At 43.6% G+C, this 61,472-nt stretch overlaps 8 non-coding genes across 8 annotated transcripts; 4 read left to right on the forward strand and 4 right to left on the reverse strand.

The window, feature by feature from the left end:
* Positions 1-3,101: 3,101 nt before the first annotated feature.
* On the forward strand, positions 3,102-3,173 carry trnat-cgu (transfer RNA threonine (anticodon CGU)). The gene has a single exon. It is a non-coding gene; the product is annotated as a tRNA-Thr (tRNA).
* Positions 3,174-4,547: 1,374 nt separating this feature from the next.
* Positions 4,548-4,619, forward strand: trnap-agg (transfer RNA proline (anticodon AGG)). The gene has a single exon. It is a non-coding gene; the product is annotated as a tRNA-Pro (tRNA).
* A 2,149-nt stretch (positions 4,620-6,768) lies between these two features.
* Positions 6,769-6,841, reverse strand: trnaa-agc (transfer RNA alanine (anticodon AGC)). Its single transcript has one exon. It is a non-coding gene; the product is annotated as a tRNA-Ala (tRNA).
* Positions 6,842-9,949: 3,108 nt separating this feature from the next.
* On the reverse strand, positions 9,950-10,031 carry trnas-gcu (transfer RNA serine (anticodon GCU)). Its single transcript has one exon. It is a non-coding gene; the product is annotated as a tRNA-Ser (tRNA).
* Positions 10,032-33,546: 23,515 nt separating this feature from the next.
* trnaq-uug (transfer RNA glutamine (anticodon UUG)) lies at positions 33,547-33,618 on the forward strand. Its single transcript has one exon. It is a non-coding gene; the product is annotated as a tRNA-Gln (tRNA).
* A 1,732-nt stretch (positions 33,619-35,350) lies between these two features.
* trnar-ucu (transfer RNA arginine (anticodon UCU)) lies at positions 35,351-35,442 on the reverse strand. Its single transcript is given in 2 exon segments — positions 35,351-35,386; positions 35,406-35,442. It is a non-coding gene; the product is annotated as a tRNA-Arg (tRNA).
* A 2,563-nt stretch (positions 35,443-38,005) lies between these two features.
* trnap-ugg (transfer RNA proline (anticodon UGG)) lies at positions 38,006-38,077 on the forward strand. The gene has a single exon. It is a non-coding gene; the product is annotated as a tRNA-Pro (tRNA).
* Positions 38,078-59,606: 21,529 nt separating this feature from the next.
* trnaq-cug (transfer RNA glutamine (anticodon CUG)) lies at positions 59,607-59,678 on the reverse strand. Its single transcript has one exon. It is a non-coding gene; the product is annotated as a tRNA-Gln (tRNA).
* Between the last annotated feature and the right edge of the window lie 1,794 nt (positions 59,679-61,472).

Consider the following 61,472-nt stretch of genomic DNA (forward strand, 5'->3'; position numbering starts at 1 on the left):
AAGATGTGGAGGATCTATTCATCTATTGGACATTGGTAGTAGGCATACTTCTGAATTGCGTGGTCCTGCTGTACCGAAAAGTTGGAAAAGCCGCTGCTGGCAAATTGGCACTACCACTAAGCGTGGACACAAAACAAGACCCTGGGCTCATGGGACCTCGGATCTCAGAATTACATCAGAAGATGGACCGGATGGAAGAGCTGATCTGCAACATTTCAGCCCGCTCCGGAGAGGGCTGGAAGCGGGTGGATAACATCGGAAGACAGTCCGACCATTTGAGGATCTCAATGGAAGGAATATCTGTCAAGCTGGAAGAGATGTCGAAGGTTCTCCATGCACCTGCAAGGGACGAATGCGCACTGAGGCCGGACTGACCTATCGATCACTGATCTGGGCAAATTAATTACAGATCGAAAATTGTTGTTATGATTTTGGTTGATTTTCTGTCTGCCCCTCCCCCCCCCCTCCTGAGGCCCTGAAGAATAGCCCAGCAGCTGTGCTCCTATCTGACTCCTGTGCAACTCCTATCTCCCGTCAAGGACAACTGGTGAACTGCCTGTAAACATCTTGGCAGTCTCAGTCATACTATCTCACACACTTCTCATGGAACTGACGCACATACATTCCCCTCCCTACCCCTCCCTTCCTTCTCGTCTGCCTCCGTATCTGTTGTTTTCTCCCCCCATCCTCTGTGTCCATGAAAAAATTCCATCACGTTACCACGTGTACTGTAATCAAGGGTCAATGTCATTATGTGATTATATTGTTTATATGTACCGCAATCTGCAAATGTATTTTTGAGAGCCAAAAGGGCGCCTTGAACGGTCGCCCTGGTGCTTTTAGTGCACTCTTGCACTAGACACCACAATAGTTTTAATTTGCACATACAAATACTACCGTTTACTGCTTACTTTTGAACTTCAGCCACTTTACAGTCTGTTTACATTGTTCATGGACATTTGGATAGTTATAACATTTATGACTTGATAACCTGTACATACTTAATATTTTATATTTTATTTGTATCTATTCTCTATTCTATTTTACTGTGTCTTATATTTCAAGCTGCTCACTTAGAGACAAATAAAATTTTCTGAATCTGAATCTGAACAATATGTGAGAGCCCAGAACTGTGGGTCTTCAGAAACAACACTGACGGCTGTGTGCTGCAGAAGTTCTCTAACAACACTGCAATTGTTGGTTTCATCACTGACAACGTCGACGTAGAGTACAGAGGACTGATGCAGAACTCTGTGGACTGGTATCAGCGAAACCACCTCCTGATCAATGCAGGACTTCCTGTGCGTTTTAGAGGATACCTCCAAGAGACTTTTTTTCTCGTCTAGAGGTGATACGTATGTGTACCAATTTTCATGTCTGTAGGTCAAACGGGGGCTCAGATCTCATTCCAGGGGGCGCTGCTGAGCCATGTGGCCACGCCCACATATGACGATTTGGGGGTTTTAAAAGGTGCACAGGGGCTGATGTCATGATAGAGTAAGAGGCAGGTAGGATGAACAAATCAAGAAACACAGCAGCTTTCCCTATGGTGGCGAAGGGTCAACTTCATGACGTTGCCCCGCCCACACGGTGTAACATGCATTTATGCTTGCATTTCAGAATCAGAATCAGAAATACTTTATTGATCCCAGGGGGAAATTGCTTTTATTCCAGGTGCTCCATGTATACTCAAAAAACAGGTTAGAAATATAAAAAAAGGTAAAGTAGTAAGCGTAAACTAAAAATAAAACCTAATAAATTCTAAACATTAATAAACATTCAGTTTAAATCCAGGCTCTCGCACGTTTCGTGCTCGGGCCCTAATAAAGTAAAATAAAATCTTAATCACAGCTTCCTTAATACGAGCTGAACTTCATAGCTATAGCTTCATAGCTGTAGTTTCAGCAGCCAGTTTAATACCGTTCATGTCTATATTTGATATAACAGACACGATGACCATCCTTTAATGCTTTTGTTGCTTTATTACTTGAACTTTTGTCGCTGAGCTCCGATGCTTTTTGATGAAGCATTTTAGCAACAGACTGTTGCACTGTGTCCGTCTTTATTGTGATGACAGCTCCTATTTCTTCACACTTTAGATGTTCCTAAAAGTAGAGTGTGCATCACACACTGTACAGTATTTATCAAGTAGTATTGTTCCTCCAGTGCACCATTTCTTCTGTATAATTATTATTAGCAGTTATTACTGAAGATCGATGCCCCTACAAATATTCAAACTTACTGTAAATTCAGTTGTAGGCTGATTCATCACTGTCATTTCTCCATTGTTGTTGATGGATAACCAACTTTAGATATTTTTAATGAACAATAAATGCCCTGAAGCTCTGAAGTGTATTGTTTTTACACTGCACACCTGGTTTGGATCTTACAATGGTAACCTAAACATCACAGGAACTATACAAGAACAACCTCATGGAGGCTTCAGTGGTGTTTGTAATAAAACACTATCCTTCTTTTTTCACAAACAGTACAATACAGCACATGTGACTCCACAATGAGCAAAGCAGAGACCGCAGACCACGTAACACGGCGTTACTATGCTGGAAAAAACGTGTCTGCCTGTGAGCTTCTGTTATGTACTGTAGCATCCTAACTTCCATCCTTACAAACCACCTGTCCTCTGTTTAAAATGTGGACATTATTGTCCTCAAAAGACTGACTGTCCTTTCTCTTTGAGGTGAAGATGGATTGCTGAGTGTTGTCCTGTGGATGTGTCTCTTCTGTCCTGTGCTCTTTACCTGTGGGGTGGCTGTGGGTTTTTATTGACTAATAACATATCAGTTCTAGAATGATGTGTGTGTGTTTGATGTGATTTGATGTGTGTGTTTATCTGGTTTTAGGGGTCAGTGTGTGTTCATCCATACGCGGCCGCCTGTGTGTGTTGATGTAAATGTGTGTGTCCTGTCAGCCATGATCATGCTGAGACAGAATAATGCTGGAAAAAGCTCCCAGCTGTTAGACCTGAAGGTAAAGCTGCATGCTGTTGTGGTTTCTCTGAGTGTAGGATCACAAGACTTCTGCTGTTTTATGTTGTGTGTGTTGATCACGATCAGTGATCAATTCAGAAGTTAAAAGAAAAAGGCGTGGTGGCCAAGTGGTAAGGCGTTGGTCTCGTAAACCAAAGATCATGGGTTCAATTCCCATTCATGCCTTCAAAGATCTGTAGGAGGTTCCTTTTAAAGAAAGACAAAACCCATTGAGAGTAAAAACTATAGACAGAGCTTCCGTGATGTCACCCATTTGTTTCTGAAGAGCCGTTCTGAGGCTCGTGGGAGCCGCCATGTTGGAAGCATCACGTCCGCCAAAACTCCAAATACGTACAAAGAGGGGGAGCACGAGTGGAGTTTGGGGGCGGGCCATCGTGAAAGCAGGAAACTCGCGCTGTTATACGTCAACCTTCTGCTGCTCAAGTGGCAACTCCTATAATTATGCAGAATTTTAAGTCCGAATATAATTAAAACGAGTAAGTTATATAAAAAAAAATCACCCCCATACAATTGACACTAGAAGAGAACCTATCATCTGAGACCAGAATTTTTTTGTACCAGGCTGTAAACATGTTCATTCCTGCTGTGAAGTCGGACATTTTAACATGGGAGTCTATGGGAAATGACTCGCTTTTGGAGCCAGCCCCCAGTGGTTGCGGCATGAATTACAAGTTTTGACACTTCCGCATGGGCTTCAAGTTTGAACCCCGAAGGTTGCCGTCTGACAACACCACACAAAACAAAGATGTGTTAAACTGTGTGATCGTTGGCTGGAAGCACTGCTTCATGAACCTGTGTTTACTGTTCATTAAGCTTAGAGAAGTTTCAGGAGTATGTTTGAGGAGTAAACTGATGCAAGTCCTCACAACAAGTGTATTTCACTGCACAAACACACACTCAGCTGATGTGTCCCAGGAAATGTCTTTTTGTCTGACGTATTAGAAGATTCTAGATTCTAGATTCAACAACTAGACAATTAACCCCTGCTGAGACCCCCACAGGGTTTCTGTGGCTGTATCTCCCTCATTCTTCATCCTATGTGGATGAAACCTTACAGTCATGCTGAACATTTGACTCTGCACAGCTGATATGCTGAAATGCTACAGACACTGCGCCACCTACTGGCCAGAGGACCTGTCTTTTGTTTAGGGGCCTTAAACAATTTCCCTCTGGGATTACTAAAGTACCTAAAATAAAAAAAAAATGTAAAAAAATTTCCCAGAATGCGTAATTTAATCCAAGTCTTCAAAATGGTGGAACAAACATTTCACACATTTCATTTCAGATCCTTTATTGTTCTGGAAAGAAAACCAAAACAAAGTCCTGACGTCCCATTACAAATATCATGGCAGCTGTTCATCCCTCTCCTGACGGTTCTCTTCCACCTCCAGCTTGTCCACACTTTCCGAGCTTTCCGAGCACATGTGACACGCGTGGTAGATAGGTCGCTAATTCCAGACAGCTATAGCGCACAGTAGTCTTTTATTCATTTACATTTCAGTTTCAGCTGCTGACACATGAAGATCAGAGGGCACACATGGCTCGTTGGTCTAGGGGTATGATTCTCGCTTAGGGTGCGAGAGGTCCCGGGTTCAAATCCCGGACGAGCCCTGATGTTTAACTGTATTCCTTGTAGTTGACTCTTTTCAGTTCCTCTCTAACTACCACACAGCTTTACAAAGCTAACAAAGTTCTATTCAGACTCATCCCAATCCAGAGCAGTTGTTCCACAGTAACACCTGCAGGAGGACGTCATCACCCAGTATGTGACCTGCACTGTGAGCTGTAAGGTCTTATACAGACAGGTGTGTGTCTGTCCTCATCAAGTCCAATCAGTATCATCAAAGACAGCTGGACTCAGATGAAGGTGTAGAACCATCTGAAGGACGATCAGAAGAAATGGACGCACCTGAGTTCAATATATGAGAGTCACAGCAAAGGCTCTGATACTTAGGACCATGTCATATTTCACTTTGGCTTTTTAATACATCTGCAAACATGTCAACAACTCTGTGTGTTTCTGTCAGTATGGGGAGCTGTGTGGACATTAATGAGGAAAAATGAACTTCAATGATTTTAGCAAATGGCTGCAATATAACAAAGTGAAACATTTAAGGGGGTCTGAATACTTCCTGCACCCACTGTACACATAACAAATGAATGTGACTGAAACAACAGCTCTGTGTGTAATATAAATATACAAACTAATGTGATTTGATCAGAACATTTTAAAAGACAGTGATGATCTGTTCTTATTGTCTAAACAGGAACAGTTGAAGCACAGCTTGCAGCCCCTGTATCTCAGGCTTCTCAGCTTCTCTTCAGATGTTTGGACGTTTCTGCTGGAACCTCTCATTTAATGACTCACATTTAGAACTTCTGACTTTATGTGGAGGAGGGATTGATTTTGGAATGAGGAGGCTGCAGCCTGCGATTCCACCACTAGATGTAAGCATTGCACAGCATTGGTGGTTCAGTTCAGATTGAGAGAATGCAAAGAGTGTGCAAAGCTGTCATCAAAGCAAAAGCTGGCTGCTTGGAAGAATGTCAAACATCAAACATATTCTGCTTGGTTTAACACTGTTTGTTCACTGCGTCATTCCACATGTGTTCCTTCATTGCTCTGATGTCTTCCGGATGAATCTACAATGTAGAAAGTCATAAAAACAAAGACAAACCACTGAGTGACTTTTGACTGGTACATTTAAAATGTCATCATATGTCCAAACCAGCAGGGAGAGCACTGATCATAAACTCTCTGTCTCACATGTTATTGTCATGTGTTTTTTTGGACGATGATGCTGACTGTTGTTTTCTTGCTTCTTTCTGTAAACAGCTTGTAAACAGCAGCTTCCCTGAGGGGAAACTCAGCTAATAAATGATGCTGTAACCTCTGGGACCTGATCTGCTGGGTGGGAGTCCACTACATCAGTGGTCCCCAACCACCGGGCCGGGGACCGGTACCGGTCCGCGGCTCATTTGGAACCAGGCCGCACAGAAAGACTGAGCAAAACATATATTATTCATTATCTGAGTCTGAAAGCTGTTTCATTTATAAATCGATCAGATTCATCCGCCTGTGCCTTTAAGCACCTGTCCAGACGCTTGTCTCGGTCACGGGATACGGCACCCCAAAATTAAGCCCACAAGCTAGCACAAATGAATAAAAAACAAACGTCTTTGGAGAGCTTCTTCGGAAAGGGGAAAAGGCCTAACGAGGAGACAGGAGAAGAGGAGCCTACCCCTTCAAAGAAAAAGAAACCCGCATTTAAAAGACTATATCAGGAGTCCTATTTAAAATACGGATTTATTGCAACAGGTGATTCTCACACACCAAGTCCGCTCTGAGTGATGTGGCGACAGACTCGCAAATGAGGCAACGAAGCCTTCAAAACTGCGAGACCGAGCACCCTGCATTAAAAGACAAGCCATGGAAGAAAACATGAACAAGAACGACTGAAGCAATTAATGACGGCCAAAACTAAATTACGGAGTGGACTGGACATAAGAAACACACGGGTGTCATGTCTCCCATTATCCCTAGATGGGACCGCCTCATTGCTGAGAAAGCTCAAAGGCTCCCACTAATTAAGCATAAGAGTAAGTTGTCTCTTTATGCACTTTTTTTTCTGTGCCGGTCCGTGAAAGTATTGTTTTACATGATACCGGTCCGTGGTGCAAAAAAGGTTGGGGACCGCTGCACTACATCATCCATCCATCCTCATCCATCCAGCTACACCCTCCCTCATAAAACGCAGGCTGGAGGATGCGGGCATCGATCCCGCTACCTCTCGCATGCTAAGCGAGCGCTCTACCATTTGAGCTAATCCCCCTTGTATAAAGGGTCAATTGCAAGTCAATCAGGACTCACTGCACTACATGAAGTGTACTAGTGAAGTATTGGAAGCATCAGACTTTTGATCTGAGGGTCCAGGGTTCAAGTCCCTGTTTGGGCGGAACACTTTGTACTCCCTCTTGCTTGTACTCCCCTTCCCTCTCTGTTAATGTGCAAAAGTGGTGATCCCGGTGGGCAGAAATTCCCTGTAGTATACACGGCGCTACAGTGGCTCGAACCTCACGTGAAACACCGGGAAACATCAACCAACTTGGACCTGGATACACTAGACGAGGTAAGCGTTACTCTTAAACATGTGTGTGATGTAAAATTAATATCAGTTGTGTGTCTTGGGTTGTAACACCGGTGTTATTAATTTGCTTCTCAGCAATCTGTAGCGGACCCGGAAGAGGGGGGATCATGCACCACAGATGTATGCAGCATAGCAGAGCTGGAGTACACAGTACTGGATGCTGCGCCGCCTGTGGCATCCACTCCGCTGCATGGGCGCACAGTTCCTCTGCCCGCAACTCCACCATCTCCACGGCGAACAGGGAGGTAGCGAATGCGAGGCAATCAGACATGTCTGGATTTCGAAGGTGCTCTTGCAATCCTTGACAAACGAAGGGCAGAACGGGAAGAATTGATGCAGGCAGGACGGAGGGACGCCGTACAGCAGCTGATGGACCCCTGTGCAAGATATATGCTTCATGTTACCGATTTCATGAGGGCACTACCACCACAGGCGCTCAGAAACTTCAAGTGGCAGTTGCAGAACCTCATGCACAAGACTGAGCATGAGGTCGAACAAGGCAATCTTGAAGGTTATTCAAGGTTATCTTGAATGTGTCCCTGTATACCCCCCCCCCTTTTTTTTAATCAATAAAGCGTGTGTTTTCAGTACCAAAGTGCATCTTTGCATTTTATAAGACCATACTGGTTTCGCATGATGAGCAATACAAAAGAAAGGCAAGTAAAGGGTGATTTGTCACCAATAACTCCAGACAGCCATTCACACATATCAGATGGTGACTGTTATTACCATTCTATATACTCCTACATACCCGGGCACAAGCACTGAATCTTTGCTATTGTTACTTTTAATGTCGCATCTTCACAGCTCATCACCGGACAGTTTGAAATATTGCAGGCACATTGGAACGCAGTAGATGTGCAAATGCGGTCATAAAGGCAAGCACAAACACTGAATCTTTGCTATTGTTACTTTTAATGTCGCATCTTCACAGCTCATCACCGGACAGTTTGAAATATTGCAGGCACATTGGAACGCAGTAGATGTGCAAATGCGGTCATAAAGGCAAGCACAAACACTGAATCTTTGCTATTGTTACTTTTAATCGCGCATCTCATGCTGTTGCAGGCACCCTCTCTGTATAATGCCCTCTTGCCACGGCACAAGTCCTTGTGGGGTGTTAAAAAACTCAGTAAAGTCTTTCCTTATAGTTTGGGCAGCCCGGGATGCTCTGGCTCCTGACAGTCTCCCTGTGTCCTGGAGATTGCAGTCTGCTTCCACCTGTCTCCTCCACTCTCCCCGCAGCATCCCCCCATTAGCAGAAGTCGAGTCGGCAAAGTTTTCCGGGAGGTATCTCACTGCTGGATCATTTGCTGCGTCTGTGCAGGAAAGGTAGTTGTGGAGGGCAATACTGGCCTTGACAATATCCACGGCCTTATCAGGCCTGCATTCCATCGGCCGACCAAGAATTCGCCATCTTGCTGTAAGGATGCCAAATGCGTTTTCAATAACTCGCCGGGCACGGCAGTGGCGGTAATTGTAGATCCGCTCCTTCATCGTGAGGTTGCGATCTAAGCAGATACACAAAAATTATTACTATTATTATTGTTTACCGTCACTATCAAGTTTCATTTACTGCATACAGAGACACTTACCTGGAAATGGACGCGAGAGGTTCACAAGCAGGGGGAATGCAGCATCTCCCACAAACACATGTGGAGTCTTGATGGTCGTGCCGGGAAGACAAGCAGGTGGTGGTAAAGGAAGCTGGCCATTCTTGAGAGCGGACCCAAAGTTGCTCTTATCAAAAACTCCTCCATCGCTCTCTTTGCCATAGGCACCCACGTCGACCATGGTAAATCTATGTCGCGCGTCACACACAGCCAACAAAACAATGGAGTGCTGACCTTTGTAATTAAAGTAGTCACTTCCTGCTCTTGGAGGTGCTTTGATTTTCACATGTTTTCCATCTATAGCCCCAACACAATTTGGAAAATTCCACAGCCTCCAAAAGTCCACAGCTATGTCGGCCATCTGTGTCGGTGATGGAAAGGCCACAAACTCGTTGTGCAGGGCAAGCCAGATGGCCTTGGACACTTCGGAAACAATATTACAAACTGTTGTCAGTCCCAATTTGTAGCTGGCGACACTGGCCTGTGAGCTCCCAGAAGCTAATATGCGCAGTGTGACTGCCAATCTCTCCTGGATAGAGATGGGAATGCTGTGTGTGGGTGCATGCTGGATGAACGGCGTGATCCGACGGACAAGGTCGTCAAAACGTCCGGCCGACATCCTGAAATAGCTAAAGTGCCTCTTGTCATCCATCTGCCGCATCTGTTGCACCAGGACTCTGTACTCTCCCTGCTCGACTCTTGTTGCATTGAGTGGCCGGACGTGCCACCTACGTTGCCTTTTTCTCGCAAACTCCGTGCATAGCAGCAACAACTCCTCTTCTTCTTCATCCTCTTTATGCATGTTCGTCTCCTCGTCCATCTGCATTAACAAAGCTGCAAAATCCATAATGTCAACTGCTGTACCTTCCTCTGTTCCTCTGTTCGCAAACACTGGAGGTGGGCTGTGTGTGATGTTGTTCCTGTTTGGTGTCTGGTGACGTGCGCTGCAGTGGGCGGGCCGTATGAGGAGTTCTGCAGACACACGTCTCGCGGAGTATGGTACCTCAGTGCGGAAAAGACTTTTTTTTTTGTGTCTCTTACCACCCGTGGAGTGCGCTCTCCGCCCTTTGTCTCGCGGAGTATGGATCCAGCTTTACTGTCCAAACTGTCTTAAGTTGGAATGTTTATGACACCATCAACTGATGATGCTGTGTCAGGACGTTGACCTTAAAAACTGAAACGACGAGGATGGGATTCGAACCCACGCGTGCAGAGCACAATGGATTAGCAGTCCATCGCCTTAACCACTCGGCCACCTCGTCTGTCTGATTAACACGTGTTCACGGCTTCGAGCGAAAATACGCTGCAAAACTTGAACAAGGTCACAGCTTTTGCCTTAAACATAAGCATCTTGACAAACTTTGACAAACATTGAAGGCCAGTTTTTGGAGTAGTTGTTTGGTTTCTCCATTGTACAGATCAGAGCATGCCTCACTGCACTGGACTGCATATATCCAGGGGTGGACTGCATGTGTCCAGGGGTGGACTGCAAATATCCCGGGGAAGCACTGCATATATCCAAGGGTGGCAGTAACTGATTACAAATACTCAAGTTACTGTAATTAAGTAGTTTTTCTGGGTACTTGTACTTTATTTTTAAGCCAGTACTTTTACTTGTACTTAAGCACAAATGTAACAAAATAATGTACTTCGCTATTTTTAACATCACAATTTGTTACTGAGTACACTTATTATTTTGAATAATGACCGGCCTTTTCTTAACCAATAAAGATACCAGTTACAAACTGACCAACATGGCCGACATTTGACTGACTGACAGACAGTCCGTCCTATGACAGCCAGGTGCACAGTCACTGAAGGGGACATCTGATTGGACCCTTGGACCTGATATAAAAACCGTGTGGCGCGAACGACGGTCAGACCCTCCTTCATCAGCTTATGAGAGGTAAGACGCGGTTTGCTCCTCCTGCTCGTTGTTAGCTTCCTAGCTTAACATGTTCATGCTGATAATGTTGCTACATGTTTAAAAACGTGTCATACATTGGTGTTATTGTGCAGTGTGGAGATAATGTGGATGTGCTGTGTGTATTTGTCCAATAACCTGCTCTGCTGTGAGTGTAATGGTTGGCCTGTTTAACATGTGCTGCTGTTTCAAATGTGCCGAGCTCTGTTGATGGAATGTTCTGGAAGAAATGTCTCTTAAAGCTCTTCTCATGGTGCTGGCTGCTTTTTGGAGGTTATGGTGTGTTTTACAAACGGTCTGTGCCGTGCTGGTTTGGTACAGACAGGCGTGGCTGCTAGCTTGAGGCTGTTAGCCTGCGGCTGCTAGTACTGTGGCTTATGTTAATCAGGTGCTAAATGGAGCAGGGCTCATTCATTTTAACAGTGAACTGAGAATATAAGCATTGCTTAATATTGCTGAAGCTCTGTAATGATGTGGCAGTTTCATGCTGTCTTCTCTCTGCATATTGCTAATATTAAATTAAATTAATTAAACTTAACTACTTCAATAATTAATGATTTAAATTAATTAGTGTATTTTGCTGCATGTGAAAGGCTAACAGGGTCAGTGAGTCCTAATCATGTATGGTTTCATATTAATGTGCTGCTTTGGTGCTATAATGCTCTCAATGAATGAAGTTGTGTGGGACAGTGTAAAAGCATCAGTGCAGCTGTGACTGGGTAAATGACTGTGGTCTGCCATGTTTGGTTACTGTGGTTAGTGCAGTGTGTTGTGACTGAAAGTGTAATAAGGAGAGGCCATAGATGATGAGTGCTGTGTTAAAGCACACTGTCATCACCTTGGTAGCATTAATATGTGGGACAGCCTTTTTACTAATTGACAGATGTAGTTCTTGTGTGTGTTGTGTGTTGTTCTGCTGCTTCTGATGCAAATGTGTGCTTCACTCTTTCATCACTGGCAGTTTATACGATTTAAATCAGGTTGACAGACTGGTGTTTATAGTAAGTGTGTAATGTGGCTGAGGGACAGACTAAAGCTGTGAGAATGCACCTGCTGCTGGTTCTTGGTTTGTGCTGACTTTGCCTCTATGCTGCTTCAGACTTGTTTTTGTGTTATGCTGTTCATTACATTAAGCAGTGAGGCTGTCTACAGAAGACGTGATCTGAGCTTTGTCAGTCATGGCCTCTGGCAGCCATTTTGTCTTGTGCTCCCATGTCAGCCATTTTGTTTCTGTTAGGTGTTTATCAGGCTGACAGATGACTGTGGATAATCAGCTACCTCTCTGTAGTAGTAACATGGATGCTAATGTGTGGGTTAGCCTTTTTTAGCTCATTGACATGTGGTTGTAGATCGCAGGGACCTTTCTGTGTTTGTGGGTAATTACCAGAAGTCCTGGATTAGTAATGAACTTTAAATAACAAGTACAGCTCCCAGTCTGCTAACAGGGTCACTCACACACCATCAGTGTGACCTATATGCATCATGGTGATGGTTGTTTCTTGACCTGTGTTTATTTTGCAGCCATGCTGATTCATATTTGTTACTTTTTGTATGCTATGCTGTTGTAAATTGAGCTGCCTGACACCTATGCACAGCACCGATGATCCTGAACTTGTATTAATCACATACTCAGCTGCTTGTGCTTCCATGTCAGCCATCTTGTTTCTGATAGAAGGTTTTCAGGCTTACAAAATGGCTGACAGATGTCTGTGGATAATCAGTCCCTCTTTACTTAGTAATATTGATGCTAGTGTGTGGGTTAGCCTATTTTTATTTATATTGATTGGCAAACTAGGAGCTGTACTATGTCAAAGATCTGACTAGGGGTGGGCGATATGGCAAAAATTTTATATCACGATTCTTTAATGATAAAATCACGATCTCGATTTTATCACGATTTGTTTTTACATTGACACTAATTTGCATGTTTCTGTGTAAATGACGTCAGGTAGCCTGCTCTGTCACCTCTCAAAAACTATCAGTAGATTTTAAAGCCAAACAACAACTGATAACGTGCACTCAGTATTAGTTTTCAATACACATGAAAATTTAAATAACTTACAGAACAAAATAAAGTTTTATTTCAAATAGGTTAAAAAGAAGACTAATGTAATTCTGTAAAGTATTAAGTAAGTAACTCTTAAAGTTCAATGTGATTTAGAACAAATGATCAAACTTTAATGGGAATCATATCTAAGGAAAAACGGAGCTGCTGCTGTCAGCTCTGTCCACCGTTTACTAGAGTCCTCATGGAGCCACTTCATCAAATGCCTGCGTTATTGTTTTGGTGACGTCATTAGCTGTTGCCTCTATCTGCATCTGATGCACACACACCCACACACACAGGTTTAGAAGAGCTGCTGACGGCACAACAGCAGCGAACCTGAATATAACGAGCTGGTAATGTTCAGAGAGGTGGGCGCGTACGTGCTCGTAGCATTATAATACACGCGGCCCTTCCACTGCGACACACGTCGCGCGCACACAGACACAGGCTTAGAAGACGCGCCGCTGCTGCCAGCAGAAACAGTACCGAACATAAAGGTGGAGTTCGTTTTAGGGACCAGTTGCTCCGTTCTCTTTTCGTTTTCAGCCGTAGCTTCCTAACAGGGAGGCTGTCATTGGTTGGTCGTGTTCACATTAAGCGCACTGAGAGTTGGACGAGGAAAAAAACTCATGCGTCTGCGCGAACATAGAACTGCAATTAATAGAACGTGCTCTATGGACGATAAAACGATCTGTCCATTCTGGTAGATCGCCGATACGTTCAAATCCTTCATGATCATTTATCGTCAAATCGCACAGCTCTAGATCTGACTGTGGTGTGGTTTTCTGTGTGATATAAGATTCTACATTCACCTCTTTGCTGCTGGGTGTTTTAGCCTGTCTGACAATATCAGCAGTGAATTCTGAGTGTGGCTGCTTTCATAGACAAACTGATTTTGGTCTTATACGTTTGTCATCATTAATGAAGCTGTGTGGGACAGTGTAATCAGTGCTGCTGAGATTGTGTATGTCATAGTGGGGTGTGCCATGTTTGACATGTGATTAGTACAGTGTGTGATAAGAGATCAGACTTGATGTGTGCTGTGTAAAGTGGATGGAGTCAGGTGTCATAATCTTACCTGCTTTATTTAATGTGTGGATTTGTGCCTTGTATGTGAATAGGTTGTCAGTGTGTTGATCTGAACTTCTGTCAGTCACTGACTCTTCTTTTGGCATCCATTTTGTGTTCTTCCATGGCAGCCATTTTGAGTCTGTTAGAAGGTTGTAAGGCTCAAAATGGCTGAGTGACAGTGTCTGGATCATGGCTGTTTCATGCTGTTATGTTGTAATTAACCTTAATGAAACAGTGTTAATGCAACAGAGAGCCTTCATTTCTGTAAGGCTGTGTGTATCATGAGCTTTGTCTCTCCCTCAATGACATGATGAAGCTACTGTGTCACATCCTGTCATTACAACTACAGCTGCACCAGTTGATTAATGTGATTTAATAGTATGTGAAGCAACCTGGTCAATATTAGTCATCTTCTCTGCTTTTCTCCTAAATTATGGAGCTGTGATGCTGCCCACCAATGATCCTTGACTTTTGTCAGTCACACACTCTGCTGCCTGCCATTGTCATTCCATGTCAGCCATTTTGTGTCTGTGGTAAAGTACAGTGTATTGTTGCTGACAACACATGCTGTAGAGTTCTATAGGTGACCAGGTGTATCTGCATATTGGTAGTATTGATGGTGTGGGAACATTCAGATCTTCAACAGTGCAGCCACATTGGAAGGACATGCTATATTCTACTCTAATCTATGTATGTTGATGAAGATTCTCAGTCATCCAGGTCATCATACGTAGAGAAGATTGAAGCAAGGCGTCTGGACTTGTAGAGTTTTCTTGAAGACGTTTCTCTGCTCCTCCAAGCAGCTTCGTCAGTTCTAACTGTTTGGTGGGAAACATGGTTTATATGTGGTTACAGACCTATGTGGGTGGGTCTGGGTCAAACTTAAAAAACTTAAAAAACAATAGCACTAAATGTTTCCATACTTACCTGTGATGATCTGGCTGACTGGGCCAGGTGTGTCTAACGACTGGCTAACGACTATGAGACTACCGGAGGGGGACTGGTTGACAGCCCTTTGTTCTTACTGTGAGTACGTGCAAACTTCCTGGGAATGGATGGAATCACTGCATTGTATGTGGTAGAAAGATGATGTCTTGTTTACTTGCATCCCTACATCAGAAGCCACAGAGATGGTAAGGACGTGCCTCACACAAGACAGCACACTCAAGGAGAGAACCAACCTAACGCCAGGCCACATCTGTGACCTGCTGGACCTCTGCCTGACCACCACTTATTTCCAGTACAATGGGAACTTTTACAGACAGAAGCACGGCTGTGCGATGGGATCACCTGTGTCAAAGGAAAAATGGTTTGCGTTCTGATGATACAATTTACCTACATAGCCCCAACAGTTATGGTATTGTTCCAGCCTCAGACCTTTCATATGGTAAATTGACAGGCTATTCTTTCAATGGCTTCATACTGTTATTGTTCATTTCCAGGCTTTTCATATGTTGTATTTTAAGGTATCATTGAATACCCTAAAAATATGAATATTATATTTTTCTTGTCTTCAGCACTTTCTGTTCGAGGCCGGTTCTAGGCAGGGGCAAGAGGGGGCAGTGCCCCCTCAAATCAAAGTTTTAGACGTTGAGAAAGCACATGTTAATATACTCACAAATTTAATATATTACGCGTTGACAAAATTATCATCGGTAGCGGAAAAATCTGACAAGAAGGGGCACTTTTTATTAGCATGTCTGTCCGTCCACTGTGTGTATTCACAGGCTGCAGCGCACACACACACACACCCTGAGTAAACATCCAATCAGCGTCCAGAGCCGTCGCAACACCAAACCAAACGTCGCAAACCAGGCAATTGCCTAGGGCCCCGAGCATGAGAGTGCTCGGGGCTCCCCCCTCGCCCCCACGGGGCCCTGTGACAGCTGCTGGAAGCAGAGAGGAGCAGCTCGTTCAAAATAAAGGAGGATGCACACACTCTGCAGGCTGCAAGGGAAGGAGCAGAGGACAAAACAAGAGAGGGAAGAGTCTGTAACACAGCTCAGCCTCATCTTACTCCACCACTGTTTGTCTTTTTCACATTGTATCACTTAACCCTCATGTGTTGTTCGGGACATTTTTGTCCTCTGAGAGAAATTTTTCTGTTTATTTTGGCCATAACTTTGTCAATATGTGGATAAATTGAATCATTTTTCCTCAATAAGCTTAATTTTACATAAATTTTGTTAATATGATTTTAAAATTTTTCATAGGTCAACGGTACACTGTGGGCAAATTTTACCCCCTAATGTGGTGTTCGGGGACAAAAACGTCCCCTAACTTTAACGGTTTTAAAAATATATTAGATAAATATTTTTTTTGAATTTTTTTTGCATAGACCTTTTAATTAACTTCAGTTCTAATCAACAGTAGTGAAAAAATCATTTTCCCCCAGGATTTTAACCCTTTAATCACCAATTTTATAAGGGGTGGTGCTGAAAATTGAAAAAAAATTATTAGTTTTTGCACAGCACTGGATTTTCTTTTTTTCTCCCATTTTGTCCCATAGACTTACATTATAAACACACTTTTTTGACTGCACAGCCATGGCACTAAATAATCATGCATTCTTGATTGTTGGTGGTTTACCCTGTTGGTAGGAGGTAACATTTGTGATTTTTACAGTTAACAACTTAATTACCATATTAACCCTTTACCTGCAGGCCTGTGCTCATGTACTGTAGTTTCTGGCTTGTATATGGAGTTATAGGGAGTATTTTAGCACATAATTGTGTGTCTACACACTGTGTGTGTATGTTAGAGAGGAAGAGAGCCATTTGCACACTGTCAGGGAAGGAAAGTCAGGAAAATAAAGTTACTAAGTAAGTTAAGTGTACCTAATTCAGACGTACAACGGCGATGCATAAGCATGTAAAATGAAAACATCCAGGAGTTCTGGCGTCTGAAGTTGTGGATGGGTAAAATAGCTGTTTTTTTTTTTTAGCTTTCGGAAAACACGTCCTCCAGTAGAGTGACTTTACTTTTAGGTTAGTGTCTCAGTTGAGATCACTGAATTAGTCTAAGTGAAGTCTAAGTGGCCCTTTTCCATGGTGTGTTGCGCTCCACACGACCATACGTACATGTGCATGTTACTAAATAGACACCATAGATAGATAACTTGATAACATAATAAATAATCATTGACTAACCAAATCTAATCTACAGTTTAGTCCCCTACTAAAATTAGTATTAAAAGTAGTTTAGTAAAGTAAAGTAAAGTACATTTTTTGCAGCCCTAAAAGTAAGCGCCGGGCCCTTTGATGCTGAGAGGTTCAGACTAAACAAAACAAAAACACTTGTGGACTTGCATGCATCCTCCTGGTCATTTAATGGTGACAAGAGCAGCAAGCAGCATGAAGAGAGGATTCACCTGTGCATGAGTGAAGGATTCACTTGTGAACGAATGAAGGATTCACTTGTGAACGAATGAAGGATTCGCTTGTGAACAAGTGACGGATCTACTTGTGCAGCCTTCACAGCTTCACAGCCTGGCCCTTCATAGAGCCAGGCTGCACAATCATTTCCAGAGATTGTGCACAAGTGAATCCTCTCTTCATGTTGCTTTCTGCTCTTCTCACCATCAAATGACCACAAGGTCACATGTAAGACCACTTGCCTTTTTGTTTTGTTTAGTCTGCACTTGTAGACATCAAAGGGCCACACATGCATAGCAACACTTTCTTTGTTTTTGTTTACTATGAAGACTCTGTGGTTGTGTGTACTCACAGACAACAAGATCAGTGTGCAAATGGCTCTCTTCCTCTCTAACATACACACACAGTGTGTAGACACACAATTATGTGCTAAAATACTCCCTATAACTCCATATACAAGCCAGAAACTACAGTACATGAGCACAGGCCTGCAGGTAAAGGGTTAATATGGTAATTAAGTTGTTTACTGTAAAAATCACAAATTTTACCTCCTACCAACAGGGTAAACCACCAACAATCAAGAATGCATGATTATGTAGTGCCATGGCTGTGCAGTCAAAAAAAGTGTGTTTATAATGTAAGTCTATGGGACAAAATGGGAGAAAAAAAGAAAATCCAGTGCTGTGCAAAAACTAATAATGCAATAAAGTCCATTCTTCCAGAAAGAATCCAGTCCACATTCACCTTTTCTATTAAAAATGAGCCATATTGTGTGTTTTTTTTTTAATTTTCAGCACCACCCCTTATAAAATTGGTGATTAAAGGGTTAAAATCCTGGGGGAAAATGATTTTTTCACTACTGTTGATTAGAACTGAAGTTAATTAAAAGGTCTATGCAAAAAAATTTCAAAAAAAATATTTATCTAATATATTTTTAAAACCGTTAAAGTTAGGGGACGTTTTTGTCCCCGAACAACACATTAGGGTAGTGTTTGCGAACAATGCATGAGGGTTAAACACTTTTAGAGACGCAGGCTTCACGTCACTACAGCCTCCTTCATACTGCAGCCTGAATGTTCACTGTGAGTCGCTCTGCATACAAACATCTGCTAAATGAGTTACAAACGTCAATATAATGACGTGATATAAAACTTAAACGTATAAAAACGTAAATGAAGCTGTAAAGTAGCTTGTTAGCTCATGCAGCAACAGTGTGTAGCTGCTATGCTAATGATACTTTAGCTTGTTTAGCATTAAGCTAAGTGCTGCTTAATGACTGAGTTACTGAGTTAATGACCTCTAAACCACAGCAGGAAAAACTAATGTATATATTTAGTCTATTTAGTGTTTATTAATGCTCAGGTGTTTCTCTGTAAAGGACAAGCTAGTTAATTATTGTCATATAGTTGTGTTATTTTATGGCTTTTTTTAAATGTTTTTCATCAGGTGCTGTGCTTAAACACCTGTCTGTGTCTCCTCATGAAGATGCCACAACCTCCACATAATAATCTGGATTATTTACAGTGTTAGTTATCAGGCTGATCATTATGGTCTTATACCACACAGGCCATGTGGAGCCCTGTGAGGAAACTCCAGAGGACGTCCCAGCAGCAGTCCAACACCTGAGAGCCTCCACTCCTTCCTCTGCTCCTCCAGCACCTGACCTGGTAACAGAGGAAGGTCCAAGGTGTCCAGGTCTCACTGATGATCCTGCACTGTGGACAAACTTAATAATAACAATACTAGTCATCATATCTTGTGTTGTCAGTGGTGGAGGAAGTACTGATGTTTAGTACTTAAGTGAAAGTACAATTACCCAGCAAAATATATACTCAAGTAAAGTAGATGTGCTACATCAATGAGCCTACTTAACCAAAGTCTCAAGTACTTACTTTCAATTTCCAAGAGTTTAAATCGAGACAATTGGACTCAAGGATTGTTTTTTTTTAACATGGGGATACATAAAAAATACATGAAAAATTACCTAAGTACAGTAACAAAGTACAAATACTTAGTTACTTTCCACCACTGTGGACAGTCTTCAGAAAATATATATTTCTATGATGAATTTTGATTGTGTTGTACAGGTTTTTTATATTTCCTTAAGATAATATTTTCATATGTGTGTTCCACATTATATTAATAAAAAGGTTGCTTATATAATCATCACTGTACATGTCTTTGTGTTTGGGGCGGCATTTCTATAGAATCTAGTAGCCCGTAGGGCCCCAGTGTTACCTTCTCGCCTAGGGCCCCTATAGTGTCAAGCAATGGCTCTGTTCAAGAGTTAACAAGACACAGGTGACAACAATCAAACCCTTTGCAGTGCGCAGTGCGGACTTTGCAGTGCGCAGTGCGGACCAGTGCAGCCTTTGCAGTGTGCAGTGCGGACTTTGCAGTGCGCAGTGCGGACCAGTGCAGTGTACACTTTGCAGTGCGCAGTGCGGACTTTGCAGTGCGCAGTGCGGACTTTGCAGTACGCAGTGCGGACCAGTGCAGCCTTTGCAGTGTGCAGTGCGGCCTTTGCAGTGCGCAGTGCGGACTCTGCGGTGTGCAGTGCGGCCTTTGCAGTGCAGACTTTGCAGTGTACCCTTTGCAGTGCACCCTTTGCAGTGCAGACTTTGCAGTGCGCAGTGCGGACTTTGCAGTGCACCCTTTGCAGTGTGGACTTTGCAGTGTACCCTTTGCAGTGCGCAGTGCAGACTTTGCAGTGCGCAGTGCGGACTTTGCAGTGCACCCTTTGCAGTGTGGACTTTGCAGTGTACCCTTTGCAGTGCGCAGTGCGGACTTTGCAGTGCAGCCTTTGCAGTGCGCAGTGCGGACTTTGCAGTGCACCCTTTGCAGTGCGCAGTGCGGACTTTGCAGTGCAGCCTTTGCAGTGCAGACTTTGCGCACTGCAAAGTCCGCAGTGCACCCTTTGCAGTGACTTTGCAGTGATTGCACACGCACTTATTTACTGAGTCCGCACTGCGCACTGCAAAGTCCGCACTGCACACTGCAAAGGCTGCACTGCAAAGGCCGCACTGCACATGCAAAATCCGCACTGCGCACTTCAATGTCCGCACTGCGCACTGCAAAGTCCGCACTGCACACTGCAAAGGCTGCACTGGTCCGCACTGCACACTGCAAAGGCCGCACTGCGCACTGCAAAGTCCGCACTGCAAAGGGTGCACTGCACATGCAAAGTCCGCACTGCGCACTGCACATGCAAAGGCCGCACTGCACACTGCAAAGGCTGCACTGGTCCGCACTGCAAAGTCCGCACTGCACAAGCCGATATTTTGTGGCCCCCCACTTTACATCAAAGTTTAGAGTTAGTGCGGCCCGCACATTTTTCTCACACGCACTTATTTACTGAGTCCGCACTGCGCACTGCAAAGTCCGCACTGCACACTGCAAAGGCTGCACTGGTCCGCACTGCACACTGCAAAGGCTGCACTGCGCACTGCAAAGTCCGCACTGCAAAGGGTGCACTGCACATGCAAAATCCGCACTGCGCACTTCAAAGTCCGCACTGCGCACTGCAAAGTCCGCACTGCACACTGCAAAGGCTGCACTGGTCCGCACTGCACACTGCAAAGGCCGCACTGCGCACTGCAAAGTCCGCACTGCAAAGGGTGCACTGCACATGCAAAGTCCGCACTGCACATGCAAAGGCCGCACTGCACACTGCAAAGGCTGCACTGGTCCGCACTGCAAAGTCCGCACTGCACAAGCCGATATTTTGTGGCCCCCCACTTGACATCAAAGTTTAGTGTTAGTGCGGCCCGCACATTTTTCTCACACGCACTTATTTACTGAGTCCGCACTGCGCACTGCAAAGTCCGCACTGCACACTGCAAAGGCTGCACTGCACATGCAAAGTCCGCACTGCACATGCAAAGTCCGCACTGCGCACTTCAAAGTCCGCACTGTGCACTGCAAAGTCCGCACTGCAAAGGCTGCACTGGTCCGCACTGCAAAGTCCGCACTGCAAAGGCCGCACTGCAAAGGCTGCACTGGTCCGCACTGCAAAGTCCGCACTGCAAAGGCCGCACTGCACACTGCAAAGGCTGCACTGGTCCGCACTGCGCACTGCAAAGTCCGATTCGTTATACTCTGTTTATAGTCGTATTCATCTTGTGCATTTTTATCACCAACACCTTGCAGCTGTGGAGCTGACTGACTGTTAAAGGTGAACTGTTATCAGTGTAGTATTCTAGTGTGACCCATTTCAGGGTAAGTCTGACCTGGAAGTGGTCGAGCTGCGGGCAGAGTTTGTCCTGAAGCTCCGCTGGGTGGAAGGAGTTGAAGGAGGAGGTGGAAGAGACACATTGGCCTGTGAGGGGTAATAGAGAGGAGCATTAAAGGGTACGCTGCTGTGGCTGCATTAGTCCTGCTGTTTGAGCTGTTCTGCACCTGCAGGAAGTATTTCTCCAGCGCCGGTCTGACGTCTGGGTTTTTCTCCATGGCCTCATTCAGCATCTTGTCAATAACCTTGTTAAATTCCTTCAACTCTGTCACTTTAATGTCCTTCTCTTCAAAAGTCTCACTCTTGGTGTTTTTTGCTGAGCGGATCTGTTTGGTCAGCTTGGAGCACTGGAAAACAGCAGGACATTACAGAATTAAACAGGTGGTGTTCTGTATACACACACAACACCCCCTGTGTTTACTGCCGCGTCATGAAATGAGTGGTTGATTTTAAACCTGTTTTGTGGCTCTGTCGAGTTTCTCCTTCTGAAATGTGATGTCTTTGTTCAGTTTCTCCAGGAGTGTCTGATTTATTCTCATCTTTTCTCCCTCCTCTTGGTCCTCTTGTCCTGGAAACAGACACACACCCATGAATACACTAAAGCTGAACATGCACATACACAGAGATTCATACGAGATCAATGTCAGGCAGATAGTTTAAACAAGTTTATTTTTGGTCTAAAGCTTTCACAGGGGCGCTACATAATACACCCTCTGTATTCCCTGTAGTATTGTGCAGTGATGGCTGCACAAAAGAGATGCATCTTTAGGCCACATGGTCTGTGGGCGACTTCTACAAAGGAGGGATCTGTGTGCTCCATGAGTGCTGGACTAAGTGTGTAAATGATTGATTCTCTAACTTGGCCCAAAGCATATCCATCACTGTGTTGCAGTGATAATACACTGACTTCCAACAAAAAAACAGTAATTTAACTATTACTGCCTGCTGAATGTTGACCATTATGCTAATAATATATGAGCTAACAAAGTATTTGCATGGTTAAGATCCAGTTAATCCAGAATCAGTCTGAATGTAACCTGAGCCGTCGAAGACTAATTGCTTCGTTCTCAGTGATCTGCTCTACACTGGCTATAAACAACAATAACCTGCATGTCCTGTTGGAGCTCCTGGATCGTTTGTTATCCTTCAGCTTCACTTCAGCAGCTTTCAGCTGCTCCTCCAGTTTCAACTTCTCCTGATAGTCCGGACCTAAAACGAAAACAAATTACATCGTGGCCAATTAAAGCTGCCACCATCATTTAACAATCAATCAATCAACAAGTATACAGTTGAAGAGGGCTGTGGCTGGTTTACATACTGGATTCTTCAGCTTTGTTGAAAGATTTGCGGTATACAGAGTTAGAGTTGCTGAACAGCTGGTTGGTGTTCTCCAGAGCTCTCTTTTCCTGCTCCAGCTTGTGGATTTTAGCATCCAGCTCATCACCCTTCTGCTTAAGTTCCCCTTTCTCTTGTGCAACCTGGTGAAAAGCACACACAGATGATGCAAAAGTCTGGAACCATGGTGTGTGCTTCAGTAGACTATGTGTGAAGAGCTCCGACCTTAGTGATGTAGTAAGCCTGTGACTGCTCCCCCTCCGCCTCAGGACCTGCCTTGGTCAGGGTCACAACCTCAAAATGTTTCTTAATGGTTTCAGTCTTGGACAGTTTCTCATTGAGTTCAGCACTGAGACACAATGATTGACATTGAGTGATGTGACAAACCTTTGAGAACTGAGTGATTTGTTTTTTTTTTACCTGAGTCTCTGCCTCTCCTGTTCACCGAGCTTCAGCTGCTGGCTGAGCATTTCTTTGTACACCTTGATCTCATCCTCCCTCTCTGTCATAGCTTTCTGCAGGTTCAGCTTCCTCTTCTCCAAAGACAGCACGCCGTCTGCCTTGTTGTACAGCAGATCCCTCATACGCTCCACCTCTAGCTTCATAAACTTGTGCTCCACCATGCTGTCCTGATAGGGAACCCATGAGTTTAAAATCACAGTGCATACAGCCTTTCTGTCAGGTCCATTCTTAGCTTTGAGGAAAATCTACTTCAACCTTCAGTTTCTCCTCCAGCGCAGCATTGTGGATCTTGGCTTCCTTCAGTCTAAAATACACAGAAACATAAAACAGACATTGTGTAGTACATTACCACAGCTCCAGTCAATACACACACAGAGCCCTGCTGTGATACACTGACTTGTCATTGTAGTCCTGGATGTCCTTCTTCATCGTGGATATGTGGGACGTCAGCATCTTCACATCAGAGGTTGTTCTCTCTAGGTTGCCTTTGCAGCTTTTCAGCTGCGGGACACACGAGAGTCAGTTCACTTATAATAATATCAATATGAAGGCAGTTTATTATTAGTCCACATTCAGCACCTCATCCTGCAGCCTGCAACAGTCACTCTCCTGCTCCTTCAGCTCCTGCTGCAGTTTTACTGCCTGTTGGTTGGCCACCGCTGACTTCCTCTCGGTTTCTTTCCTGTTGTTCCTCTGGATCTCCATCAGGTGCTTCTTCTCTGCAATGGCGGCCCTGTTTTCCCTCAGCTTCTGGTTGGCTTTTGCAAGTTGCTGCAATAATAATTTAAAAGAAAAGACTCCTGTGTGAATTCACTCTAGAATGAATGACCAGTAGATGTTTAATGTCCCATGCTTTACCAGTGCACACTGCTGCATCTCAGCATCTTGTTGCTTCATGTACTTGATAGTGTTTTCCCAGGTGGGTAAGCTGCTGTGTCTCCAGGTGAGCCTGCTGCAGATTCTCTGTCACCTTATCCAATGCAAGCTGGTACGACAGCAGAGGGATTTTAATGGGAAACCACAACTGCCTACACATACTGTTAGTAATAACACCATGGATGTGCTGTGTTTTTACACATTACCTGGGCTAATTTTGTCTCAGTCTTCTCTTTATCGAGTGTTTTGAGCTTTTCATTGGCCTCCACAGACTTCTTCTCTATCGCCAGAATGAGCGACTGCACCAGGGGAGGTTAGACAGCTGTTAGCTGATGATAACTCAAAGCTGTAAGTGCTGCAGAAGAGAGATGTTTTCATCTCTTTACCTTGATCCTCTGCTCATCTTGCTGAGCGTATTTGTTGATGGCCATCGTGTCCTCATATTTGCCTGCTGACTCCTCCAAAATGCAATCCATTGTCTGCTGGTCCCAGTTCATCTGCTGCCTGAACTCCTCCAGCTTCTGTTTGGCCTTGAAAATGTTGTTCTGGGGATACAGATACATGTTATTGTGGCATCACAATCTATAGCTACTTCTCTTTTCTATTTTTTATTTATGAAAGGCTCGGACCTCCAGCGTGTTTTTCCTCTCTCCTAAGGAGCTTCTTAGCCGTGTCCTGAGTCAGACGGCTAGTTTCTCTCTCCGCGAGGGCTGTCAGGTGTTTCTCTAACTCTATCTCTCTCTCCTTTGCCTCACACAGAGCCTAGACAACACAAATAACACACACTGCATAACCCACCACAAAACAAACATATCACAACTCATAGATACTGACCTCAGTGTTTTCCAGCTCTTCTTTAATATTCTTTAGGTAATTGGCCATGTTCTTCTTTTGTTCCTTGTTTTTCTCCAGTTTGTCTTCCAGTTGTGTCCGCTCTATCTCTTTTCTACAAATCTGTTGACATCATCATGACACAGCACACAGTGAATCAAAATTCAGATACCGAAAACCGATGTGCAATAACATTAAGAAAGCACAATCTAAAGTGTAAAGTGAGGACCTTTTGTCCATACATACATATCTGACACTTAACAAGAAAAAAAGATTCAAATGTTACATTTTATTTGGAAATTTCAGCTGCTCTTAAATATTTAAAATAATGAATTGAACAGTGACCCTGGTGTCACTGCAGGAGGACCGTGTGCACAACCTGCACTCAGTCAAAACAAACCTCATCAACGGTTTGTGTTACAACATTATTCTTCAGTGAGTAATTTTAAACGACCCACATGATGACACCCAAAAACAAACAGAGAAAAGGAAGCTAAACACGTCTGTGCCATTAAACATGTTAATAATAAGTTTCCTCACCTCCTCCAGTAAGGCTTTGTTTTCAGCGTTGAGCTCGGGGACAGCATAACGGCTACCCCACCCCACTTCAGCCAAAACTGGGTCGAGAACTTCAGACATAGATTCCATTTTAACACCGCGCCTGACAAATGCTATGGAAAGCAACAACGCAGTCATTCTCAGCAATATCTCTTGACTCCGGCTTTATACAGCGTCTCTCTGCCGGTTGCTAGGGCTCAGGTCTGTTGTCAGTCGCCCCTAGCAAACCCCCCGTTCGGCATGTCACCACAAGGAGGCAGCGCGAGACCAGAAGTAATGCTTCCGGTCAGCTTGTAAAATACATTTAAGAAGTAATTTCATAGCGTGTCATATAACTTTGTTTTCTGCAGTTCGGGCTGTGGCAGATGAGATCAGTTGTTTTTCTGCTCTCTGGAGCTCCGGTTGGTACGAGATGGTCATAAATTCAGACTAAGGACAGCAGCACCTCTGACTTGATAAAAGCCAGATTCTAAAGGAATGTGTTTTTCTCCTGAGTGCCCCATGTTATGGTCATCCCTAGATCAGACTCACAACCTATGAGTATTGAATTATTGAATGAGTACTATCAGTACTTTATCAGTATTTAAAATACTTTTTATGTAACTGTGTTCATTATACAAGGTCCAAACTCATTTTAAGATGATATGTATGTACAAAATGTACTGATGCGTACAAAAATATATGGAAGTGTGATGCGGTGCACCTAAATTTTGTGCCGGTGCACCTAAGAAAAAAAGTTAGGCGCACCAGTGCAACCAGTGCAAAAAGTTAGTCTAGAGCCCTGTCCTCCCCGCCGTCAAAGTCAGGCACCTCCACCTCCACCTCTGCCGGCACCGCCACACCCCCATTGGATGACGGCTGAGGCTGTAAAAGAAACATTAGATCAGAGCCTGGCATTTTCCTGCCGGTGACAGTGAAATTCTTGCTGGGGAACAATTTGTCTCAGTGGCTGAAGCAGAGGGTTGGCTCTTCAGGAGGCATGGCTCCACCTCCACCGGTGCCTGCACAGCCTCCAGATGTGCTAACTCTGCCTCCTGCTGCACCTGATCCCACCACCCCTCCTCTACCATATAATCTTCACCAGAGCTGGATGATGACTGAGGCTGTAAAAGAAACATTAGATCAGAGCCTGGCATTTTCCTGCTGGTGAAATTCTTGCTGGGGAACAACTTGCCTCAGTGGCTGGAGCAGAGGGTTTCTTCTTTTCCAGCCCCCTGCAGCTTTCTCTGTAGAGAGAGAAGATGAAGTGCATTGTATGTGAATACAATTTACGTAGAAGTGAAGCCATACTGTTACCCTTCACTCACCTCCAGCTGTGCCAGCTTCTCCCGAAGAGCCCGGTTTTTGGCCACCAGCTCCCTGCAATTGGTGCAGGCCGTCCCCACTGGCACTGCACACAGCCAAGGGCTATATGGCCTGTGGCCAGACCATTGACCAGGGTGCACTCCTGTGTGTTCTGTATGTGGTGGGCCTTCATTAGGTGCCTGGAGACGTACCAGAAGGTCCCACCACATACAGGACATGTAAGCATCTGCTTAGGCTTTGTCATCTGAAAGAAAAAGGGGTTCAAGATTCATTCAGCATTAATATATCATATATCTCTGGTTCTACTTGATGCCTGTTGACATCAAAGAAAAACTGGGAGAAAGGTTGCAATCTGAAATTAATGCAGCAATGCAGGTGGCCTAGATTGGATCATTTGACTTTTTATGCTACAGAAAAGTTTTTCAGCTGTAATTTTACAGCTACAGATCCTGCAGAATCAAATCACTGAAGCTGTATAAAAGTACATGCATCAACACTGGTAATATGAGCTGTTTTGACCTGCACAGGGATCTATGCTAAGCTATTAGCATGAAGAAGAAACTAGCTTAACTTACAGTTGCTGGAGCTCTCTCAGAATGGTCTGCTCTCTCCCTCTGTCTGCAGCAGAATGAGCTGCTGCACTGTCTTTCCCTCCACCTGGCCCCTCCCTCTCCCCCGGCCAGATGTCCTGCCTGTCCCCTTTGAGAGGGGGGCCTGTCTGCACTGTGGGACTCTCTGTCCTCTGGGTCCTACAGAGACCCTGTAGGGATCCAAACATGATTTCCAGCACTAACTCAGCAATTCTGTGACACACCTCAGGCCTCCTTCCAATGAAGAAACATTCTCTTCTTCTAGGAATGTCAGGCTGATATTTGACTAGGTTGTTCAACTCCCACCACTGAGTGACAAAATGTTTGTTCCAGCTCATTAGCCACTTGCTAAAGCTAAGTAGCTAACTGAGTGGCACACATGTCCAGGGCCCAGAGCTAATGTTCTGAGCCAATTTTAGAGGTTTGGCCATTCTGTGTCTGAATGGCACAGGCTTGAATGTGGAAAAGCCAAACCTGATTTACCGTATTTCCAGCAATTTCTCAGCAATACTTTGACACACAGGCACCAAATTCACAGGACTCAATCGCAGGAAGGCCTTATACATGTGTGCCAAGTTTGAAGGATTTTTTTAGGCCTGAATATCACCTAACTTGCTGCTGATGAGTCTGTGGTTGCCAGTGCCATTTTGTTTGCTGTTGTGTGCTGGGGCAGCAGACTGAAAGCAGTGGACACAAACAGACTCAATAAACTGATCAGAAGGACATGATGGTCTGCTGTGGGTCATGTCTTTGTTCTGCACACATACAGCTAACATCTCTAGTGTTACACAAACACATCATGTGCTGCTTGACTTGTTCCATTCATGGTAGGAAAGCATGTGGAAGTCACACATGTCAAATCTGTGCTAGTCTCCCTTCATTCAGCCCATATGAAGACAAAGAGTCTGCAGGTCCAGGAAGTTATAATTAACTATCATTAAATAACAAGAACTTATGATGCAGCCAGCACATTTATACCATGAAGACCCCTTTAAAAGAATAAAACTCAAAAACTGGTGTTTTCATCTGCCAGAAAGTGACTGTGGCCCCACAGTGAGTCCAGGGGCTTATTTCTGCCTCAAAAGGACTTGATTTCACTCTGGTCTGTGATATTTAACAGATTATTGTTTAATCCAGGAACACTTCAGACCCGTGCTGTAGGTGGACTGACTTGCAGCCACCCTTTCAAATATCTTAGAAATAAAGGTGAGGTTGGAGATCACAGCAGTTTAGAAACCTGTGGTACTTAATCTGTTGCCAGAGACAGGTTGATCTGGCCACAGTTGTGTGAAATCAGCCTGTCTAGTGTAGGGTGAAAGAATTGATTCTGCAGTGTGTGTTCAGATATATAGGAGTGTGCCCCTAACATGAAGTATTCATGTTTATATGTGTTTATCACTTAATAATGTGATTTTCATAAGTGTTTATGTGTTAGGAAGTTTTATAGAAAATCAAAGTAATTTGAGGATACTGAATGTATTAATAAGTCATTTCATAGTGTGTCATATAACTTTGTTTTCTGCAGTTCAGGCTGTGGCAGATGAGATCAGTTGTTTTTCTGCTCTCTGGAGCTCCGGTTGGTACGAGATGGTCATAAATTCAGACTAAGGACAGCAGCACCTCTGACCTGATAAAAGCCAGATTCTAAAGGAATGTGTTTTTCTCCTGAGTGCCCCATGTTATGGTCATCCCTAGATCGGACTCACAATCTATGAGATTTGAGGAATTGGAGCTTTACCTTATTAGGGAATAAACACTAATAGTCTATTCGCTGTATGACCCAGGGTCTGCAGGGGGATAGTAGATGCTCCTGTGGGCCGGCAGGCAGGAACGCCCATGGGGTATATCAATGTGTGAATTCCATGTCCAGTTGTTGCGTTGCTCGTTGTTGCTGTGTGGTTGTTTGTTTTTGTTGGTTGTCCTGTTCTTGTGTTGTTCTTGTTTGGTTCTTTGTGGTCAACAACCCAGAGCTCTGCGACTCAGAATCTGCCTCATTGTTCAATAAATTGTAATCTTGAGACCAGAATTTATCCGCTCCTTCCTCACAAACCAACTCGGGAGGGGATCAGAAGAAACAAGGGGAATTGACCGTTTTTGACCTCCCCATTTTTTCCAGAGTTTCTCACTAATATTGCTTTATTTTTTACAGACCAGACTGGAGCTCTGCCAAGCAATTACTGGGAGATTTCAATTTCCTTAGGCGTCTGACATACTGTAACCTCAGATCCTGCTGAAGCTGCAAAAATACATCAACAACTCTGAGTTCCTACCTGAGAATGTCTGTTTGAATTTCATGTCCAACATTCGGACATGATCTATCGGATCTATCAACAGAACTTCTCTTATCTTTTCTTTTAGTTAAAGTAAAAAAAGATTAGAGTTCAGACACTTGGGCAGTTTTGTAGTAAATGTCATAATGTCAGTATTGGAATGGCAATGTAATTTACATCCTTTATCCACTGTACCCTAGGCTATGTAGATTTAATGATATATATTCTGAAAAAATAGATGGAATTTGACACAGTTTGTTTCAGTGTGCTGGGTGTAATACTTTATTATGTGCTGCTTTTAGGTGGAGAAGGCGTCCAAAGCTTGCGGGTCGTTGTGCATGTGGGTCATAGCTATGGATCTTTACTCCAAAGAAAGAGAAAACGTGGTTAAAGCACAGGTCAGTCATAAAGAGTGCAGTTTATTATTACTGATACACATGCACATTTGCAATATTTCTTCACAGTCTGCTGTCTGTTCCTTTGTCACTTTGGCTATTCATCTGCCATGCACCGCTCTGTGTGACTGGTCTGCATACTCTTCTCCCGCTACCCTTACCTACGCAGGCAGAGCTGGATACAACCAAGAAAACACTAAGGGAAAAGCAACAACAACTTAAGGAGGTGGAGGATCAGATGAAGGACCTACAAAATGGCTCTGACACAGGCTCGACTGGACAGAGCAGGGAAACTGACTTCTGCTCTGGGGGACAGCAGATACGCTGGGGAAAAAATGTTGCAAATCTTGAGCAGGACATCAACAGTGTTGTGGGAAATGTATGCATTGCAGCTGCCTGCATTGCCTACTATGGAGCCTTCACTTCCCACCATAGACAGCTGGTAGGTACAGTGTGATGGGATGGTTTAAAACCTTTAGGGCCTCTGTGATAAAGTGTGCAGCTGGCATGGCCAATGTGAGCCTGGTCTAGAGTTTTTTTTTTTTAGAAACATATTGTGAAAAAGCAGTAACAGCTAATACCATATACCCTGTTTACTCTTGTTCCCCAGTGGATTAAGCAGTGTCAGAAGCTAAACATACCCATCAGTTCCCCCTTCAGCCTGATCGACTTTCTGAGTGATCCATATGACATCTGTGGAAGTATATAAAGGTTACCTACGCGCTGACATGATACAGAGCACATATTTACTCGTATGTATGCTTTTATTCAGAGAAAAAGGGGGACTCTCTACACACACACACACACACATACACCCTTACAGAGAGTTAGGGAGGATGTTTATATTACTGGAGCCCTTTTTGTGGTGAAGGTGGACGTAAGATAAAGTATCCAACATAGGAGGGAAACAGAGTGTTTCACAGTCATAAATAACATTATTATAATAAGTAGGTGTGGATAACGGGGCAACATGTCCCAATATGGAAATACCTACGAGGGTCTTGAAGAACTGTTTATCTGTTATGCAAATGTACCTCAACTTTGAATAAAACATGCCTGTGTACAGGGAAGGGCAGAACACGTATGGACGGGAGTGAAGCAGACTGAAAGGCCTGTGTTCACTGTGTTCTCCCTTTTGCAAAAGGCGAAACTACAAAACCCAGGGTATTTTCTTTCACTCAATGTTCTGAATACAGGAGACGGAATCTGACAATCCGGGGTGACCAGGGAAGGTCACGACACATCCTCCAGTGGAACACTGAAGGGTTGCCCTGTGACACTGTATCTACAGAGAATGGAATCCTGGTAACCAAAGACCGTCGCTGGCCTCTTATGATCGACCCACAGGATCAGGTGGCGTAAATTAATTCAGAGGACATATGTATTCTATGAAAATAGAACCTCCTTTCAGACACAGTCAGAGACAAAGTCACAGACTGGCCTCCGCCCCAGCATACCTAACGCAACAATACCAAGCTTCCCTTCATACAGTAGAAAGGACACCAACCAGCTCGTTCAGCATTGCAAATTTGCACTAAATTAAGATATTTTCACTGCTTCTTTATTGTGTTTCCATGTCTGATCATGTTTCCTTGAATGCTGTAGGTAATACACTTGGCATCAGCAAGTGTGCACCAGAGACAGTTAGGTCACTATGGAGTCTTGGAATTCACATTCAACAAACCTTTGCTCACAAAATCCCAAACGGCTATCAACTATAATAGGTATTTATGTGCTTTCCAAGAAGCACACGTTTGGAATAAAAACAGTATCGCACACAAGAACCTTTGTGAATCCTTCTGCCATTGAAGCTACATATTGGGCAGTATAATGAACGCCTGGCATCAAACCATGTTTCTGCAGACATTAAATCACCTGCCAGCTACACCTGTGTGCAATGCCCTTTTGTTCAACACCAGCCAGGAGAGCAGAAGGACCCTGTGAATGCAAGGGTTTACTCCAGTGTTTATTCAAACCAGGGGTTGCATGGTGACTGTAACGGCCGAATAAGTCTGAGGAGCGTTTTTGTTAGACAGAAAAAACAAAGGCTCTGATGATGCAGAGTGACATGACAGTTAAATCTTCATAAATTAATGAGTGTTTCATTAGAATTGTAGTGTGTGTGATCCTGGCTTCGATTGATGTAAAATGTGTCTTTTGGCATGTACATTTTTTTCTGTTTTCCAGAAATGTATTAAAGTTACAATCATCAATTTCACTGTGACTGAGTCTGGCCTGGAGGACCAACTGCTCAGGTAGACACAAGACAGATATTGAATTCTAACCAAACTTTAAGACTCACATTCACAACTTTACCCTTTTCCTTCTCTTTTCCCCCCTTTCTTCTCCTTTCTCTACCTCCAAAACCCTTGAAAATTACAATTACCCTGCAACTTGTTTCTCTCTTTAAAGTGATGTGGTGCGTCTTGAGAGTCCACATCTTGAGGAACAGAGCAATAAGCTGATTGTTCGCATCAACGCTGACCGCAATCAGCTGAAAGATATCGAGGACCGCATTGTTGAGCTTCTCTCTAACTCTAAGGGGAATATACTTGACAATGAGGAGCTCGTTCAGACTCTCCAGGAGTCAAAGGTGGGGATCTGGCAGAGATCATACGTGTCATCATTTTCAACTTTCTGATCGTTTTCCTAATTGTAATTGAAACTTTTTGTTGTTCTTGTTCTAGTTGTCATGCTCCTCTTTCACTTCTTTTGTCTGTTTTTTCTCCACTATCTCCAGGTGACATCAGAGGCCATAAAGCATCACCTGAAGGAGGCAGAGGGGGACTCCTTCCTTGTGTATCTTGGGGAGTCCATACAGGCGTGGAGTGGCTTCCCCAGGATACAGTCGGAAGTAGAGCTTGCGGTTGATGATTTGGTCTCAGTTCTAGAATGATTGCTGCTGGGAGTTTGAGCAGACAGCTGTTTACAGGGTCTAAGTTGGAATAAAGATTAATCCTGTAAATGCAAACATCCAATCTACTGAAGTTCAAAGATGTGGGCTCGTCCGGGATTTGAACACAGGACCTGTGAGGAACTGGAACCACTTCTTCATCTGAACCATGGGGATGCCAATTTATAACACCTGAAACCACCTCCACTGTCTGCACACACAGGAAGTTCACCCTGAATCAATGCTCTCTGTTTCAGTTAACCTGTCTGCACAGAATTATTCTCTGTAACAACATGTAGAGCCCGGATAGCTCAGGCTAATTTTCATATCTGTCCAATGAGAGACAATTATCAGAGGAGAGGTTCTGCTTCTCAGGAGGGTCACACCCTAATACAAGACCACTTCCTGTTATGCAACAAATAAACTTTATGATTCAATGTTGGGCTAATGCCACAGCCACAAAAAGACATTTCTCCCAGCTGCTAGACAGCAAGCCTTATCTAGACATGGAGGACAGCCTCCTCATGGAGGACAGTGATATGCAAAGTGTTCAGTCTTTGTCAAACTGCTGACAGTCGGCCGGGTAGAGGAGGAGAAGAAGACCCATGAGAAGCAGGTTCCATGGTGTAATGGTTAGCACTCTGGACTTTGACTCCAGTGATCTGAGTTCAAATCTCAGTGGAACCTTTAGTTTAGTTTGGACAGTAATACTGGTGTCCTTTCTGCTTTCTCTAAAAATTCAGGGCTCATTTTGCAGATTTCCAGTCAGCATGTTGTAACTGAATAACTATCAGAGTGTATCAGAAGGAGAAGTTACATAAAGATAGAATTTAAATCTCTCTCCTAAATGACACCTTAATCTGGGATTAATAATGAGTATAAAAGTAGCTGAAGACATAATTTATTAAAGTATTATAACAAATACCTCCTTTATAGGGCTGTCTTGATAACTGCCTCTCATTTCCACCTGTTGTCTGTTCCATTTGCACAACAGTAGCTGAAACTGATCCACAGTCAGTGTTGAACTGGACAGGCTGGTTTCACACAAGTGTGACTGACTTTTTGGGGCAATATTATAACAAATACTTATGAGACATTATATAAAAAGAAAGGTCAGTGCATCATGACTTCAGCTCCATTCAAAGCTTTAGGAGGCTTCATGGCCTCCATCACTCCATAAGACTGTTCCATCTGTTCTGCATCTCTGATATGTGCTGGGACGTGGTGGCTTGGATGTTTCACTGCAGCTCATCTAGTAATAATGAGTAACACATATATGAACATCAAGCTAATCATGTCATGCTAAACTGAGTCCTTGGAAGAGCAGAAGCTGTGAACACACCTCATGGAGCAATGGTAGCACGTCTGAGTCCAGATCAGAAGGTTGCATGTTCAAATCATGTCAGGGTCACTGGTTTTATGTAATTTAGTCCTCTTTCTGTTCACACCAGGTCCACTAGAGCTCTCAGACTCCTCCACTGCACTGAATTCTGGGTAGTCTTCACTTGAAGCAGAATGTCGGCTTTCTCCTGTGTTTTCTGGTTAAATTACTGCACATTCAGGGAAAATAGAGTTAGGGTTAAATAGAGCAAAAAATCCTGAGTCATCGATCTGCATTCGTTTAGAGGGCCGAAAGGGAGCAAGTGTGAAAACACCCTAAATTTTAATCTTTAGTGGGACCAACACTCCCCCGAGTAGCTTCTTCAGTTCTACAGTGACAATGTTCTTCCTCAGCCAGTTGTTGTCTTTGTCTTGTTGTCTGTGGGTCTTGTTTTTGTGGCTTTGATGACAGCCCAGCTGGGATAGCCACAGGTTTGCAGGGCCTTCCTGATGTGATGTTGCTCCTTCTTCTTCTCCTCTGAGCTGGTCGGTACAGTTTGAGCTCTGTGCTGCAGCCATTGCGACAGCCATCGCACCTCAGAGTGATCCAGCAGTGCCTCATGTTCAGCAGCATACAGTGAGCAGCTTTAATCTCTGGATTGACAGACTTTATCTGCGCAATAACTTACAGAACAGAACGTCTTCCAAAATATCTCCTTTCCAGGGATAGCACACCAAAACTATCAACTGAGCAGCACTGGAGATGCTCTGCTCTGTCGATTCATCCAACTGAAAGGAAAATTGCTTACATGATTGCAGTCTATCCAGCAGCTGTGCCTGAATGTCAGCTGAGAGATCTTCTGTTCTCCTCCTCACCATGTCATTTGAAAAAGGTACAACTTTCAGTTTATTAGCTGCCTCTGTGCCAAGCAAAAGCTCACACCAGTCAGATCTCTGTCCACCTGTACGGTCACAAAGCCGGGGGCAGCAACGCTGTTTTCCGGGATGTCTGAGTGCAGTCCTTTTTTTCTAGCTCTCAGGACCGGAGCTGTATCCACCCTGAAGGACAGCGCCACAGGTTAAAAGTTAAAAGGCACTTTGACTCTGGTGGGACTCGAACCCACAACCTTTGAATCACTTCTCCTGTGTTTAACTAGAAGTCCAATGCGCTATCCATTGCGCCACAGAGCCACAAAGCAGTCTGTTTGTTTGTCCTAGAATGAAAGGCAGAAATCCGGAATAAGCAGCAGCATTCCAGGATAGTCAACAGAATTCCGGAATTATACGATATACGATACGATACGTCTGCTGCCATCAGGAAAGAGACTGCGCAGCCTCCGGGCCAGGACCAGCAGACTGAGGGACAGCTTCATCCACCAGGCTGTCAGGAAGCTGAACTCTCTCCCTGCTGTGCCCCACTTTCTCCCCCTTCCCTCTACAAAAGAACCCCCCCCCCCCCCAAGTTAGGAACTCTGTGCACCAGCCACTTTACCCTGTGCATTCTCTTGCACCCTAGTCATGTCATCCAGTCTCATATAAGCTGCTTAAACCATTCCTGGACTGTTTACATTATGCCAACTGCACTGTCTTGCACTATACATCTTCTGCACTCTTACTGCATTGTGCCTTCATTTTTGTGCCTTGTATTTTGTGTGTGCCTCATTGTAGGTACATTTTTTTACACTTACACAAGTTTTTAGTTATATGTTATATATGGAGTGAAGAGTAACGCAATTTCGATTCTCTGTATGTCCAGCACATATAGCAGATTTGACAATAAAGCTGACTTTGAATTAAAACGAGTGAGTTGTAAAAAAAATCACCTCCCATACAATTGACACTAGAAGAGAACCTATCATCTGAGACCAGAATGTTTTTTGTACCAGGCTGTAAACATGTTCATTTCTGCTTTCATTTTAACATGGGAGTCTATGGGTAATAACACGCGTGAATTACAATTTTTCACACATGTCGTAAACATTCCAACTTAAGACTAGTGGTTAAGACCTTCAAAACTCAGTGTGTAACATTGTTGGTAAAAACTGTTTGCTTTGGCATGTTTGTAGAGAAGATTGAAGCAAGGTGTCTGGACTTGTAGAGTTTTCCTGAAGACATTTCACTGCTCATCCAAGCAGCTTCATCAGTTGTTGATCTGTTGGTGGGGAAACATGGTTTATATGTGGTTGCAGACCTCAGTGGGTGGTCTGGATAAAACTCACAAACAATAGCACTAAATGTTTCCATAATTACCTGTGATGATCTGGCTGCCTGTGCCAGGTGTGTCTAACGACTGGCTAACGACTATGAGACTGCTGGTAGACAGCCCATTGTTCTTGCTGTTAGCATGTGACTTGGAGTGAAACTTCCTGGGAATGGATGAAATAACTGCTTTGTATGTGGTAAAAAGATGAGGCCACCACCTCGAGATGGTTTTACCAGCTTAACATAGATGGCTTCCTTGACTTCCTCTCTGTCTAAAATGTGAACATTGTTGTCCTCAAAGGAGTGTCCTTTGTCTTTGAGGTGGAGGTGAACAGCTGAGTCTTGTCCTGAGGAGGTGGCTCTCCTGTGCTGAGCCATTCTCCTGTGGAGTGGTTGTTCCAATGTACAGATCAGAGCATTCCTCACTGCACTGGACTGCATATATCACATTGCTGTGTTTCTCCCTGGGAGTTTTATCCTTTGGGTGTACCAGTTTCTGTCTCAGGATTGTCCTCCAGTGGAGACTGCAACTTTAACACAGCGCCTTGGACGAAAAGCAGACTTGCAGAATGAAAGGCAGCATTCCAGAATGAAAAGCATTCCAGAATGAAATTCAAATTTCCGGAATGAAAGGCAGTAATCCAGAATAAGTGGCAGCATTCCAGAATAGACATCAGTATTCCGGAATGATAGGCAGAATTCCCGAATAACACTCTGTATAGTGGAACAGAAGTCAGCAAGACATCATTCTGGAATGAAAAGCATCCCAGAATGGAAGAAAGCATTCCCAAATGAAGAATGAGAGCATCCTGGAATAGACATCCATCCACCCACTCCAGAATGATAGGCAGGATTCTGGAATGGTAGACAAAATTCTGGGATTAAACCCCTAACCCAACAGCGGCCTGTGATGTCATGGAAGCGTGCGTTCCAAAATGGAAGGCAACATTCCAGGACAAAAGTCAGCATAACAGAATGAAAAGCAGATTTGCGGAATGAAAGACACCATTCCAGAATGAAAAGCAGTCCATAATGAAAGTCAAAATTTTGGAATGAAATGCAGAAGTCCAGAATAAACAGTAGCATTCCAGTATAGACATCAGTATTCCGGAATGATAGGCAGAATTCCCGAATAACATCATAACATCATTTAATCAATAGGGCTCGACCGATTAGCTCGATCCCCATACGGCCAATCTGTGTTTTCATTGTTGAAGCGTGGACATGCCTGTTTCACTTACTGTGTGCTGGTTGGTACATTGGACTCAAGGATTGGTTTTTGAAGACACTCCTCCAAGTGGTGTCTTCAGTTCTGCTACTATTCTGGTTGGGAATCTGAGTTTTATGTGTTCAGGATCTCTGTGGGTGGATCTTGCAGGAAATCAGACTTTTAATCTGAGGGCCCAGGGTTCAAGTCCCTCTTCAGGAGCAACACTATATATCCCTAACCAGAAATCTTTGTACATATCTTTACCAATGTCAAACTAAGAAAAACATGTGCTTTGTGTTGTTCTTCCACCAACTGAAACATGAAAAGCAAGCAGTCACATGTGGCTCGTTGGTCTAGGGGTATGATTCTCGCTTTGGGTGCGAGAGGTCCCGGGTTCAAATCCCGGACGAGCCCTTATCTTTGAAATTCAGTAGATTAGATAGTCTGTCTCATGTTTACATTTACATCAACCCAAATAGGTTCATATTCCAATTTAGACCCTGTAAACAGCAGTCTGCTCAAACTCCTAGAAGCAATCATTCTAGAACTAATATTGTTTCTTCAAGAGAAGAAGTCTTTGCACTGAGGACTAACGTCGAAAGTAAAGGCTGCACGTAGACATTTTAAGCCAATGATCCCCTCGGCAATAATAAGGAATGTCAACTCACTACTGAATAAGATGGATGAGCTGTTTGCGCTGAACAATCAACAGAGTTACCGTGAGTGCAGCTTATACATCTTCACAGAGACGTGGCTCACTGATATGAGACTGGATGCTAACGTGGATCTACCAGGCTTTACTGCTGTGAGAGCCGACAGAGACACGAACGCTTGTGGGAAGAGCAGAGGTTCATCATATATGTGAATGAACGCCCAGGACATGTCTCAGTGAAAAAGGTACTGTGTTGTCAGGACTTGGAACTGTTAGCCTGCGGCCATATTACTTGCTGAGGGAGCTAAGTCACGTGATCGTGCTCTGTGTTTACGCCCCACCGAGCGCGGATGCATCAGCTGCCTATGAGAAGATACACACAGTAACAGCAAGACTGCAGACAAAGCACCCCGAGGCGTTTATGGTTCTGGTTCACCTGCAGCCACAGTACACCCCCCTGTTCAAAAGGATGTCTAAAACCACACGTTCAATCAGGAAGTGGTCACCTGAGGCAGAGGATGGTCTGAGGGACTGCTTTGACACCACTGACTGGGATGTAATGCTAAAAACACATGTTGAGGACATAGGGGAGCAGACTCACTGCACTCAAAAAACTGATTCAAGCCCCTCTTAGAGGTGAAACATTATTATTTTGTTTGTCTTATGAAAATGTTATTAATTCCAACAATACCCAAATATGTTTAGCAGATGTAACATAAATATATATTTGCTTTGACTCCCGTGGCCCTCTCAAACCGAATGAGTTCAACTAGCAGAGCAAGAGCATGAGCAGGAGATCAGCCTCTGTCCTACCCGCCATCCGCCTCTGCTTGAAACTACTGTTGGTAAGTTTTCTGTCTTCTATTCAATAAGTTTATTATCTTTATGTGAAACAATGCGCATGCCTTAAGATAAATGGACATTGAGCTTAAGAAGAAGTGTCAGTCATTGTTCACATGGGGGTAGACAGGCTACAAGCAGCTAAGATTAGTTAGCATTCGTTGTAGCTAACGTCTATGGTCGCGTCATATAGCTGTCAGAGGTAAGTGGTGAACACGGTTAGTACTTGGAGGTTTCTACACAGGCACGTTGAATTCATCCTTAACACACTGAGAGCACAGCTCGCCGCCAGCTAACGCAATCCAAAGGTGCTTGGCTTTACTTTTGTAGTGTAGCTGACAGGCTAACGTTAGCCCAGAGCTAACGCTGTGTGTTAGCCTGAGCAGCACTTGTATGCAGGGGTACAGCCCCCCCCCCCATTTAGTGAGTAGGAAACTCCACCTAACGCTGTTTCGATTGCTCGTGAAAAACTCCGTTCCACTAAGTTCGTAAGAGAATAACCTCACCGCTAAAATCCATCCTCCATGTTTTCCTGGTTGCCACAGCGCTGCAATACTAGGGGTGGGCGAATCGATCTAAATATCGATAGTATCGATACCAAAGTTAGGATCAGTAATTACTCGATACTAGCCTGATGAGATCGATATTTCTGTGGAAGTTTCTCTTCTATACCTTCAGCAACTTTACTCGTATTTACTCGCGGTGCAAACAGCGCTCCTCTCTCACTCTGCTCAGTGCGCAGGCACACTCCGCCCCTCCCCCTCCTTCTCCACTCTGCCGGAGCAGACGGAGCTCCTGATTGGCTGTAAAGTACAGCTAGTATCATGGAGACAGCAGAGAGGAAGAGGAGCGCTGTTTGGAGTTATTTCACAGCGACAGACGAGAAGAACAAACTGCTACTTGTGAGGTGTGCAGGAAAGCGACCTGCCGCTGTGGAAACACAACTCATTTACACAAACATAAAGCAGCAGAGCCCAAAGACCTCGAGCTGCAGAGTAAACAGAGGGAGGAGGAAGAGGCAGATCCCCAAACATGAACCAGAGACAGTGGTCACTGACAAAGGCTTTACTGCAAAACACAGGTAGATGATTTAAAAAAGTGAAGGTTGAGTAATTGAGTAATCTGCAGCATGAATTAATGCTGTCTTTCTGAGTGCTGTGATAAGACATGGATCGTTATCACAAGGAGCGTTGCTGACATGATTGTGAAGTTAAAATTTCAAACTTATACAGTTCTGCACTTTTGTTTGCAGCTTGATTTATTAACAAATGTTTCTTGTGTATTATTATTCTGCCAATCACGATAATCTATTTAAGGGCAAAAAAGAAGGCAAAAAAAATTATTTATGATCATGAAATTTCAATGTAAAAGTATCGGTATCGGTGATACTGGCCCTGTATTTACTTGGTATCGGATCGATACTGAAATCTTCAGTATCGCCCACCCCTATGCAATACCGTTACTATAGTAACAGACCTAACAAAGCCAGTGGTTTCTTCGAGCGAGCGTAAAACACCGTAAAGAGAACCGTCAGTGCTGGTCGAAGCTGGAGGAGGTAACGTCAGTGTCATCCCACAAAGTCCAGCTCATGCTGAAGCCTGACTGTTTGTCACATGGCCCCAGGTGACGTTAGGTTGATGTTAAAGAAACTTAGAAAAGTTGGGAGGAAGCTGCTGTTTACTGTCAGTTACAGTAGACGGTTTTATGTGTCTGACGACATGTTGTTGCCTTTTCTGCTCCCTCCGCACACACAATGGACATGAGGAGATTCTAACAAAGACACGGAGAGTTAGAGTTGTTTTCAGCATTAACCCATATTGTAATAAGGCCAGGTTAGCTCCTGTTAGCCTGCTAGCTTCAGCCTCGCTGTGCCAGTGCACATAGCCACCTGCTCCTATTCTTATCTGCAAGAATAAAATACATGTGATGGACCGTCAGGACACAGTGGAGCATTATATGAACAGGAAACACTGATGTAGCAGATGAGGCAGGGCATCATTATAAACACATCCACAAGGTTTGTTGTGAATTCAGCAGTTTTATAAGCAAATAAAAATAAGGACATGCATCTTTTTGTAAGTTAGTATTTTTAGTGTTTCAGTATTATCTGCATTAAGCAGTTTGGTTCATTTTTCTATGGGATTTGCCAGTTTTTTGTCTCTGTAAATGAGAGAAGGCCTCAGATATGGAGGCTGTTAGTGTAGTAGCACCAGTATGTTTGACAAAACTGTTGTTTCACTTGTAATTAGTTTGTCACCGAGTTTTTGTTGAATCTGTCTCTGAAATAGTCATTAAGTGTTTACTTCTGTAGATAAAATAGTTTAACAACCTGTTAAAATCCGCAGGAAATCGCAACTACTTCATATTATTATATTTCATAATATACTGATGTACTTTTTTTCACCACCCACCCACAGAAGGTGTCCCCCCCACATTTTTAATGCTTCCTACGCCACTGACTAAATCACATTTTTACTTGTCAACAGTAACCCAGGCCTCCCGCGTGGCAGGCGAGAATTCCACCACTGAACCACCAATGCTGTGAAAAGCTGACATCTAGTGGTGCCATCGCAGGTTGCAGCCTCCTCATTCCAAAATCAATCCCTCCTCCACATATAAGCTGTGTCTCATTTCAGGGTCTGCATCCTTCGGAGTGCGCATTTTAAGGCCGCTTACGTCACAAAGCTGCGCGAAGGCTGTCCCAATTCGCCAAAAGTCGAAGGGTCCTCCAAATGCGTCCTCCTTTTGCCTGAATTTGGAGGATGCATCGCTACCATCCTTCGTGGCCTTAAATATCCCACAATGCTTTGCGGGCCTACTTTTTGTCCACTAGTACAATGACGGACCAAGCGAGCGGCAGCGGCAGGAGTGCCGAATTCACATTTAAATGTAAGTACAGAGCAGTAGTTCGAGAGTTTTAAAATGCTAGTAGTGACAGCGGCATTAAAAAAATGAGTTTTATATTTACAAACATGACGTCCTGTTGATACGAGGCGCTAAAACTAAACGTTTTGATTGAATGTTGTTTCTTGTTGTTTACTGTAGTATAGTATAAAGTATAGTTCACGTGAGGAGCAATATTATCGTTATTATATCAAACGGTCATTCTGCCTGTTGGCATTTTGTTGTAGGAGGAGCAGAGAGAAACAGAAGAAACCTGACAAAACTTTTGAACAACTTCTCAGTGACCACAGTAAATCATTTATTGTTCTGTTATGTACAATATTTACAAAGACACAGAACATTTCTAACTATTTACCAGTGGGCATTATGAAAATGTACAATTTATTATTTATAAAGATCAGCAGAAAATACTATTCACAAAGAACATATATATAAATGTTTGGCTGAGCAGGAGTCCTTGGTGCTGCTGGACTGGATGATGCCACGGTGAAGACCTTGGAGTCCTCTGGCTGTGAGTGGGACATCATCTGGGGGAGGGGGGTGTCTGTCTCCTCTGTCCACCACATCGTCCATCAGGGTTTGCAGAGCTGACGATCGGCGGCTGCCATGTTACTAAAGATGTTTTTAAAAAGGGCAAAAATAAAAATAATAACTTCAACAGAGCGGCTTCCAAAGCAGCTTAAAATATGAAAAGCTATAAAATATGTATCCTCACCCTCCAGAGGTGATGATGGTCAGTACACCTCCTCCAGGACAGACAGCTGGTCCTGCAGGGAGCCCCACTCTCCTCCACCCAGCAGTAATTCTCTGGTGCAGTGACAGACCTGATGCTTAATGACACATTAAAGCAGTGCTTTCAGGGTTATTTGCAGGGTTCTTACACATTTAGCTATTTAATTTAAAGTATTAAAATTACAAACAGACCCTGTATCAAGTCTTACAATTGAATCAAATATAAATTACATTTAATCATATTTGTCTATCTACTGGTTATATATCTAGCGTTTGCTCAGTAGCTGGTATATTAATTATGATCAATAATATGGTTAAACAGCAGCTTACCGTCACCTCCCCACTGCGCTCTCCCAGCCTGAAGAAAATGAGCCGTCACCGGTTTTGCTGCCGCTGGAGCCGCCTCTCCTCTTCCTCCAACAACAAATAAATATATTAAAATATTCCAAATGTCTAAATCCACACTGTTGTCCCGCTTGTTGTGTAGTCCGTGTTGTGTCGCTGTCGCTGCTTTTGTTTTTCCCGGGGCAAAATTTATGACGTCACGCCACAATCAGGAAGTGCTTTGAAGGCCAGACCGTCCCATTTACCAACGGTTGAGGATCCTCCGGAGGATCCTCAGGAGGACGCGGCCTCCTGAGACCGCGTAGGCTGCGTCCTCCGAAGGATGCAGACCCTGAAATGAGACACAGCTTGTGTAACAACTGCTCTGGATTGGGATGAGTCTGAGTAGAACTTTGTTAGCTTTGTAAAGCTGTGTGGTAGTTATAGAGGAACTGAAAAGAGTCAACAACAACTGTCAGGGCTCGTCCGGGATTTGAACCCGGGACCTCTCGCACCCTAAGCGAGAATCAGGAAGTGCTTTGAAGGCCAGACCGTCACATTTACCTGTCCTGCTGTGTTGATCCTAACTGGACAGGCTGGTTTCACACAAGTGTGTCCAGATCAACCTGTCTCTGGCAACAGATCATCATCTTCATCACCTCTCACCAACCTCCCTTCATCTGCTTGGAGCCGCAGCCAGGCGGTGCCAGATCGTTCATATGGTGGCATATTAGTCATTCATTTATTGCCACATGTTTTCATTGAATGTTACATGTATTGATTTAATTTCTGCATTGTGGGTCAAATAAAGGTTTCCTCCATTTTAATTCATATTGATTCAGTTCACGCTGTGTTTATGTCTCCTTGTAGCTGACAGCAGCAACAACAGGGCTCAGTCTGTTTAACCACTGGATGTAGTGAAGTTTGTAGTTATCCAGAGAAGGACTGTGTACTTTATGATTTGTATCTTAAGAGGAGATTTGCATATTAGGGATGAAATAAATACAGCGTGAAATATAAATAAATAAATAAATAAACTGCAAATGTCCCTTTCGGGGCTCCATAAATGTTAATCCTAAAAAAGGAACATCCAGTGTGGACTTGCATACACAGTGAACATAAACTGCTATAATAACAACTTTAAAAACAATCAGACTAATTCCACTGTGATCCTTAGCAGCATTATCCATAATAAGATTGTCAGTGAAGAAAACAAACAAATATAAACACACACAAAACACTCTTCACAAACACTCTTCTCCCAGCTCTTATAAAGACATCGTCATGGAAGCAGAGTCCTACCGGAGCTCCAGAGAGACACAAACTGCAGCAGCGCTCTGTGACCCATGTCCACTCTGTGTGTCCTCCAGACAGTCCTCCTCATGTCTCTGCTCATGTCTTTATCAGGACAGCAGTCAGGCCCAGCCCTCTGGGGGATTTCTGCTCTCACTGTTTAACTCTGATTTCCTGATAGCAGCACTCACACAGCTCAATGCTGAAGACACACACACACACACAAATGTTGTCTTGCTGCCTCATATATCCAGCCACTGAGAGTTACCATGGTAACCAGGTCATCAGAGTTATTCAGCTCACCTGTCAGTGATCAGATCTGTTCCGTTAGTATCTTAAGTGACTGCAGACAGTGTTGTTAGATGTGTTTATGTTTTACGAGTGTTCACAAAGTGAGAGAAACATGTAATAGCATGTTGCTAACAGACGCTAATTCCATGTTGTCTGTGTTACCTTAAAGCTAGACTCATAACCAGAGAGTAAGTACGCTTATATTTAGTTATGAGGTTAAGTTGGTTACATGTGTGACTGTGAAATGAAGATGCATTTGTTTATTTCTGAACAGAATGTTTGAGATTAGTGCAGCATATACATTGCAAATGTTTGGATGTTTGTATTTGGAATCAAAGCAGAACATAAGCAGAGAGCCAGACAAAATGGTGAACTAGAACAGAGCAAATGTACTGCTGAAAATGTCCTGAGCTCATGCGTCTTACTACAGAGCTACAATAGTGGATCATTTGTAAACTTTTCTGTTTAGTAAGGCGTATGGTTAACTGATCATTTGATGTTTGATGAACTCCTTCTTGTTGTTGGGGGGTCTTGTTTTTGTGGCTTTGCTGAGTGCCCACTTGGGGTAGCCACAGGTTTGCAGGACCTTCCTGATGTGGTGTTGCTCCTTCTTCTTCCCCTCTGAACTGGTTGGTACAATCATGCTGTAACAAACACATGTGCTTAATGGGTAAGGTGGGAGGAGGCATGAAGAAGAAAGGCTTTACTATGAAGTCTGGATACATCACTGTGAGTTTAATGGAACTTATTGGAGTCTTAACTCATAATGAAAGAAGTGACATAATTAGTTTCATGTTTACTTAATATTTTGAAGTGTAAAAATGTTTCACCACAGACGTTGAGTAGAGCCTGCTTACAGTTTTTAGAGTGTATATCAGTTCAGTGCAGCATAGTGCTCATGAACAGTGAGCTGCTGAGACACACCGACATGTGGACTTTGCTTCTTTAGGGAAAACATTGAGATGCATTTTCACACAGGTTGGTTTGATCCACTGACCTCTGCACTTAGGAGGCCAGTGCCTTATCCATTAGGCCACTGGGGCTAACATGTGCCTCCTCCATGTGTGTTAAGGTCTTCCCCTTCCTGGGTGATTCACAGGGGTGTGGGGTCAATCAGAGGTGCTGTAACACCGTTGTGATTTGGAAGATGTACTCCAGACATTGACAAGAATTCTTAAAATAGGCACAAAATTCTTGGCTCTGTAAGACTAAAATGCAACTTAAAACATGACAGAAAACATTCAAGTAAACCATTTTGTTCTAAAACCAGAAATGAAAAACCACTAATTTAAGATTAAGTAACTTAAAATTAGAATTTAAGTCTATCTACTAAATTACCTTTAGGAAATGACACCTTAATCTGCACAAATGTAGTTAAAATAAGACATCATTCCTTAAAACAGTATAACAAATATAAGTGAAGTTGTCTTAAATCAAGACACCAAAAGTTTTTCATTCAATATATTGTATTTAATTCAAAACAGGACCACTTCCACATTCCAAAAAACATCAACAACAACTGTGACGAATGTGATGAACTTTTCTTTGAAAATCAAACACAAGCTTCTACAAACAAAGGGGCTCACTCACTCAGGGAAGGACTTCCACTCACCAATCGCTTCTTTGTAGTGGGGGGTCAAATCCTGCTCATGGACTGAATGGTTGTGTACCTCTGTTTGCAGTACTGACAGGAGTGTAGAAATGCACTTTGGGTATGTGCAGGGCATAGTAATATGCCATGAGGTAGAGAAGTCCCTCATTAAGTCTGTCCATGGTGAAGCTGCTCACTGGAGTGTTTCCAACGGCGATCATGCAGTTGTCCTCAGAAACAAGCAGAACAGGAGAAGACAGGCCCCGCTGCCGCATGAACCCATCAGGATCCTCAGAAGTCTGGATGACACAAATAAATGAAGAAGATTAGAAAAACAGAACTTTGACCTGGATGAGGACATTAGAGAAATTCTATGGTCACAATAAATCCCCTTAGCATTCAGCACTGCAAATGCTAAATGCAGCACAGCTAGAGCCAATGAAGTCAGTACTACATTAAGCACACTGTAGAAAACACTTCCCCTTCCCCTGGAACTTTGGAAATGATCAAAGTTTATCTCAAAGTAACTAAACTAAATATAAAATGTATGAAAAACAGGAATATATTATGAACAATCTCACCGAAAGGACATGGAAAAGAGCCTGGCTGCTTGAGCCCAGTTTCTTTGGTGGCATAGTGCTGGACGGACAGAGCAGTGGCAGGGCTCTGGAGACAGCTGTGATATGCTCCACTGGTTGAATGGAAAAGGCACAATACAACGTGGTACTATAAGTAACTGTAACATAAATAACTGAGACATTATTATGTAAAAAGAACTAAATGTATCATGACTTCACCTCCATTCAAAGTTTTTGGAGGCTTCATGGCCTTCTTCATCACACCATAAAACTGGACCTTTTCCATCTGTTCTGCATCTCTGATATGTGCTGGAAGTTGGTTGGTTGGATAATTGGCTGCAGCTCGTCAAGCACCTGAAAAACAGATTCAGTGAAGAATTAAAAAAAAGTCTAACATTCTATCTAAAATGATTCACCATCAGGCCAAACAAATCTATAATGTGTGAGACATATGAACATTATGCTATTTATGTCAGGCTACAAACTGAGTCATGTGAACTAAGTGGGACCAACATTACTTACGTGATCCAGTTCCCTGAAACAAGGGTAAGCCTCTAGAATCCTTTAAGACGTCAGAGGTGATGAAGCGTCTTCGAGACTCGGATTCAAGGTTCAGCAATTGAGTTACTGCAGCTTTGTTTGGCTTTTTGGACTTGTACATTTCTTGGAGGGTCTTGTAGTGTCCTGCTTGGATTTTCTGGCTGTCCAGACATCAACTGAACAAGCTGAAGACATTACAGGGACATTATGATGGAAAGAGGACATGAGATATCCAAACAAGCAAGTTGTCAGTATAATAAACTGAGTAAGTGGTAGCATTAATTCATTAATGTTTGTGTTACTTGATATAAAAGTAAAATATTGGACCAGAGTACAGACACTCTTGGACACATAGTGAAACATTCCAAAGCTGCTGAATGTCCAGAATGTGCCATATGAATGAACTCAGCCAAAATTATATTTAATACAATACATACATTCTTCATCACTGCTGTCCCGTTTTGCACTGGGGTGCTGGCTCTAGGTGACACTGGGATGCCCATGGAACTAACAGGTGAATGTTCCAGAATAATGGTGGATGCACTGGAATCTCCAGAACTGACTTCTTGCCGTGGTTTCTTGGAAGGTGGAACTTTGGTTGCACCTCATGTTTGGCAGGGTATCTAGAGTCCTCTGTGGCTCTTGCGATGGAGATAATATCAGTCATAGTGTTTCTTATGAGTCGGCAAAAGAGCTCCTTGGATAAGGTCACATTGTGCTCAGTTCCCAGTCGTTTCTGCTCGAAGTAGGAGCGTCGCACCTGTTCAAGCTCACTGTCCGTGAACACCATGTATTCTGGGTTGGACATAGTCACAAATTTAGAAGCATTTGCCTCCTCTTTTGAAAGGTCACTGCCTCCAGTGGGGGAGATTGATGAATTTCCGGAGCAGTATCCACCTAAAACACATTTACACAAACATTTATTGAGCATTTTTGTCATAGTCACATTATCATTTTGGGGAATGAAAAAAACACTTATAACTTTTAAAAAATGTATTTGAAACAGATAGTGATATTGAACCATGTGCTGTTTATCAGTCCTGTTATACTGTGACAGACAGATCTGACCTTTTCATTTTGATTCACTACAAGCCAGATAGCCCGGCGCCTCCAGAAATGTTCAGGACCAGGAAAGAGGTCTTTAACGGCATCTCGGGAAAGCGATGGGATCAAGTCTTCTCCAATATTAGCAGCTGTAAAACAGAAAAGTTAGTCAGGGCCAAGAAACAGAGGTTATCATTAAATTCCTTCAGATTTTTACATAGTAGGTGAGGATATTTTGTCAGCACCTGTTTCCACATTTTTTATTTCTTGCTACTTCTACTTCAAGAGTAGTATGTGAACTTAACATCATGTATTCATGTCTTACAAATGACCAGTTGTTGCTGTATTTTCAGTGTTTACAGTCCTTGACATTGAGAGAATGGCCCCACAGCTCAATGAGACATAAGCTATTACTAGATTAGCCCGTTTTCTGTGTTTTAGCTGCTAAACTTTAGCCGCGAATCCACAACTTGTTAAGCTAGGCTAACTACATTAACTCACCATTAACACCAGCACAACATCAAAGTAACCCTTGTAGCATACCTCTGACTGTGGCAGGTGTAACCTCGTCCAGTTTGTCCATTTTATGAGTCTGACATCCACAGTTTGTTGAGAATTATGATTTCACAGCAGCAGCAGGTAACCTCTAGCTTAAAGTTTAGCTTCACGGACTCCAAGTGGAAAAACACGCGACAGGTGGAATGTACCATATTCCAAGAGGGAGCGGGGAGGGGCACTAAGCCTAAATACGTTTAATTTGCATTTTTACAAACTATATTTACGTAAATAAGGTCATATTACTTCATAATATATCGGCATATCTGGATAATTGATAAATAGTAAGTGGTTTCTGTTGTTATAAGACATGGAATTGTGGTACGTACCTTCATCATGACGTGTCAGCAGGTCGGCTTCATGCAGAGCAGGCAGCTAGCTGCTAGCTAAGGCTAAAAACAGGGAATGATTTGGCGCTGTGTTATCTGCTTTGTGTTTGTAGCTCTCACTCTCAAGTCTTTACTGAGTCATATAAATACTGCTCATAGTCGTAGTCCGGACTTTGTTTGTGGAATTGATGGATGCACCAAAGAATATGGAGTCTACAACTCACTATGGTCACATTGGAAGAAACCACCGCGAACACCTTGAACATGGCAGCAACCATTCACAGGGAGAGAAGACAACAGCAGCTTCATCAGGTGAACAGAACCGTGTGGGCATACAGTCCAGCTGAGCGACGGGGGAAACCAGTGAGCGAACGGATGAAGCAGTGCTGGAAACAGGGGGTCATGTCTTCCTGTAGACTCTCTGCATCAAGTCAGTCAGAGGTGAGTCCTGTCCAGTTTAATAACAGCATCATGTTTTGTGTGGAGGAACAGTGATTTTCTTTTTAAGGAGGACATCAGGTGTAACCGTCTGACCAGACAAGCTACTGCTGTTATGTTGACTGCAAGAGAAAGCACCATCTTTCACAGGTCTGTCTACATACAACATTATTACATCTGTTTTGATTTGTGGCTCTGTTGATTATCTGCATGTCAAGGACAAGCCTAACTCTCACTGAATGGTGCACATCTGGGCTGATGCCTGCAATTGAAAACATTGTTTCAAATATTGTGTATATATATTGAAAATAAAAAATACATTTACAGTGACCCTATTAGTCAATGAGCTGCAGCATATTTCTCTATGAGATGTGATGTTTAATAATTCCTTGTATTTGCTCTCTGCTATCTAATTAGGATTTGAATGTACTTTGAATGCCTTAATAATGAGTTAAATAGCATCATTGTGTGGATGTTAATATAATACACTTTGTAATAGAGATTGCATGCTAATAAATTAAAAACATGGACTGCTTGTATTTAATTTGCTCTTATTTCTTGTCTGTTCTGCAGAGGTGTGAATGATGTCTTGGCAGCAATGCAGCAATATCAAGCTCTGTTGGTGACTAGTCTGAGGAGTCAGCTACAAACTGTATTTCAACATCAGGGAAGTGAACTTGAAAAGGAAGCGTTGGCAGTATTGGACCGGATTGAGGATCCATTCACATCTGTTTGGACAGCATACAGGCAGGACAATGTGATTAAGAACAATGTCAAGTGTGTGGAGTCAGAGCTTTCTGTTGGCTATACCGCCTGCTTTCTTTCTTTCTTTTATTGCTCATCATGCCAAACCGGTATGGTCTTATCTAAATCTGTTGAATCAGTGCTGTTTATACACCTACCTATATACCTGGAGAGGCTCTTGCGCTTCTCCACTTTCATCACGCCCACAATAAATTCCGACCAATCACAGCATGGTTGCCGCACAGCCTTGAAAGACAAAGTTCGGCCCGGACCCTGTGCACAGGAGTGCGGATCAGCGGGCGGTCAGAGACAAAAAATGACGTCATTTTGTGGGCGTAACGTCTGCAGGGGGGGAAAATGTCTTTGTCTCGCGGAGTATGGATCCAGCTTTATACAGACAGGTGTGTGTCTGTCCTCATCAAGTCCAATCAGTATCATCAAAGACAGCTGGACTCAGATGAAGGTGTAGAACCATCTGAAGGACGATCAGAAGAAATGGACGCACCTGAGTTCAATATATGAGTCACAGCAAAGGCTCTGATACTTAGGACCATGTCATATTTCACTTTGTCTTTTTAATACATCTGCAAACATGTCAACAGCTCTGTGTGTTTCTGTCAGTATGGGGAGCTGTGTGGACATTAATGAGGAAAAATGAACTTCAATGATTTTAGCAAATGGCTGCAATATAACAAAGTGAAACATTTAAGGGGGTCTGAATACTTCCTGCACCCACTGTACACATAACAGATGGATGTGACTGAAACAACAGCTCTGTGTGTAATATAAATATACAAACTAATGTGATTTGATCAGAACATTTTAAAAGACAGTGATGATCTGTTCTTATTGTCTAAACAGGAACAGTTGAAGCACAGCTTGCAGCCCCTGTATCTCAGGCTTCTCAGCTTCTCTTCAGATGTTTGGACGTTTCTGCTGGAACCTCTCATTTAATGACTCACATTTAGAACTTCTGACTTTATGTGGAGGAGGGATTGATTTTGGAATGAGGAAGCTGCAGCCTGGGATTCCACCACTAGATGTCAGCATTGCACAGCATTGGTGGCTCAGTTCAGATTGAGAGAATGCAAAGTGTGCAAAGCTGTCATCAAAGCAAAAGCTGGCTGCTTGGAAGAATGTCAAACATCAAACATATTCTGCTTGGTTTAACACTGTTTGTTCACTACATCATTCCACATGTGTTCCTTCATAGCTCTGATGTCTTCAGGATGAATCTACAATGTAGAAAGTCATAAAAACAAAGACAAACCACTGAGTGACTTTTGACTGGTACATTTAAAATGTCATCTTATGTCCTAACCAGCAGGGGGAGCACTGATCATAAACTCTCTGTCTCACATGTTATTGTCATGTGTTTTTATGGAAGATGATGCTGACTGTTGTTTTCTTGCTTCTCTCTGTAAACAGCTTGTAAACAGCAGCTTCCCTGAGGGGAAACTCAGCTAATAAATGATGCTGTAACCTCTGGGACTTGATCTGCTGGGTGGGAGTCCACTACATTATCCATCCATCCTCATCCATCCAGCTACACCCTCCCTCCTAAAATGCAGGCTGGAGGATGCGGGCATCGATCCCGCTACCTCTCGCTTGCGCTTACTGCATCGCGCTAGTCGAGCCAAAGTAAGCCCAAAGTAAGCCCACATTAGCCAATCACGTTCCTTTCCCTGGGCTTACTTTTGACCAATCACGTTCCTTTCCCTGGGCTTACTTTTGACCAACCAATCGCGTTCCTTCACTGTGGCTTACTTTTGACCCTTCCTCGTGAAAACGGTAAGATGAAGTTTACTTCACCTTATTTAATTTACTATAAATCGGCCATTGTCTGTTCAGATACAGTCTGTACCTTAAGAAAACAAAACAGGCCGACATAGCGATGTAGCGATTGGACATTATATAGCACACGTTTTCTTCGACGTACCCGTCAACCTCTAAATACTGACCAAAAAATGTCACTACCATTGATCGCTATCGCTATCATGGCCACCCGCTAACAGGCTATACGTGCAATTGATTCTCTGTAAACTGGTAGATATTGCTCTATTGTTCGTTTTATGTAATGTACACATAACATACTAATATGCATGTAATACCTTGTAATGGTGTAAACCGCTTTTTGTAGATGTAAAGTAGCCTACATGTAGGCTAATCCAGGAGGTCATTCACTATCTCTATAAACTATAAACGTAGGATATTGATCAGTTCAGAAATTCCAGTTTTAACATTAATATAGTAAAGTTAAGGATTCAGACATTGGGGTTTTCAAAATACATCAGAATAAATCAAAATAGAATACTTTTTACTCTTACAAATTAAGTTATGTTATGATGTTAAAATGGTTTGTTTTCAGGTGGGTGTTTTATTACAATCCCTCCCCTTTAACAACTTACCTCTACAAATATTTAAATAAAGGTACAATACAATAGCTCAATGAAAATAACATGGTTTTGCTTTGTAGGAGACACAGTAGTACACATTATCATAGTAATGTGAATTACTTTATCAATCCCTGTGGGGAAATGAAGTAGCTTGTTAAATGATCACACTCTAAAAGTACAGGTATCTTTCAGCTGTAATTGTGTTTTCATTTCAGAAAATGTATGCTTATCCGGTTTTTAAGCGGCAGTCGGCTACATCACAGCGTCTCCTCATGGCGCCATCAGAGGAGGCGATGCACACGCAAAATGTGGAATCTGGAAGGGCCAAACCTGAAGAGGAAGTGCTGGCGGAGGCCAGAACTTTTGTGAGTGTAAACGGTGGAGACCCCAGTGACCAGTTTTTGGTGCTTGCTCACTGCAAGCTCCAGTTTGGGTACCAGGGCCAGAGATTTAGATGGCTCCTGGAAAACTCTCTGGGGTATGCATTGTATTTGATGGACAGCAAATCTAAAGAGACGGTGCAGGCAAACCCCCTGTCACAAAATAAGCAGCTGTTCATCCAGTACACATCTCTTATTAGAGAGATGGCAGAGGAACTGGAGAAGTTTAAAAGAAAGCAGCAATTGCAAGCAGAAGCCCGGGAAACTGGAGACCAGGGATGTTTGATGGTAGAGTTTGGAGACTTCAAGGGCCGGTCCATGAAGGACGTCTATGAAGACCAGAGCAAGGAGGCCCAGGCTCTCATCAAGTACCTGATCAAGGCAGATGCCAGGCCCAAAACCAACATGGCTATTTTCAAGACATACGTCTTGAAAAGAAGGGCTTCTGCTGGAGCATGTCAGCCTGCACCTACCCCTGCAGCCTCCAGTGCCTCTGCACCTACCCCTGCAGCCTCCAGTGCCTCTGCACCTACACCTGCAGCCTCCAGTGCCTCTGCACCTACCCCTGCAGCCTCCAATGCCTCTGCACCTACACCTGCAGCCTCCGGTGCCTCTGCACCTACACCTGCAGCCTCCAGTGCCTCTGCACCTACACCTGCAGCCTCCCACATGTCTGCTCCTTCACCTGCTGCCATCCAAACTGGTGTGTGGAAGACTGGCACTGTGAAAGCACTGTTGGCGCGTGGCAAACATTTGTCTCCTTCACAGCTGGCTAAAAAACTGATGTCACCAGTTAAACCCTGTGAGTGTAACTGTGCAACATGTACTGTATATGTATTCAGTTATCATTATGGCAGACTACACAGACTTATCCACTTGCTGTTTCCAGCCCCAGTACCGCAGTGCACTCTGCCAACAGAACCCCCAGCCAAACATTTGGCACAAAGGCAGCTCTTCCCTACTGGTAAGTAACATCGTACATTGTTTGTCCTTGTGTCTTGTCAACAGTAATAATTTTATTAACCTATTAATAAATGCTAATAACATTTTTTATTTGTGCTGCAGGCACTTCTGTTGCCCCTTCTGGAGCGGGTGACTTTGCTGAAGACGATGATGAGGAGCTGGTATCTGCAGTGTCACAATATGAAGCACAGCAGAATACAGGTGTGGCATACGACACAAATGCAAATATTATGAAAATGTTTAGTGAAAACACACTGTGAAGTATTATTTTTGAGGAATAAAAAATCACTGTTTTTTCAAATGTTTTTGTTTACAGTACAGGATTATGTCGCATCAAGCTTCAAGCGGGATGCATTCTTTGAGTGCACCTCTTCAAAACCTTAAGGGTATCCAAAGGTGTTGGTGTTTTCGTTTGTGTTTCCCGTTGAGAAACAATCATTGGATAACATTTTCACTAACATCACTTGCTTTTCTCACTCACTATCTGTCTAATCCCCTGAACAGGACGGAGGAGATTCATTGTTTTAATGATCACAGTAACTGTTTTTCATCACTGCAACTTTGTGCACGCTTCATGTCTGTGGGCATCACTACTTTATACTAAATTCATCACAACTTATTTTCTTTGCTCTATTCCATCTAATCCTTTTCAAATACAGCTCTGGAAAAAATAAGAAACCACAGCGGTCTCTTATTTTTTTATGTCTAACTATTAATTATAATCATAATCTATTAATGCTTGTCCAAATGTATGCTGTGCAGGCAGAATGTGGACTGCGATCAAATACAACAGTCATCCTTATATTATTTTTTTCTGCATTTCTCCTTCAAAAGCTCCAGCCATTGCTCATTCAGAGGCCCGTGCTGGTCCGCCTCTAGTGGTAAAAATACCAGACCCTCCACATCATCAGCCACCTACTGAGCTCCCTCGTCACTGGAAGGATCAGCTTCCACCTTTCCAGCAGGAGTGGATCCGTAAGACCCTCTTCAAGGCCAACCTACACACTGGCAAGCCAGAGCTAGTGCCCCAGCTGAAGCTTTGGTGGCATCCTCCTCAGCCCCCTCTCATTCACAGTCAGCTGCCCGCCTCACCTGACCTCTTCTTCTGTTGCCCCTTTTTTTATGGATGCCGCTGAAGATGTGGCAGTTCCCTCTTGTCTGTGTTCGCCCAGACTGTGGTAAACACAGACTAACAGCGGCAGGACTGTATCGTACTGTGCGCAGGGTCTTAGACATCGACGGGTGGTATGACCTTGCAACAGAGTACTTGGAGTGCAAACGCTGCACAAAAAAGTATCCAGCCTGGTCCGAAGACATCTTAGGACAACTGGATATGGGCCACCGCAGTCAGTTTCCTGCTTTATTGACATACAGGTAAGTCATAATTAAGATCAAACATTATTAGGTGCTTTGATTTGTGTTATTGTTTAACCAAAAACTGCATTTGTGTTATTACACTGGTCTTTCATTAGATACTCATGTGACAACCGGGTGGTGAGGATGATGAGGGAGAGGACACTGGGCAACAGTGTGACTCAGCTTCACAAGAAGTTGATGGAGCAACATGGTGAGGCATGGACGCAGCGTGTACTGCAGTACCTCACTGCCTGTGAGCCATTTGCAAAGTCCTCCCTTGTGCAGCCTCCTGTGTTCCTTGAGCCTCCTCCCTTACCTGCCATACCTAAACCTAAGTGGCTGTTAGCTGTATACGCCAGGGATGTTCTGGGGCGACTGCATGAGGTCAAGGCCAAAATTACATCTGTCTTTGTCTTTCAGCTGGCCTGATGAAGCGCTATCGGGAGGCAGGACAGATGCCCCCAAAAGTGATGTATGTGGACAGAGACTGCTGCAGTCAGCATGGCCAGTCTCGTGTTAAGGCCATGTTTTCAGAGTGGGATGACCTCGAAGTGCGCCTTGACATCTGGCATTTTATGCGCCGATTTGCTGCAGGTGTCACAACAGAGGCTCATCCACTCTATGGAGTCTTCATGGCACGTCTGTCCACGTGCATCTTTGAATGGGATCCAGAGGATGTCGCTGCTCTTCGCCGTGCAAAGGAGGGGGAGCTAGCAGCAAAGAAGACCGGCCACCTCTCAGAAAAGGCACTCAGTGCTTGCATTACCCGGAGGGAGTTGGCACTGCACTGCCGCAGGAGGACCAGAGGGATGGAGGAGACCACCAGCCTGATTGGATCACTGATTGATCACTTTGACAGTGTGGATGGGAAGGACACTCTGGGAGTTCCTCTACTGGACCATGATCGGATCCAGCAAATATGGAAAGAACAGCAGAAACATGTACTGTGTATCCAAGACCCAGAGAACTTCCCACTCTACATTAAGAAGGGGACACTGAAGAAAGGTGGTGTGGAGCTGTGCTGCTACAGGTGTGCCCGTGGCTCTACCTCCCTGGAGTCTTTCCACCTCCACTTGAACCGCTTCATCCCAGGTATCCCATATGGATTACAGTGTCTCTTTAAGTATTATAAGCACTGTAACTGTTTCCATTACTTTAAAGTAATGTCACATTCTACAGTAATATTACAGTCCTTTTCTGATGTCAGAACAAGAAACTAATTTAATTACTTTTCCTCATTAATTCTGGTTATAATGATGATTTTTCATGTATTTACATAACTCTATTGCATGTAACCTCATAGTACCTCAAATGTAGCACATATCTTGCGTGTGTGTGACCCTTTTTCCTATTTTATTTAACCTTTAGGAACCAGTGCCAGTGATGCACATTTTCAGGCCTATCTCCTTGAAGGCTTGATGGAATGAAGATCGGATGGAAGAGGCTGTAAAAGGAGCCTCTTCCATCCGATCATATGGCAGTGCCCTGCGAGAGGCTGTGGACCAGCTCAGCCGAGTTGTGTTTGGGAAGCCCTGGGATGAGCGCTACCGCCCTCCTGGAGTATACACAGGCAAGAAATACTCATTTAACAATATAAATCATTTATTCATCAATCCACATTTTTGTATTTTGAAACATTATCTGTATAACCTTTTATGTTCTGGACAAAATATTAAGAACACTTTCTTTTTTGTTTTTTTCTTGTAGGTGAATTGCTGGGGGTGGAGTATCTGTACAGCCAGACAGGCAAAACATTGACTCCAGTGCTCCAGAACCCTGAAGAGGAGGACAGGTTGGTGGAGCAAATAAATGACGAGGACCTGCAAGATGAGGGATTTCAGGAGGAGATCATGGAGGACATCACAGTATCAGTGCTCTGTGAGGATGACCCCTGCCATGATCTTCAAAAGAGCCCCCCATCTTTGACAACCAGTCCTCAGGCCTCTGCTCCACCCCACCCATCCACGTCCAGTAATGGAGAAGGACAGCATCCTGCAAATGATGTATTTTCAGGTTTCAACGGCGGCAGAAGAGTCAGGAATTGAGTGTCCTTAATCAGGGACCGGCTCCATCTGCCTCAATTCCTGTGGCTCAAACCCGGCTTACTGCTCTGAGGGAACCACTGGATGAAGCACCAGTCATATCAGGCCCAAGACACACATTGGTACTTCCACCAAATCAGGAAGGACAGGCTCCTCCTCTGCGGCCTGGTCGCCGGCGCATCAGGGAGCGCCCCATCACACCTGCGCCCACAGTACCTGGTCCCACAGCATCAGAAACTGCACAGCCTGTTTCAGCAGCTGGGTTAGGCACGTTAGTTCTGAACCCAAACATGACTGTGCCAGTGGTGATGGCAGCTTCTGGTACTGCAGCATCCGGTGCAGGCGCAGCTCCACTTCTTCCTGCGTCTGCTGCTCCTCTTCCTACTGTGTCCCGTTTCACTCAGAGGAACAGGCGGCGGCGGGCTCTGGAGGAGGAGAGTGGAGTCCAAAAAAGGAAGTATGTGAGAAGGGTTACCTTCAACACATGCAGCAAATGTGGGCATCCTAAAACAGCAGAGTTTGGCCACAGTAGATATGGTAATGCCACATTTTGCTCGCGTTCATCCAGTGGAATGTCTCTGGATGAGTGGCTGCGCCAGCAAAAACATCCACAGTAAACACTGTACAATGTTTGGCCTGTATATATTGTATATAAGCAATTTTCTTATGTTTAAATCAACAAGCCTGTCTGTCTTTATGCAGTGCTGTTGAATGTTATTGTATAATTGTACATTGTGTAATATTTGACCTAATATTTGACCTGTATATGTTGTATATATTTTCACATGGGTGAATGGGCTGAATAGTATTTTATAGTCCTGTATGCAGTGTGTGTGTGTGTATTCACTTGTATTTGTTTTATATTTGTTCTGATAAATCATATAAACATTTAAGATTCACTCTGATCTTCATCAAAGAAGCTCCCACACAAAAACACGTTGACTGCTCATTGTTCATATTATTAAACCATAAACAGGTAAACATCACAAGTCATTGGACGGGGCATATAAACTAAAAAACATCTGTTGATATTGTAATATATTTAAACATATCTAAACTAAGCTAAATCAATCATTAATTATTTTACGCACGTTGTGGGATTTAAACACTCCAACAGACTATACATTGTCGCACAGACTACGGGTTCGAGTCCAGCCCATGGCAGATGATTTGTTTCATATTTCACTTAAACTCCTTTATAATGAACAGGAATATTGCCTCAATACCGCTACACGAGACGTTTGTCCGCGCACAGCGGGGCTCCACATTTTTCTCAACTTTTTCCCTAAAATCGGACCCCTTCTTATGCTAAGCGAGCGCTCTACCATTTGAGCTAATCCCCCTTGTATAAAGGGTCAATTGCAAGTCAATCAGGACTCACTGCACTACATGAAGTGTACTAGTGAAGTATTGGAAGCATCAGACTTTTAATCTGAGGGTCCAGGGTTCAAGTCCCTGTTTGGGCAGAACACTTTGTACTCCCTCTTGCTTGTACTCCCCTTCCCTCTCTGTTAATGTGCTTGGACAGAGCTCTGTGAACAGCCAGCCTCTTTGTGTCTTGCCCTCCTTGTGCAAGGTGTCAATGGTCGTCTTTTGGGCAACTGTCAAGTCAGCAGTCTTCCTGTGGTTGTGCAGCCTACAGAACTAGACTGAGACCATTTAAAGGCCTTTGCAGGTGTTTTGAGTTCATTATCTGGTTAGAGTGGCTCCAGGTGTCTTCAATATTGAACCTTTCACATATTCTCATTTCCTGACCTACTGAATGTGGGTTTTCATTGGTTGTCGTTATAACCATCAAAATTAAAAGAAATAAACACTTGAAAGTAGAATATCATCAAAAGGTTGATTTATTTCAGTAATTAATGACTACAGCTGGAGCAATGCACAGACTGTGGACTTCTCCATAGACTGATCTGTGTAGATAGGACACCAGGATTACTGTCCAAACAAAAGGTTCCACTGAGATTTGAACTCAGATCGCTGGAGTCAGAGTCCAGAGTGCTAACCATTACACCATGGAACCTCCACTATGTGTAAACCTGCCTGGAAGAGAACCAGAGACATGTCTTGTCCACTGAGTTTTTATGGCCTTAACCACTAGTCTTAAATTGGAATGTTTATGACACCATCAAGTGATGATCCTGTGTCAGGATGTTGAACAAGGTCACAGCTTTTGCCTTAAACATAAGCATCTTGTTTGAAGACAAACTTTGACAAACATTGAAGGCCAGTGTTTGGAGTAGTTGTTTGGTTTCTCCATTGTACAGATCAGAGCATGCCTCACTGCACTGGACTGCATATATCCAGGGGTGGACTGCATGTGTCCAGGGGTGGACTGCACATATCCAGGGGAAGCACTGCATATATCCAAGGGTGGCAGTAACAGTATTACAAATACTCAAGTTACTGTAATTAAGTAGTTTTTCTGGGTACTTGTACTTTATTTTTAAGCCAGTACTTTTACTTGTACTTAAGTACAAATGTAACAAAATAATGTACTTCGCTATTTTTAACATCACAATTTGTTACTGAGTACACTTATTATTTTGACTAATGACCGGCCTTTTCTTAACCAATAAAGATACCAGTTACAAACTGACCAACATGGCTGACATTTGACTGACTGACAGACAGTCCGTCCTATGACAGCCAGGTGCACGGTCACTGAAGGGGACATCTGATTGGACCCTTGGACCTGATATAAAAACCGCGTGGCGCGAACGACGGTCAGACCCTCCTTCATCAGCTTATGAGGTAAGACGCGGTTTGCTCCTCCTGCTTGTTGTTAGCTTCCTAGCTTAACATGTTCATGCTGATAATGTTGCTACATGTTTAAACCTCTAACCCGGGGGTGATGGTGGGGGGGGGGTGTCTGGAGCCTATCCCAGCTAACTTCGGGTGAGAGGCGGGGTACACCCTGCACAGGTCACCAGTCCATCGCAGGGCAACACAGACAAACAACCATTCACACTCACACTCACACCTACAGTCAGTTTTAGAGTGACCAATTAACCTAACTTGTCTTTAGAATGTGGAGGAAGCCTGAGTACCCGGAGAGAACCCACGCAGGCACAGGGAGAACATGCAAATTCCACACAAAATCGCCACCCCAGTCAGAATGGAACCAGGAACCTTCTTGCTGTCCTCTTGCAGTCCTCTGCGGCAGCACGGTGGTGCATCATGATGCATTTTGCAGACATGGGCCCCACATTTGGCACAGTAGCTCCACACTGGAATGCATGTCCTCAGGAAAACAAAAAGTTAAAGGTGCTTGTTGGAAGAATTCTACCTTAATTTGCTTTTTACTATTAATTAATTATAGTGTATGGTGATTAATCATTACTATCATAGTCCTGTGATCCTGTTTTATGATTGTGCTTGTGCCTATTCTAAGATGTGTGTATTCTGAGAAGTCGTGTCTGTCAGATAACAGAGGGTATAAGAAGGGAGCTGCTCTGAAAAGACCTTGAGCACTCCTACAGAGGCTGCTGTCTGTGTGTGTGACTGCTCCTTCCTGCAGGAATAAAAGCACTTGAGTGATGAACAGCTGATATTTCCTATCTGTTTTATTCCTAACATAAATTGGTCCTTCGAGCCGGATCCCAATACGCACTTCTCTGGCGGCTTGCTTGATAGTGCACACTGACGAGGGTTCGCCTCCGCTAGAAGCAGGGAGCCGCTGGAGGAGGGAGAGCTGACGGGATCCTCATTTGAGGCTGCTCACTAGAGGCTGCTGATCATCCTGATCTCAGAGCAAAATGTGACAAATAGACACCTTTGTTCATTAGTGGGAGCATCACTTTGCAAGGGTGTAATA

Source organism: Parambassis ranga, unplaced genomic scaffold (genome assembly GCF_900634625.1).
Source record: "Parambassis ranga unplaced genomic scaffold, fParRan2.1 scaffold_31_arrow_ctg1, whole genome shotgun sequence".
Lineage (NCBI taxonomy): Eukaryota > Metazoa > Chordata > Actinopteri > Ambassidae > Parambassis > Parambassis ranga.